The sequence below is a fragment of the Heteronotia binoei genome, chromosome 2 (genome assembly GCF_032191835.1).
Source record: "Heteronotia binoei isolate CCM8104 ecotype False Entrance Well chromosome 2, APGP_CSIRO_Hbin_v1, whole genome shotgun sequence".
Lineage (NCBI taxonomy): Eukaryota > Metazoa > Chordata > Lepidosauria > Squamata > Gekkonidae > Heteronotia > Heteronotia binoei.
The window spans coordinates 29366285-29427232 of record NC_083224.1 but is presented as its reverse complement, the minus strand read 5'-3'; the positions used below and the strand labels follow the sequence as shown (position 1 = coordinate 29427232).

Here is a 60948-nt window from a genome sequence, read left to right as displayed (position 1 = left end):
TGGAAAACTGCATTTTTGGTTGCCATCACTTCAGCACGTCGTGCGGGGGAGCTCATGGCAATGAGGTGTGACTACCCATACCTTGCCTTTCGGGAGGCTGGGGTTTCTTTGGCTCCGGACATTACATTCCTCCCGAAGGTGGTTTCCCAGTTTCACCTTGACTTAGAAGTCTGGTTGCCTACCTTTTTCCCTAACCCTTCCTCGGATGAGGAACGCAGGCTGCATGCGTTGGATGTTAAGCGTGCCCTCCTGTTTTATTTGAGTCGTTCACGGGGGTTTCGTAAGGATAATCAGCTTTTTGTCTCCTACTCTGCCCCCAAGTTAGGGTCCAAGATTTCGTCTCAAAGACTTTCCAAGTGGCTCACTGAGACGATCAAACTTTGTTATTTGTTGGCTAAGAAGCCTTTACCTGGACCTGTTCGTGGACACTCCACAAGGGCGATGGCCACGTCGGTGGCATTCCTGAAGGGCGTGTCCCTGTCTGATGTCTGCAAGGCGGCTACCTGGTCTTCTCCGCATGCCTTCATGAAGCACTACGCGCTGGACGTGCATGCTCAGCAGAGGACTCGGTTGGGAGCTGTGGTGCTACAAGCTGTTTCTTCGGGCTGACCGTCTTCCCACCTCCAGGTATGCTTGCTTGCTAATCTCCCATGAGTGTGAAGCACAGAGACCACGAAGAAGATAGACAGGTTGCTTACCTGTAACTGTAGATCTTCGAGTGGTCATCTGTGCATTCACACTACCCGCCCTCCTTCCCCGCTGCTGACGGTCTCCTTCCAGCAAGAGGCTCTCGGCGGTCAGGAAGGAACAGCGCGGGCGCTGGAGGGCATGCGCAGTGGGTCGCGTGCGCATGCTCACTGGCGCCGAGCGCGAAAAAATCCCGGGCTTTTTCAGTTACTGATTCGGGGATCGGCGCAGGCGCACTATCCCATGAGTGTGAATGCACAGATGACCACTCGAAGATCTACAGTTACAGGTAAGCAACCTGTCTTTATTGGATTATCAACAGCTAGCCCTTTAAAAAAAAATGTCCAGTTCCACGTTGCAACCTCTCCTTTTCCAAGACACAAAATGTGATAGTCATTGTTTACCCCGCAACTCCAGGCTTCCAAAAAACAGCTGCCAGACTATTTTGGAAACTGTGATGAGAAAACAAGAAATAACGCAAACATTGGCCTCATTTCCTCCTTTGCCAGAAGCAGTGCGTTCCAGAGTTAATTCAATTGGGTGTTCTATTGAGAGATGAATGGTGCCAGCAGAGACATAAAGGGTCAGGTTTTGCCTGAGTGGATCAGGAAGGTATGTGATCGAAAAATGATACCCTTTGGAGTACCCCCCCACCTTTACCAATAGGCAGCTCCTTTCCTCACTGGAATGAGGATTTTCGCAAAGGAAACGGCTGCTTTGACTCTGTGTAATTTGCTCTGCAAGCAAAACTCATGGGCTTGCCTAACAGGCCAAACTGTACACCCCCCACACGCACCCAGCCTCAGATAATTTCAGGTTAGAAAAATGGTGTGAGGGAGAAGGACAAAGCTCCTACTCCCCACAAACTGCAGTTACTATCTAAACTGGGCCACCAGGCACACCGGAACTGAGGAGAACCCACAAGTCAGTGTGATTGTTTCACAGGACAGAGGGTGAGGAATCCAAGACCCAATCCATTTCTTGGTGATGTCTGAAGAAAGACACTGAAACACGGGGACATTATTTGTGAGCCACCTAAATAAACATAGCCCATCTGCTGCGAATTGTGACAGGCCACCCACTTGCCAAATGTGGTTACAGAGCTCCTGATTGTTTGCCGGGGGCTTCCACAGGATTGCCAACTCTGGGTTGGGGAATACCTGTAGATTTTGGGGGATGGAGCCTGGGGGGGCCTATCTGATGAGCCACTCTGGGAATAATGTCTTAGAGTCCCCCTGTCAAAGCTGCCATTTTCTCCAGGAGAACAAATCTCTTTTCTCTGGAGATCTGCTGTAACATCAGGAGATCATCAGGCATCACCTGGAAGCTGGCATACCTAGGGGCATACTGTGGGGCACTGTACTTTCTGCATGATGATAAACGGGGGGCTGGCTGAAATGGGGGGCATTATCAAAACAGAAATGGGAGGGGGAGATATCTTTTAAGCAGATTTTCTAGTACTTTTTTTTTTTTACCAAGGACTATTATCTTGCTACTTTTCAGAGGACAATGAGAATTTTTGTAATTGAGGCAAAAAAAGAAAAAGAAAAAACAATGTTCAAAGTCCCTTGAGGACAGTTCTATGAATTCTGATCAGCAATAGGGATAGGGCAGCCAGGTCTCCTGCCATGAAGGCCTTTTGCTGGTAACTGTCCTTGCTGGTAAAACCACAGTCTTCAGTGATTCCTAGAGCTGCCACTACATCATGCCAAGAGTTCCCCCCAAAGTGATGTAGTGGTGCACATGTTGCAGCCCCGCCATGTCCCAGCCCACAAACGTCTTGCCATTTGCCAGGGGGATGATCGCAGACTTCGTTTTGGGCCTCCTGAATTTGAGTTTGTTTGGGCCTGGATGTTGTCATCTCTCCACCCCTCGACTCACTTCTTTTTTCACTACTGGCATGCAGGCAAGCCGTAATTTCTTTCATAAGGCTGTAACAGCAAAGTATGATTTGCCAAGGGTGGGACAACCGGAGAGTCTGCAGCATTTTCCCAGTTCTCTGAATCATAGTATGAAGAATCAGGAATATTATTACCACAGCGCCAAGCAGTTCGCCTTTGGTATTCTAAAACCAACAAGTGTTTTGCCTTCTTGATGCAGACCAAAGTTTGTGAAGTCCAACACGCTTGTTGCCCCTAGGAATCATGTAAGCAGGTCAAAATAATCCCCCGCCCCCCAGAAACAGCAGTCAGGAGCTCACCAAATGGGGCAAGGAGTGATCTTTTTTTCAGCCGCATCCCCTCATTTTAAGAATGATGTTTTTCTATGTCTGTATTCCCACACATAGCATATTATGGAAGCTACATACCAGGGGACTTCATGGCACCATTTCCAACAGTACCTTTGTGGTTATGTGTACACCTGGGTAATGTGCTTGTCTGAGAAAACAGAATTGTTCCTCGGTATTTTACAGTGTGTGTTTGTGTGTGTTTACTGTAGGGCAGGAAAAAAAATGTCCTCAGGTCTAACACTGAAGGAACAGGCAAGGTATGTGTATATTTGGTACAGTTACAGTAATCTTTTTTTAAAAAACCTGGTTAAGCAGCTGTGAATGCTGGTTCAGAGTTGCATGTCTCTCCTTAGGCACATACGAATGGGAGTGAGGGGGGAAATCCCCACCCCTTTGGGCATGGCTCATCATTAAGAAAAGAACAAAAAACCCTGCACATATCTGTAAGGCACAAAATGAAACAGATTTCAGATGTACTTGTCCTCAAGAGGGCACTTTAAGCTGGTCAGATTCCATGCAACCCCTGACTAAAAATGTCGGAGTTTTAGTCCCACCTGACAAGCAACAGGACTAGAAATGCTAGTAAAAATGCCCTGGGCCGCAGCTTTAGCGCTGCACTGTTAAGGTAATCATCTAATCTTCCCAGGTAGTTTGGCTTAATGTGTCTCAAGAAAGTGCCTGAGGGCCCAGCACACTGGATGAGCGGCGACTGGTAAGAGGTGGGCCGTTTGCCAGGTGTGTTGGGGCTGGATCCATCTGTCGGCCTCTCACCGATGAACAGCAAGATACGGTCTTTGGTGTCCTGCTCGATTTTGAAGAGTTCATACTCAATGTGGGGGAGTCGAATGCCCAAGGCCGCACATCCATTTGTATGAGTCACATCCAACTCTGTCCCAACGCTCCAAGAGCCAGGCTCCCCACAGCTTCCAAAGTCAGAGGAGTTCAGCATTGCTACGGTTACCTGATCCATTGGTGTAACCCGAGCATGGGTCACCTTGAAGACAAGCTCTGTGCCTCCTCTCACAATGAGGGATGGGCCTCCTTCAGTGTAGTGGCCTGAAGCGTACACAGTGAAAGTCGGTTGTTTGCAGAGGGGGTCAGAGTAGTGGTAATAGTACCCTTCCCAGGTGCGGTTGCTGCCGTGGAAAGTGAAGTACCTTGTGAGGAAAAGCACTGCTGGCCGCACCTCACACCGAGAACTCACCCAGCGCCCACTTAGCAGCATTGGGAGATCAGGCCTGACTGGAAGTATGGGTGGGTGATGTTCATCCGCTCTGTATATAATCCCACAGGCAGGGCAAGGATGGATGTGGTGCTGTTGGAAGGAAGGAGAAAGGGAATCATGAGGGATAAATTCATTCCAACTTTACCAACAACCAATTTTTTTGACCACAGGAAGCCAAATTTTGAATCAAAATGGGTATTCCTGTTTGTCTGATTGTAGCAGTAGAAAAGTAAGAATCCAGAAGCAACTTAAAGACTAATAAAATTTGTGGTAAGGTATGAGTTTTCATGAGTCACTATCACGATTCACTTCAGATTTTGAAAGAAGAGTTGAAGAAGAGTAGGTTCTTATACCCCACTTTTCTCTACCTTAAAGAGGCTCAAAGTGGCTTACAATCACCTTCCTTTCCTCCACCCACAACAAGCACCTTGTGAGGTAGGTGGGGCTAAGAGAGTTCTGAGAGAACTGTGACTGGTCCAAGGTCACCCAGCAGGCTTCATGAGGAGGAGGAGTGAGGAATCAAACCAATTTTTCTAGATTAGCATCCACCAATCTTAACCACACCACCACATTAACCACACCACTTAACCACACCACAAACAGTATTATACTGAATCAGACCTTTGGTTCTTCGAAGCCAGTGTTGTCTACTCAGATTGTCAGTGGTTCTCCAAGGTCTCAGGCTGAGGTTTTTCACTTAACCTACTACCCCATCCTTTAAACTGGAGATGTTGGGGACAGAACCTAGGAACTTCTGCACGCCAAGCAGATGCCATGGCTCCTCCACAGCAGTCACACACACATAAAATTCTCATGTGTCAGGGACTAGAGGGAAAGAATTGATAGAATTTTGAGCATGGAGACAAAAAAAATTAAAATCTCTCCAGACAACATGGTAAACAGGTAAACTCTTCCCGATTCCATCACCCTGGCTCTCTGTACCATTATCAGATAATTTCCCCTTTGCATATAAGGCCACACACCCCTGATGTAGCCAATCCTCCAAGAGCTTACAGGGCTTACTGTAGGTGGATTGGCTACATCAGGGGTGTGTGGCTTAATATGCAAAGGAGTTCCTGCTACAAAAAATGCCCTGGACAAAATTAAAAATCATTAAGTCTCTAGGTCTCAGTGGCATACATCCGAGACTTAAGAAGTCTCGAATGTATGCCATTGAGACTCAGACTTAATGATCTACTAACCCATATATGTAACTTATCACTAAAAACAGCCCCTGAACCAAAGGACTGGACACAGTACCAAATGGTACAACAAAGGGAACCGGGAAATTACAGGCCATTTTGCCCAATATCTGCCCCAGGCAAATTAGTAGCAGCTATAATCAAACACAAAAGTTTGAGTCACTTTTAAGACTAAGTTTTATTCTGAGTATAAGCTTTCATGTGCATGCACACTTCTTCGGATAGACAGCACTATAAGGCACATAGAGAAACAAAGCCCACTGAGAGAAAATCAGCATGGCTTCTGCAAAGGGAAGCCCTGCCTCACCAACCTTTTGTAGTTCTTTGAGAAAGTGAACAAGCATGTAGACAATGGTGACCTGGTAAACGTTATATACTTGAGACATACACAAAGGGGTTTTGACAAGGTACCACATCAAAGACTCCTGAGTAAGCTTAGCAGGAGATAAGAGAATTGGTCCTTTTATGGATTAAAACTGGTTAAATGGCAGGTAGCAATGAGTCAGTCTTCCATCCTGAGGTCGGTAAAATGAGTACCCAACTTGCTGGGGGGGGGGGGAGCATAGATGAATGGGGACGGCAATGGCAAACCACCCCGTAAAAAGTCTGCCGTGAAAACGTTGTGAAAGCAACGTCACCCCAGAGTCGAAAATGACTGGTGCTTGCACAGAGGACTACCTTTACCTTTAGCAATGAGTTGGAATAAACAGACAGTTCTCACAATGGAGGGAAGTAAGCAGTGGGATTCCAGTGGGATTGGTGCTATTTAATTTGTTTATAAATGATCTGGAACTGGGGGGTGAGCAGTGTAGTGGCCAAGTTTGCAGATGACACAAAATCATTCAGGATGGTGAAAAACAAGGCCAACTGTGAGGAGCTCCAAGAGAAGCTCCACAAATTGGGAGAGTGGGCAAAAATGTGGCAGATGAAGTTCAATGTTTATAAATGTAAGGTGATGCACACTGGGACAAGAACCCCAGCTTTTGAATATATGATCATGGATTCTGAACGTGCTGAAACTGAAAGGGAAAGAGATCTTGTGATCTTAGTAGATATCTCAATGAAAATGTGAACCCAATGCACCATAGAGGTCTTGGGACCGAAACGATCTCAACCTAATCTCTGTGCTGGGGATTATTAGGAAAGGGACTGAAAGCACAATGGTCAGTATTATAATGCCCTATATAGATTTGTGCTGCAGCCACACTTGGAAAAATGGCCAAAATTAATTTCAGCTGCTAGGACATTGTATGCACAGCTTTGGAAGCAAGAAAAAATACCAGAGAAATGGGACTGGACTATGAAAGTTTTATCGTGGAGTGAAATGGACAAACTAACTAGAATGCTAAGAGACTATGATTTAGAGATATTCAAAAAGGAGTGGAAGAAATTTAAAGGATATATGGAGAAAGAGTGGAATGTAAAAAGACATTGGACAATTTTTTAGCATTAATGAGAAAATATATATATATATTTAACTTTGATCAGTTAGTAGTACCTTTAGTATTGAACTTGAATCTATAACTTCGGGGAAGGGGGGATTGAAATGCCATATGGGTTAGTACTGAAAATTTGTAATTAAGATTTGTAACCATATGTTATCAATAAATTGCTAAAACACGAAAAATGGCCAACATTATAATGCCCCTGTATAGATCAGCCGCATTTGGAACATGGTGTGTAGTTCTGGTTATATCTCAGAAAGGACACTGCAGAACTGGAAAAAGTACTGAAGAGGGCAACTTTTCTTAAAAAGAAAGGCTGAAGTGTCTGGGACTTTTCAGTTTAGAAAAGAAATTACTAACGGGGGGGGGGGGGGGGGGAGACATGATAGAGGTTTATAAAATTATGCACAAGGTATAAAGAGTGAATAGAGAGAACCTTTTCTCCCTCTCCCAAAACATTAGAACTCAAGGGCATCTATTGAAGCTGCTGGGCAGTAGGTTCAAGACAAACAAAAGGAAATACTTATTTACACAAGTGATTAAAATCTAGAATTTGCTTTCAGAGGAATTTAATGATGGCCGATTAGAGAAATTCATGGAAGGTGGGTCTATCAGCTACTAGCAATGGTGTCTAACAGGAACCTCCACTTTCAGAGGCACCGATCCTCTGAATCCCAGCACCAGGAGGCAACATCAGGGGAAGGCCTCAGCCTCTATGCCCTGTTGTTGGCCCTCCAGAGTAATTTGCCTGGCCACCAGGGGTCGTTTTGTAGAAAAATAGGTGGTGGGACTCATTAGCATATGCTGCCCCCCCCCACACCAGCCAAAAGCAACCCGACGCAAGAAAGGAGAGCCCCGGGGAAGCGAGGCCTGCTTGGGGCTCTTCTGAGCTGCTCCCCCACACAGTCAAAAGGCCAGCAAGCCACCCGCCATCCAAAATCACATAAGTGGAGAAAGGGTGGGGTGGGCTTCTCCAGGGGTTAATGTGGGCTGCTGGGGGTGTGGAAATGCCCCTGGTGGCTGGCTGGCTGATTGCCCACTCTCCTAATCCAGGGATTGTTATGCAGCTGCACCTACTACTCAATGGACAAGGTAAGTGGGGGAGGAGGGGGCCATCAGAAAGGTTCAGTGAGCTCCTGCTGAATTCAAGGCCTGCTGGCCACTGTGTGAGATGAAATACTGGACTAGCTGGACCACTGGTCTGATCCAGCAGGGCTCTTATGTTCTTATTGTCTACTCTAAGCAGCAGGAGTTCTCCATGGTCTCTAGTGAAGGCCTTTCATATCAAACCACATAACTGGAGATGCCAGGAATTGAACCTAGGATCTTCCACTCCCAAAGCAAAAGCTCTGCTACTGAGCCATGGCCCCACTTCTTAAAATTTGATCCCTAGAGAGAGAATCTGAGAGGTCTTGTGGCTTCGTTGGCCAAAGGGCCAAAGGAAACCCAAGCCACTTCTGCTAGACTCTGCTAAATTCTGAAAATGTCAGATGAGAAAATTTTAGAATGAGTGAAGCTATATTTGAGGGTTATCCAAACACACCTTTCTGCAAGCCAGGGAAATATAATTTTTGAAACCAAAAGTTCTGCAGTTTCTCTAGTGGCCCATGGAAGCAATGGCTGCTCTTTCGTCTTCCTTCCACTATGAGGAGCCATTCTCTCATTTAAGGACTATGAACATTTGCCTGTCTGACAAACACCGAAGGGATACAAAACTGATTATGTATTTGAAGTGGCCCCAAATGTTCCTGCTCAGTGTTATAGAGCTGTTCCAGCACTACTTATAGAAAGGGGCAACATACAATTTACAGAGAACTGTATCTGTTTTCATAAGTCAGCGTCGCCACATATGGTTGACTTTTGAGAGACGCCAGCCACTCGTAAGTGAAATGTTTGTATGGGAAGGAGATTTAAGTAACTCCGCAGTTAACAGTTCGGTGGGCAATTCATGTGCACCCTGATTGAAGTCTGCAGCAAGGCAGCCATTTTCAAATCGCCTGACCACAACTGTCACTCCAAGGAGTGTTGATGGTACACAGTACGATATAACTAAATATCCCCAGCAGTTAGAGAAATATGTACCTTTCTTTGTAAGCAGGAAATACTTTAATAATGGAAGATAATTTCCTGAGATTGGTTTTTGCTTTCAAACAGATACAGATTTAGCGGGATATCAAAGACATCCTTTAACGCAGCCAGGCATGGGAGGGCCGGCTGGGTCACACGCTGGCTGCGATCCACACACGCCACTAACTCTGGAGCAATCCAACTGATTTAAAACATAAGAAAAGCCCGAGTGGATCAGACCAATGGTCCATCTGGTTCAGCACCCTGTCTCACACAATGGCCAGTCAATTCCTCTGGAGGGACAACAGGGTATAGAGGCTGAGGCCTTCCCCTGATGTTGCCTCCTGACTCTGGGAATCAGAGGATCAGCGCCTCTGAATATGGAGGTTCCCCTCAGTCACCATGGCTAGTAGCCACTGACAGACAGACTTATCCTCCATGAATCTGTCTAATCCCCTTTTAAAATTGTCTATGCCATCACTACATCCTCTGGCAGCAAATTCCATATTTTAATCACTTCTGTCTAAAGAAGTATTTCCTTTTGTCTATCCTAAACCCATCAGTTTTCATTGGATGCCCCTGAGTTCTAGTATTTTGGGAGGAAAATTCTCTCAGCTTCTCTTCAGGTTGTGTGTGTGTCAGTGTGGTGTAGCAGACAGAATGCTAGACTAGGATCCGGGAAACCCAAGTTCGAATCCCTACTCTGCCATAATGGCTCACTGAGTGAGCTTGGGTAAATTGTCCTCTCTCAGCCTAATCTACTTTGCAGGGTGGTGATTGTGAAGAGTCAGTGGAAACACTGGCAAGAAAAGCAGGATATAAACATTTAAATCAATTCTATAGAAGCACAGGGAAAGCACAAAATGGATTTGCGAAGTGTGAAGGGAAGGTGGTATCTAAGTACTGAATCCCTGACCTGTAAGAAAAGGCTGACAGTTTCACGTTTTAATAAATAAGATAAATAAACTATATTTCAATCAAAATAATGAGAGCGTGCGAATGGGTTAACTTCTTGAGCATCTCAGTTTTAGGACTTCTTTGGTTCCTTAAAGTTTCTAGTCCCTATAGAATCATAGAATCTTAACACTGCTTCTGAACTCTTCCCAAAGCCTGAAATGAACAGAGAATCTCTCTCCCAAGGCCTCTGTGCACCTAAGAGGATTTTGGAGGAAAGGCCAGAGCTGGTGGCAACCAAAAGGAATGGCTGGCTACTAAGCTAAGTCCCAAAACGTGTGGCCAAAAGGCTCTCTCGCTCTCTTGTGTGCAGTTGCTTTGATGGTACCGACTGTCAGTGTCTAATTATCTGCAAAGCAGTGACATCATCTGCGGGTAACAAGCTGCGCAGAGCTGTTAGCTGATTAATTACAGCGTGGTAGTGAAGTCAGTGTATTTCAGTGCACCATTGCGTGGTTTTAAATTAATTTTTAGAAAGCATTTATGTTTACCATCTGGTTTTGCTCATGTGTATATGGTTTTGGCCCAGGATAACTCAGCCTTATGCCAATCGGAGCATATTTCCCAGAGGTTTGACATTTGTGTTCTCTTTTTCTAGAATCCCAATTCCGGCAATATCGTACAGGAGGAAAACAGTGTTCCTGCTCCCTGCCCCCCCTTTCCCCTTCTGACAAGTGTTTCATTTGCCTTCATTCCAGTTCCCATCTGGTAACAGTCATAAGCATTTTTCCCTGCTGTTGTTTGCTTCTCCTATCTCGCAGTTCAATCGCATTTCTACATTGATTAGTTATGATTTTGATAAAAAAAAATACACTCTGGGAAAGAAACCAAGCTGCTGACAAAACCAGAAAAAGAAACCAAGGCCGGCTGTGTAATCACATTTTGACTAAACGGAAAAGCCGAGTTTCTGTATATTCCAGTCCCGCTGATTTCCTCTGGTACTAGTCCTCTGCTGTGGGTTAATGGCTTATTGGATAAACGCTCGTTTTCCTTGCTTTTTATATGAACTTGAGAACAACCTCGCACAAACAGGGGCTCTAATAATGCTCACCGAGCCAGCCTCCCATGCAAACTCTTTGGATTAGTGCCCTTTTAAAATGCAACTTTTCCTGTAAACCTCCTCCTCCCTCAGCCCCAAAGACTCATTTTCCCCTCTTCTCTGGGGATAGCAGGAATTGCCATATCTATAGCCAGATTGCTGGAAAGGTGGATTTGTGCCCTGATAAAATTAGCTGACTGCATTCTGCTTCAGGCCCAAAGGCTATTTGAAGATCTCTGAGAACAGAATGATTTCTACACCCCAAGATGCTGTAGATAGGGTTGCCAACCTCCAGGTGGTTGCTGGAGATCTCCTGCTGTTATAATTGATCTCCAGGCAATCTGAGATCAGTTCACCTGAAGAAAACACTCACTTTGGAAAGTAGGATCTATGGCATTATACCCCACAGAAGTCCTTTCTTTCCCCAAACCCCAACCTCCTCAGCCTCCACCCCCCAAATGTCTAGGTATTTCCCAACCTGGAGCTGACAAGCGTAGCTGTAGATGAGCCCTTATTCATGCCAAAAACACACACACGACATAGTCACAGTTCGATGTCATCAGTCTGAAAGCAGCCACTTCTGGAGGTTATTTTGAAAAATCAAGGCGTTTTTTCTAGAAATCTTGTCTTCTTACTTAGTTTTTAAAGATTTCAATCCTTGTAGCTGGATGCAGAATTTTCAAGACAATTTAGCACCTATCAGTTGCTGGGCTGCTTCACTCCCTCCGTTTCACTACACAGGTTATCTCAGGGACAAACCACACAGAACTTGGTTGTTGTTTTTTTAACAAGTCAGATCCAGTTTAATAAGTTGGGTTGAAATCACTGCACATGCAGATCCAAAGTGGGGCAAACAGCTCCCACATGAGAAAATGGTACAAGGGATGCCAGACCCCCCCAGTGGGGGTGGGGTACCCCACTTCCAGACCCCACCTCTCTGCCACTGATCAGCTGGTTGGCAGGGTTACTGCAAAAAAAAAAAAAAAAGGGAAGAATACCTGTTTCAGCAATGTGCCTACATGACTTCCAACATGACCCGGAAGTGATGTAGACACGTCATCGTGCCATGGGGTAAAAGGATGACCATGGGGTAAAAGGATTACTGAAGGAGGATGGGGAAATGGCTGAGAAGCTGAATGCATTTTTTGCCTCCGTCTTCACCGTGGAAGATGAGAAGTGTTTGCCCGCCCCAGAACCACTAATATTGGAAGGGGTGTTGAAAGACCTGAGTCAGATTGAGGTGACAAAAGAGGAGGTCCTACAACTGATAGACAAATTAAAAACTAATAAGTCACCGGGTCCGGATGGCATACATCCGAGAGTTCTGAAAGAACTCAAAGTTGAACTTGTGGATCTTCTAACAAAAATCTGTAATCTTTCATTGAAATCTGCCTCCGTTCCTGAGGACTGGAAGGTAGCAAATGTCACCCCCATCTTTAAAAAGGGTTCCAGAGGAGATCCGGGAAATTACAGGCCAGTCAGTCTGACTTCCATACCGGGAAAGTTGGTAGAAACCATTATCAAGGACAGAATGAGTAGGCACATTGATGAACACGGGTTATTGAGGAAGACTCAGCATAATATCCTTTTTGAGGTGCGGCGACCAGAACTGCACACAGTACTCCAAATGAGACTGCAAGGGAAGATCTTGCCTCACTAACCTGTTACATTTCTTTGAGGGGGTGAACAAACATGTGGACAAAGGAGACCCGATAGATGTTGTTTACCTTGACTTCCAGAAAGCTTTTGATAAAGTTCCTCATCAAAGGCTCCTTAGAAAGCTTGAGAGTCATGGAGTAAAAGGACAGGTCCTCTTGTGGATCAAAAACTGGCTGAGTAATAGGAAGCAGAGAGTGAGTATAAATGGGCAGTCTTCGCAGTGGAGGACGGTAAGCAGTGGGGTGCCGCAGGGCTCGGTACTGGGTCCCATCCTCTTTAACTTGTTCATAAATGATTTAGAGTTGGGAGTGAGCAGTGAAGTGGCCAAATTTGCGGATGACACTAAATTGTTCAGGGTGGTGAGAACCAGAGAGGATTGTGAGGAACTCCAAAGGGATCTGTTGAGGCTGGGTGAGTGGGCGTCAACGTGGCAGATGCGGTTCAATGTGGCCAAGTGCAAAGTAATGCACATTGGGGCCAAGAATCCCAGCTACAAATACAAGTTGATGGGGTGTGAACTGGCAGAGACAGACCAAGAGAGAGATCTTGGGGTCATGGTAGATAATTCACTGAAAATGTCAAGACAGTGTGCGTTTGCAATAAAAAAGGCCAACGCCATGCTGGGAATTATTAGGAAGGGAATTGAAAACAAATCAGCCAGTATCATAATGCCTCTGTATAAATCGATGGTGCGGTCTCATTTGGAGTACTGTGTGCAGTTCTGGTCGCCGCACCTCAAAAAGGATATTATAGCATTGGAGAAAGTTCAGAAAAGGGCAACTAAAATGATTAAAGGGCTGGAACACCTTCCCTATGAAGAAAGGTTGAAACGCTTAGGGCTCTTTAGCTTGGAGAAACGTCGACTGAGGGGTGACATGATAGAAGTTTACAAGATAATGCATGGGATGGAGAAAGTAGAGAAAGAAGTACTTTTCTCCCTTTCTCACAATACAAGAACTCGTGGGCATTCGATGAAATTGCTGAGCAGACAGGTTAAAACGGATAAAAGGAAGTATTTCTTCACCCAAAGGGTGATTAACATGTGGAATTCACTGCCACAGGAGGTGGTGGCGTCCACAAGCATAGCCACCTTCAAGAAGGGGTTAGATAAAAATATGGAGCAGAGGTCCATCAGTGGCTATTAGCCACAATGTGTGTGTGTGTGTATATATATATATATATATATTTGGCCGCTGTGTGACACAGAATGTTGGACTGGATGGGCCATTGGCCTGATCTAACATGGCTTCTCTTATGTTCTTATGTGCCATTCTGGTTTTTGGGCAAAAACTCTATGGTAGAAGTTAATTCTACCATAGAGTTTTTGCCCTAAAACCAGAGCATCACTGTGACACGCCAATGTCACTTCCAGGTCACGCTGGAAGTCACATGGGCGTGTTGCTGAAATGTTGGATGAAACTCCCTGCTCCTGATACACCCACTCCCCATCCCCCTCTAGCTGCCAGGAGGGTCTTGGCAACCCTAAATGGCACAGAGGGAAAGACAGGAGACCCTACTCTGCTGCCACAGTCCCAAGATAAGCTGGGTGCCTGCATGCTTGAAATGACCTCCCCCACAGCTGTTGTGGGGCTGTGCAGAAAGCAAGTCGGAATCCAAGAAATCCAAAAATATCTTGTGTGATGTGGGCCCTGAAGATAGAAGCTTGGATCCTAGACTTCAGTTCTGTGGGCAGAAGGCACTTCTGCTCACTGAAGAGAGGAGGACCATTTTTCTCCCCCCCTCATCCTGCTGCTTCCCATGCCGACCCCCACCCCACCACAATAAGGACAATTTCAGGGGGCACAGAAGATGCCAGTGGTTTGAAGGAAAGGAAGCTAAGTCGCACTTTCTCTGACACAGCTCTGCTAACGCTGCAAAAGGCCAAGCCTAAGGCTGCTTATTGGTTTGTGAAAAAGCTCACACATATTGCCAAGGTCTCTGTTTCCCAAGAGTCCATATATTCTGGCAACTTCAACCAGCTTCCTTCACCTACCCCTTTTCTTCACCTTTCTCTATTGACACATTCAAAATAATCTCAAATGTGAGTGTTATCATATCACTCACTGGTGATGAAAAGTGATGAAAAGTGCGTCAAGCAGACATATGCTAACCCCATAGGACAGGGATGGCCAACGGTAGCTCTCTAGATTTTTTTTGCCTACAACTCCCATCAGCCCCAGCCAGCATGGCCAATGGCTGGGGCTGATGGGATCTGTAGGCAAAAAAACCATATGGAGCGGTACCGTCGACCACCCCCGTCATAGGATTTTCAAGGCAAGCGATGAACAGAAGTAACTTGCCATTGCCTGACACTCTGCAGCAACCCTGGACTTCCTTGGTGGTCACCCATCGAAATACTAAGCACGGCCGGTTCTGATTAGCTTCCTAGATCTTGGGAGACTGGGCTAGCTTGAGCCATCTAGGTCAGGGCAGACAAACAGGAGGAGGAGGAGGAAAAGGAGGAGAGTTGGATTTATACCCTGCCCTCACAATCGCCTTCCCTTCCTCTTCCTACAAGAGACACCCTGCGAGGTAGGTGAGGCTGAAAGAGCTCTGAGAGAACTGTGGCTGACCCAAGGTCACCCAGCAGCTGCATGTGGAAGAATGGGAAATCAAGCCCACTTCTCCAAATTACAGTCTGCTGCTCTTAAGCACTACACCAATCTTGCCATCACCTGCCTCTCCACAGCACCCCTGGACTTCAGTGGCTTCCAAGATCTGATGAGATCAGACTAGCTTGGGCCACATCCATGTGCAGAATTAACTTCTTGCATGTGAAATCCCACCCCATAAGTCACAACCAGCTCTTTGGAAGAACTCTTCTTGATTCTCTCCACTGCACTAGTTTTCTAAGTGCAGGAAGTAATTTACATTTGCAATCAAAAATGCAATCACACTCCCACACACTGAAAAGTGCATCCTTCTACTGAGTCAGACCATCGGCCCATGAAGTCCAGGCTTCTCTACTCTGACAGCAGCTCTCCGGAGTCAATGGTCAAAGTCTTTCACATCACCTGCTACTTGACCTTTCAAACTGGAGATGCCAGGGATTGAACTTGGGATCTTGCATGCAAAACAGGTGCTCTGCCACTGAGGCACAGTTCTTAAAATCTGAGGCTAAGCCTGGCGGTACCCTGAGCACTCAGAACTATTAACGGGTGGTAGACTTGACCTTGCAAGTGTAGATAAAAGTCCTTAAATACAAGTTGGGACCTTACCATGGCATTCTGCAGGGGGCGCTGGTATCCTGTTGGCCGATAATGGAGCCTCTCTGACCAATCTGTGTGGATGTCCCCCAGGTACAGCTCCTCCACTGCCCTGCTGCCCTGGTTCTTCTGGAGCAGCAAGGGCTGTTCGTACTTCTCCACCCGTACCAAGCTCAGTTCATGCATGGCAAAGCCCAGGCCGGCTGTGCAATCCCGCTCTGCTTTGGCACTCAGAAGCTCATAGAGGACACCTGGTGTCCAAGTCCGCCCAGGTGACAAGAATCCACTGCACTGCTCTCCCGACGTCTGGTTGATACGGGCAACTGTTTCCTGCATGGCCTGTTGACTGTGGAAGACGATGCCGACTTTGTGAAGATGGTAGTCAGCTTCTGTAGCACCACGGGTGATCCAGGAGGCCTGGCGGAGCCGGATTTTGCCTTTGATGACTAGGGAGTAGGTGGGGTCCCGGCAAGAAGCGTCTCGGTAGTAGAACTGATAAGCTTTGAAGAGACGGTTGGCATAGAATATATAGGAACGGGTGAGGAATTCTGGTCCTGGCCGAACCTCACACCTGGAAATGGGAAGGGAAGTTTTCATAACAGCTAGATGCTTTTAATTTTAACACTGCTTCAACCATGCCAACAGTGTACTGAAGACACTCAAGTTAAATGGAACAATCACACTTTCATAACAAACTTCTTAGCTGTTGGAAAACAGCAATATCTCGAACTGACAGATTCAAAGGGAATGCTTAAAAAAAATCGGCAGGTTGTGAAATGGAAGAAAATTATGGTGTTTATCCACAATCAAAATGGACTGCCATGACCAGAAATCAGGTTATACAAATAAACTGCTGAAATATGAAGCTTACTAGAATGAACTAAATTATCCTGTGTCTTTTGTTTTGCAGGGAAAAAAACCCTCAATGGCAACATAAACTTTTGGAGGGTAACCTTGGGATCCCCCAGTATAATTTATCTGTTTCTCATCTGCTAAAAATAAATGTTTCCTTAGAACCTAGAATTCTGAGCTTAAGAAAACCTTTTTATCCAAATTGCATGACTGAATAAATGAAGAGAAGCCACCTGTGTACCCCTTCAGCCTTAATATGGTACAATTAAAATGGCTTAACTATTTGAATTAGTTTTATTACCATTAAAGAGAGGGCCAGTGTGTAGCATGGAATAGAATGTTGGGTTCAGATCAAGGGGACATAAACAAATTTCTTTTTATCTCCCTAAGTCCAGTGAGTAGCCTAACACCCCCTAATATCTCACAAACTTCTTGGGGGATTTAAAAAACAGCTAACCATGTATGCAATCAGTGTGATGCCTTGCAAAAGGTGTCGGACTAGTATTTGGGAGACCCAGATTCAAATCTCCACTCTGCCATTGAAATTCATGGGGTGACTTTGGGCTAGTCACACACTCTCAGCCTACCCGACATCACAGGGTTGCTGTGAGGATAATACAGGAGAAGGGAGAATGTTGCAAGCCTCTTGGGGTCCCCATAGGGGAGACTGTGTGCGTGGGGAGTATTGTTGGAATCTGCGAGTTTAATTACTTCAGTAATGAAAGAGTTAACCTGTTTGTTTACGTATGCTAATTCTTAGTTAACTTAGAACCAACGAGATACCAAGTAGAACTTTCTGGGCTAGAAAGGTAGGTCTTATACATAAGTGGCCTTTAGACTTGCAACTGGATAATAAATATGTCGGTGAGCAGGGCTTTTTTTGTAGCAGGAACTCCTTTGCTTTTGCTTAAATCCCTCCTCGGCTAATTTACACAACTAAGAATAACAAGGAAGGACATAATATAAATGCGATTCCCCTCATCAATCAGAGTGCAATGATGTAAATTTTAGTGTAACCATAGTTTCAGAGACTATCTTTGTTGATTTGCAGTAGAACAGCTAGATTCAAGTCCAGTAGCACTTTAGAGGGCAACCAAGATTTTTGGGATATGAATTTTTGAGAGTCAAAATTTCCCTCCATCAGGTATTGTCAGGCATCTCACAAAGGGTGCTCTGATTCTCTAAAGCTTATGCCCTGAAAATCTAAGGTGCTTCTGGATTCAAATTTACTGTAAACAGATCTTTTTTTTGTAGCAGGAACTCCTTTGCATATTAGGCTACATCCCCCTGATGTAGCCAATCCTCCTACAGCAGGCCCTGTAAGAAGAGCCCTGTAAGCTCTTGGAGGATGGGCTACATCAGGGGTGTGTGGCCTAATATGCAAAGGAGTTCTGTTACAAAAAAACCCCACCCTGATCTGTAAATACAATCCTTCAGATGATACAGCTCGAGATTTTTGCTACCTTGTTTTGGAAAAGGGGGGCAAGAGTTCTGATACAATTCCTTGAGCAAAGCCAGCATGTAATAAAGTACCTTGGTTCATTTTTAAAGCTCTCCTTCCATTTGTCTTAAAGACTCTTCAGCTTCATGTAAATGGATCCTTCCCAGCTCCCCCTAGGCTTTCGACAAATGAACCGTTCCATCCCATCCAAAGACTTAAATCCAACATTATGAACATTAGTTCAGCCTGGCAGCTTGCTGCTAACCCACACTACAAAATGGTTCCTGCTGGGGGAAAACATCCATTCATGGCTACAGTCAACCAGCTGTATGCAGTGGCCTGCCAGCAGCTGGGTTTCTGGGGGTTTTGAGGTTTTTGTTTCATCCCCATTCCAGTCACAAAAACTATGGCAGATCTCCTGGTTGTATTCATTCAGCAAGGCTGGTTATGAGCTGCGCAGGCCCAGGCTCTGAGACACAAGTCTGGAATTTTGTAGAAGTTACTGGAGGCCGGGGCTTTTTTTTGAGCAGGAACGCAGTTCCAGCTGGCTTGCTGTCGAGGGTGTGGCCTAAGATGTAAATGAGTTCCAGCTAGGCTTTTTCACAAAAAGCCCTGTGTGAAACAATGGTGATGTCAGGAGGTGTGGCCCAGTATGCAAATGAGTTCTTGCTGGGCTTTTTTCAACAACAAAAAATGCTCTGCGTGTGGCATTAACTCCCTAGAGAGGAACACATCTTTGAACACACAGAGTTATTTTTTATGAGAGATCTGGTTCTTACCGAGGTGGTGAATGAATGACTGGGCCAGACAGCTTCAGGCTGCACCGGAGGACTCACCTAATAGTATTTCACCATACAAAAACAAGCAGAAAAAACCCCACATTCCTACAGAGCAAGCTATGTCAGGCAAAAACCTGGGCCTTCAACATCTAATTATCTAGGAACAGAGGTTTTTTTAGGGGCGGGGAGGTGGAGGGGGGCTTTCAAAGAGTGAAAATTGTGTTAGAATACCTGACACTGAATTCAGGGCAGAGCTTCCAGGAACCCCCTTCCCTTTTTTCCAGTTCAGAACTGGCTAGATCTTATGCCGAAAGAAGAGCTTCAGGGGTCAGGGCCGGCCCTGCCAGTAGGCAAACTAGGAGATTGCCTAGGGCACCGGCCTTCTGAGGGTGCCCCACAAGTAAGTCAGTGATGTTATCAGGTGGAGGGGGGGTGCCAGAAGTTAGCCTTGCCTAGGATGCTGGACAGTCCAGGGGCAGGCCTGACACTAGAGTTTCTAGTGTCCCAGCCCCCCCCCCCCCCCCCCGCCCAAGGTGTCCATTCATGCACGCTTTGCCTGCACGGCCCAATGACGTCACCGGAAGTGACATCATCAGGGTGTGAAGCCCTGTGCCCAGCTGTCTCCCGCGTCAAAGGGAGCTAGAAAGATCTCTTCCTGCCCAGCTGTCTCCCGCGTCAAAGGGAGCTGGAAAGATCTCTTCCTGGCTCCCTCTGAAGTGGGAGAGGGGCAGGCAGCACCGTGCCTGGATGGCTGTTGGCACACTCAGAGCACGCTCGCTGCCATGTCCCCCTGATATCACTGAGGCTCAGGCAGCCTCGGCAAGGTCAGGACGCAGCAGGCGTGCTTAGAGCATGCTCGCTGCCACACCCCCTGACTTCGGTGAGGCTCAGGCAGCCTCAGCGAGGTCAGGAATGCAGTGGGCGGCTTGTGAGGAGAAGGGGCGCCTCCTGGCACCCTTAGGCCAGGTGGGGCTCCGGGCTGTCGCCTACTTGGCCAACTCCCACACGCCGTCCCTGTTCAGGAGCAAAGGTGAATGGAATTGGTGCACAAAGCATGCACAGAAATTGTTTAGAGAATCATCTCACAGAACTTTTGTCTACGTGTCTACCTGGGATTTGGGGCTCAGGACCAAACTGAAAAGCAGAGAAGCAACCAATAGACTTCTCCCGGCAGTGGAAGATTGAGGTCTTGGAAGACAGCAAATTCAAAAAGCATCAAAAGACAGGAATGTTTCCCAAACATGAATAATACACAGGAGCAGTGACAATGCGCCTGTGCTCTTTCTAAGGAGTTTGCACCGTCCCTTCCAGAGCTACAAGTCCCTTACCCTGTTGAAATCCAGTGACCTTCCAAACGAGGAGGCAAAAGAGCTGAAATTCTGGCACCATCCTGTAGGTGGCGCAACTGATACTGGCACTGGGGTTCCCACCGTAGCTTTCCAGGGCTGGCCTGTTCCTCCTGAGAAACGGGGACATCCCAAAGCTTCTTTCCAGATGTGTAAGCTGGAGAGAGAAACCAGATATTTTCAAGGCACAGACACAGATGCTGTGGAGCACAGCATTTCAGTTACCAACCACACCTATTTTGTTATAGAATTTACAGACTGGCACCCTCCACCTTTCATTTATTCACCTTTATTTTGCCTGCAGTCTCTATCTTGTTTCCCTTCATTGCAGCCTTGTGAGGTAAGACAACTGTTGTGCCCATTCTACAGATAAAGGAAAGAGAGGTAGCGGTTGGCCCACAAGAAACGATGACCGATTTCCCACTAGCCTTAATGCCACTTTCACACTCCTCTTTCTGCAGGGCTTCCGTCAGATTTCACACTATCTGCCCCAGGGCTGCAACTAGCTTTGCCTTTTCCGCGTGGCAAACAGAGACTGGTTTTTAGAGGATCTTGTTTGCTGTGCAAAAAAGGCAGAGCGAGGTGCAGCCCCAGGTCAGATAGTGTGAAATCCAACGGAAGCCCCGCAGAGAAGAGGAGAGTGAGAGCGGCATAAGGCAAGTGGGAAATCGGTCTATCTCTGTTTATAATTATGGATCCTTTCTTCTCACAACCCACAGAAGACACTAAACCTCTGTGTTCTAATACTGCAATCAAAGGGCTCACCAAAAGGCTCTAAATCAAATCCACTGGCCTTCATTTCTACAACTCTATTTACAGACTGCGATTTTCCACTGCTCAGCAAGGAACATCCAGCCAAGCTCCCCCCCCCCTCTTGTGTTTTTCGAGCGCAAGCTTAGTTCCAAATTAAGCACCAAAGTCACAGATGTGAACACACACATGAAGCTGCCTAATACTTCATCAGACCATGGGTCCCTCAAGCTCAGCGCTGTCTGCTCAGACTGGCAGCGGCTCTCCAAGGTCTCAGGCCGAGATCTTTCCCATCACTTACTGACAGGTCCTTTTCACTGGAGAATCCAGGGACTGAGCCGCTGAGCCATGGTGGCCCTTGATCCTGTCCCCTTTGTTTAACGCCAAATCATCTCAGACAGGCCAACTAAAAAAAGTTATGCTCAGACTTTCAAATGGCCCTGGGAAGTGCCCTTGAAAGGTCAAGGAACTGTGAGAGTCTGGGTCTCCCAAAGGTCTGCAGCTGGCGATGGGAGGAAGGGAAGAGGGATTTAAGCACAAATTCATGAGCAGCAGCACAGCACAGGCCAAGATTCCCTATGCAGACTAGCCCTCACTTACTCACTCGACGGCGCAAGTTATACTGTGCTGTTGGCAACTGATGAACTCATTGCTTAGCCAAAGCAGGCACAAGGGTCTAAAACTGGGGTGGCCAAACTTGCTTAACGTAAGATCCACAACGAATAAGCATCAGATGTTTGAGAGCCGCAAGACATGAATGTCAGACATTTGAGAGCCGCAAAAAAAGAAGGAAAGGTGGAAAGAAAGTAATAGATGGGGGGAGGTGGAGGTGGAAAGAGAGCAACTTTAAATACATTCTCCAAGTCCCCGGCTGGTTTGGCTTGGAGAAGTGATTTAAAGAGAGAAATGCCTTCTCCAAGCCAACCAACTGAGTAGCAGCAGCTTCAAGAGCCACACAATATATGCGAAAAAGCCGCATGTGGCTCCCGAGCCACAGTTTGACCACCTCTGATCTAAAAGCAGATGAGGACATTTAATGCTGATACTTTTAAAAGGCAATTCCTGCCCACTGGCTGTCTTTAAATGGCAGTCATGGAGCACAGAATCCATCATTACATCTATGATAAAGCAATACAACAGAGCCTAAGGAATTCTTCTCATGTTCCATCTCTGGCTCAGCAGTAGTTGCGAAGACTGGCATGTAGTGTTCCCTCTAAGCTGAGTTCCTTCTGAGCCTGCTTCGGCAGGGAGGGCGGGATATAAATCCAATAAAATAAATAAATAATAAACTGAGTTAGGGTGAGCTAGCTCACAGTTTTTTAGTCTCTGGATCACACATTTTTGTCTTAGCTCAGGAAGAATGATTCCAGAGCACCTGAGCTTTTTTTTGTAGAAAAAGTCCAGCAGGAACTCATTTGCATATTAGGCCACACCCCCTGCTGCAAAGTCAGCTGGAACTGCATTCCTGTTCCTGCTTTAAAAAAGCCCTGCACAGCACAATAATTAATGCAATAGCTCACAACTTTAACACCAGTAGCTAACAAAGTAGAATTTTTGCTCACAAGACTGCAGCTTAGAGGAACATTGTTGAGGTCTTTTTTTGAGCAGGAACACATGGGATTGCAGTTCCAGCTGGCTTGGCACTAGGGGTGTGTGGCCTAATATATAAATGAGTTCCTGCTGGGTATTTTCTACAAAGAAAAAGGCCCTATGCCAAATAATGGTGATGTCAGGGGTGTGTCTTCTAATATGCAAATGAATTCCTGCTGGGCTTTTTCTATTAAAAAAAACCCTGCTGGCATGTATCCAACAATAGGCTGGAAAAAGTTTCTTCAGCATATAAGGGTTTTCCACTGCTCAGCAAGGAACATCCAACCAAGCTCCCCCCCTCTTGTGTTTTTCGAGCGCAAGGGGCCTGCTTCCAATTTAACCAGCAATTTGACCAGAGAAAGCAAAGTTTGAAGCCATCGTCCAGCTTCAGACTATAGGCAGTGGGTTTTTTGGTAGAAAAAGCCCAGCAGGAGCTCATTTGCATTTTAGGCCACACCCTCTGGCCTGGGAACATGTGGCCATGGTGGGTTGGGCCAGCTGGAGCCCTGGCCAGCCCAGGCAAAACACTGCTTCTGTGGGCTCCGGCAGAAAAAAAGCCCTGGCTGTAGGAATGCTCCAACTTTACTCAGTAGGAGCAGCAGGCCGTTGGCCACTAACATCTAACAACAGGTGCCATGATGTAAAGCTTGACTCCAAAGGCTACACAGACTGACTCTTGGCAGGCTGCCAAAAGGGCTGGTTTTTCAAAGCAACTTCTGTCCCCGCCAGTGACATCCAAAAAGTCCCAGCCGCAGCTTTAGAATAGAATAGAATAGAATAGAATAGAATAGAATAGAATAGAATAGAATAGAATAGAATAGAATAGAATAGAATAGAATAGAATAGAATAGAATAGAATAGAATAGAATAGAATAGAATAGAATGCTTATTAAATTTGCCAATGATACTAACTTGGGAGGGGTTGAAAATACAGTAGAAGACAGAAACAGGATCCAGGATGACCTTGACAGGCTGGGAAACTGGGCTAAAACCAATAAAATGAATTTTAACAGTGATAAATGTAAAGTTCTGAATTTAGGTAGGAAAAATCCAATGCATGGTTATAGGCTGGGGGAGACTTGTCTTAGCAGTAGTACATGTGAAAAGGATCTAGGGGTCTTAGTGGATCATATGCTCAACATGAGTCAACAGTGTGATGCGGTGGCTAAAAAGGCAAATGCAATTTTGGGCTGTATCAACAGAAGTATAGTGTCCAGATCACGTGATGTGATGGTATCGCTTTACTCTGCTCTGGTAAGACCTCACCTGGAGTATTGTGTTCAGTTTTGGGCACCACATTTTAAGAAGGATATAGGCAAGCTGGAACGGGTCCAGAGGAGGGTGACGAAGATGGTGAGGGGTCTGGAGACCAAGTCCTATGAGGAAAGGTTGGGCACGTTTAGCTTGGAGAGGAGGCGGCTGAGAGGTGATATGGTCACCATCTTCAAGTACTTGAAGGGCTGTCATATAGAGAAGGGTGTGGAATTGTTTTCTGTGGCCCCAGAAGGTAGGACCAGAACCAATGGGTTGAAACAAAATCAAAAGAGTTTCCAGCTCAACATTAAGAACTTCCTGACAGTTAGAGCGATTCCTCAGTGGAACAGGCTTCCTTGGGAAGTGGTGGGCCGTCTTTCCTTGGAGATTTTTAAACAGAGGCTAGATGGCCATCTGACAGCACTGAAGATCCTGTTAATTTAGGGGGAGGTGTTTGTGAGTTTCCTGCATTGTGCAGGGGGCTGGACTAGATAACCCTGGAGGTCCCTTCCAACTCTATGAGAAGAAGAAGAAGAAGAAGAAGAAGAAGAAGAAGAAGAAGAAGAAGAAGAAGAAGAAGAAGAAGAAGAAGAAGAAGAAGAAGAAGAAGAAGAAGAAGAAGAAGAAGAAGAAGAAGAAGAAGAAGAAGAAGAAGAAGAAGAAGAAGAAGAAGAAGAAGAAAGATGATGATGATGATGATGATGATGATGATGATATTAGATTTATATCCTGCCCTATACTCTGAATCTTAGAGTCTCAGAGCGGTCATAATCTTCTTTACCTTCCTTCCCCACAACAAATACCCTGTGAAGTAGGTGAGGCTGAGAGAGCTCTCACAGCAGCTGCCATTTCAAGGACAGCTCTGCGAGAGCTACGGCTGACCCAAGGCCATTCCAGCAGCTGCAAGTGGAGGAGTGGGGAATCAAACCCAGTTCTCCCAGATAAGAGTCCGCACACTTAACCACTACATCAAACTGGCTCTGCTATAATGCCAGGGGTGGCTGTAAGAACTGGCCTTTGGAGGGGGGGGGGGAGATGTATTTATTTGGCATATGACAATGTGCAAAACTTTTGAGGCATGCAGAGCTCTTCTCTAGGCAGAATGGTTTTGTGTGCACACTGAACACGGTCCAAGAAAACAATCCACTTGAATGCAGTTGCTCCCATCTGTAGCCTAGATACGTTTCGAAATTATCCTAATAGCTCCACAATTTGCCATCAAGGGGGCAACAACTAAAGCAGGAACACTCCAATGATGGAACATAAAGATTTTCCGGCTACCCTTTTGCAGGGACAGTGATTTTGTCACTTACCTCATTTCCCACAGCTGTGGATGTTAGTGGCTCAAGCACTGGGAGAATGCTCAGCCAAACCAAGTCTTTTGCCTGGTTTTCATATCCCTTGTTTAAAAATCATTGACCTGAAGTCAATGGACTTTTACCAGTGGAAGGGATACTGGGCTGGTTGCTTTGACACCCTTACCCAGTTGTCTTCCCCTCCCTCCCAAATGTTTTGCAGACATTCAGCTTAGGTCTGCAGCCATTAACATTAAGCATCATTCCCTCCTTCCCTTTCATTTCAAAACCCACAAATTAGAATCAGTGTGATACACAGACCCCAGGAAATGTGGTATTCACATCCCTGAGATTTCTGGATGGCCTGTTCCAAATTTCTTGCAGCTTCCATTCCTCCATCTCCAATGGGAACCCCGAGGACTTTTTTGAAGCAGGAACTCCTTTGAATATTAGGCTACACCCCCTGATGTAGCCAATCCTCCTGGAACTTACAGTAGGCCCTGTACGAAGAGCCCTGTAAGCTCTTGGAGGATTGGCTACATCAGGCGATGTGGCCTAATATGCAAAGGAGCTCCTGCGCACCAATCCCTGGGCACCAATGTTCCCTCTAAGCTTCAGAGTCTTGTGAGCAAAGATTCTCCTTTGTGAGCTACTGGTATTAAAGTTGTGAGCTACTGCATAAATTATTGTGCTCTGAGGTCATCCTTTCTAAGACAAAAATGTGTGAGCTGGAAGCTAAAAATCTGCGAGCTAGCTCACGCTAACTCAGCTTAGAGGGAACACTGCTGGGCACACCAATGACCAGAGTTGGAAATTTCCCACTTGCAGTTCCTCTCTGCCACAGTCCATCAAATGGGCTTCAGAGGTCTATGCACTTTGCGTGGTGGACTTCCCATTCCCAATTATCTTCACCCATTTGGTTGCCATCCAGTCTTGGGCAATTATGGAGACCTCATCAGGGCAGCTTTCCAAAGGGAACCGGAAGTGTACTGCTGTCTGTCATAAATGTGCTCTGGCTCTCCTCTAGCACTCCGGCCCTCAGAGGCCCTGAGTCAGGTTCAAGCCCATAGCTACAGTGGGGCCCAGGAGGGGCCAGGCCACTCCATTCAACCTCCATGTACATCTGCATGGCCCCTCCATTGGAGGGCCTTCAATCTGCTGAGGGAGGGAGGGAGGGAGGGCCTCCAATCTCCCTTCCTTGGAACAGAAACATGCCCCTGCTAGCTGGATTCTCGGCAGCCTACAAGTGAACGGGACAAGGCTGGGCAGATTTAGACCCTTAAGAGAATAAAACAGATCACCCTACAAACCGTAAAATGGATTTGAATGCACAGCTAATGAACCAGGATCATTGACTGTTTACACTTGTGTAAACACACACGGATCAATGCAGCTCTTCCAGATATCTACCCGTGATGGCCTGGTGCCCGGGCATATGCATGCTAATGCGTTCAAGCCAACGCACGGCGCAAGTCTTTGATTAAATCCTTATTATATCTCCTTGCCAGACGCATCAAGTCTGCATTGTTTTATAGTGCAGACGCTCTGGCAAGATAATCACAGGGCCTTGGCACATTAAGAAGGCTAATCAGTGACAAAGCTTGGCAAAGGAAACATCAAAGAACAAACGCTAACCTACTTTCACCTCGGAGGAGGGAATTTAGAGTGTATTGTGCTGGTGGCAACAAAGTTTATGCTACAGATGGTCTGGGAATGGGATGACTGTGAGCATTCCAACAGCTTAGGGAGCAGAGGTCCCCAGTTGTTTTGCAATCCCGTTTCCAGAAGGGAAAACCGTGGATTAAATTCTCAAACCAGCCCTAGCGAAAGGACCCCTGCTGGATCAGACCTGTGTCCTGTCCAGCCCAGCAATCTGCTCCCAAGAGCGGCCAGCTGTAAGTCTCTGAGTGATCCCAACAAAAGCTTCAAGGTGATGACTACCTGGTTGCGCCTTATCTTTGGCAGTCGGAGCGTCACTGCTTCTGAACACGAGTGTAGCACAAAGTGCAATTAAAAAGTACACCTGGGGAGTATGAGAAACCAACAAAACCACAACAAATAATAATATCCACACAGGGCTTTTTTTTTTTTGTAGCAGGAACTCCTTTGCATGTTAGGTCACACACCCCTGATTTTGTCAATCCTCCAAGGGCTTACAGTAGGCCCTGTAATAGTAAGAGCCCTGTAAACTCTTGGAGGATTGGCTACATTAGGGATGTGTGGCCTAATATGTAAAGGAGTTCTTGCTACAAAAAAAATGCCCTGTATCCACATATGGTTATACTTATTATTTATATTTTCACTGTTGTAAGCCACCCTGAGTCTGCTTGTGGGATAGGGTGGGAAATATATCCAAAATTAAATTAAATTAATTATACGAAACAGCATTAAGCAAACTCAGATGGTCTTATAGCAGAACAATACCTCGCTGACATACATTTCAAACCAAAAAAGGGGGGGGGGAAGCAACTGAGGTGAAAGTCTGGGCTGAAGAAGTGCCCTACAGAGACAAAGTTCGAACTGTCTGCTCCCAACTGTCTCCATCTAGAAGAGTCCAAGCTGATTGCTCCAAACCGTCTCCTAGGAGAGTCCAAACTGTCTCCTTCCTTCTAGGAAAAGCTGCCTTCAGGCTTTTCTTACATGTGGTAACATGTACTTAGGTCCTCAAATAAGCCAAAATCATAGCAGCCCCAGGAAATATGGTCTGTAGTTAAACACAACTACTCTGGCTAGTGGCACCGCATATTTATTTAGCTAACAACATCATGCAATCCACACTCCCCAGGATAGCCGGGCGGTTGCCCACAGAGACAAGGCTGGTGAGGTTAGTTTGACTTTCGGCAGGATGGAAATATACACAGAATATTCTTAAGGGGCAATTCTGGGGAGCAGCATAATAAAAAATGAGATACGTTGGGTTGGATCCCATGAATCCATTTCACTAATGGTGGTGTTTTCTTCTAGCATATGGCCTCTTGCACTGAAGAAAGCCTCTTGCTATGGAGAAAAACCACACCTATTTATTCACTGGAGAGCCAGTTCAGTGTAGTGGTTAAGAGCATGGGCTCTAATTTGGAAAACTGGATTTGATTTCCCACTCCTCTGCATGCAGCTGCTGGTGTGACTTTGGGTCAATCACAAGTTCTCTGAGAGCTGTTCTCTCAAGAGCAGTTCTCTCAGAATTCTCTCAGCCCCACCTACATCATAGGGTGTCTGTTGTGGGGAGAGGAAGGGAAAGGAGACTGTAAACTGCTCTGAGACTCTGAGTGAAAGACAGAGTAGAAATCCAACCTCTTCTTCTTCTTGCTCTATAGCAGGGGCCCCAGTCTTTTTGCGCCTGAAGGACCTTTAGAATTCTGACAAATGGTGGCAGCCACAACCACAAAATGGCTGCAGTGGGAGGAGGGATCACACCTACCCACACTCAGATTTAAGTCCAACTGTAGGAGAGAAGAGGAATCACTTTAAAAATACACTGGAAAGGAGGAGAGAGACAATGAAACCAACACCATGGTGATAGCTGCCACCGAAACAACATTATTTCAATCTGCACAGGAAATCAGATCTCCAGTGGCCAATCAGAAGCCCTGCTAGGCAAGAGCTCACTTGGCCCCGCCCATGTTTTGCAAACATTCAGTGGGCACCACATAAGTTGATGGTGGGCACCACATTGGGACCCATGACCTATAGATAGATAGATAGATAGATAGATAGATAGATAGATAGATAGATAGATAGATAGATAGATGAATTTATTGTCATTGTTCTCAACAAAAAGAGAGCAACGAAATGAGGTGCTCTTCCACAAACATACCAACACATCAAACACACATATTCATAAACCATTTAAATACATCTAAAACAATTAAACCATTAAAACCATTAAAACCATTTAAATACATCTAAAACGGATAAACATTCATAAAACCATTAAAACCATTTAAACCATTAAATAAACATTCATAAAACCATTAAACATTCATAAAACCATTAAAACCATTTAAACCATTAAATACATCTAAAACAGATAATCCTTCATAACCCTGCATTTAACCTAACCGCAGCACTATAGGCTGCCTTTTGGGTCACATCAGGATAGGGTTGCCAATCCCCAGGTGGGGGCAGGGGATCCCCCGGTTTGGAGACCCTCCCCCCGCTTCAGGGTCGTCAGAAAGCGGGGGGAGGGGAGGGAAATGTCTTCTGGGAACTCTATTATTCCCTATAGAGATTTATTCCCATAGAAAATCATGGAGAAATGATCCGTGGGTATCTGGGGCTCTTGGGGGGCTGTTTTTTGGGATAGAGGCACCAAATTTTCAGTATAGCATCTAGTGCCTCTCCCCAAAATACCCCCCACGTTTCAAAAAGATTGGACCAGGGGGTCCAATTCTATGAGCCCCAAAAGAAGGTGCCCCTATCCTTCATTATTTCCTATGGAAGGAAGGAATTGAAAAGGTGTGCCGTCCCTTTAAATGTGATGGCCAGAACTCCCTTTGGAGTTCAATTATGCTTGTCACAGCCTTGATCTTGGCTCCACCCCAGTGTCTCCTGGCTCCACCCCCAAAGTCCCCAGATATTTCTTGAATTGGACTTGGCAACCCTACATCAGGAATCCCCAAGACAGCTCACAACTGAAAGACAACTGTGAACTATGTTTAAACTGGAGCAAGAAGGTACACAAACTCGCTTGACTGGGAGAAAACAATGCAAGGACACAGCACCACAAAGACAAGAGAAAAATAGCAGTTCAGTCAGTTACTGGGAAAGGTATTTTCATACAAACTCTTGGATTGGATCCATCCTGCTACTACTGGTGGTAGTTCCCACACATGAAGCTGTCCTCTGATGAAAGAGTCACCACTGGAATGGCTTCACAAGATCCAACTGTGTGTGTAAAACAAATCCTTAATTCCTCAGCTTTTTTTGTAGCAGGAACTCCTTTGCATATTAGGCCACACACCCAATGTAGCCAATCCACCAAGAGCTTACAGTAGGCTCTGTAATAAGAGCCCTGTAGGCTCTTGGAGGGTTGGCTACATCAGGGGTGTGTAGCCTAATATGCAAAGGAGTTCCTGTTAAAAAAGAAAAAAGCCCTGCAATTCCCTTCCGCTTCCAAGGGCCAGTTCAAGTGGGAAAGTGGCAAACTCAACACAAACTGCTGAGACTCCTAAGGCTGGAGGTTGTTGGGTGGTAGATATAGACTATTGGTGGCCCAGCAAAATTTTCATGAATGATCTAAAATACTAAAAGTGGAGATGAATAGGGACTGCCCACCCCTTCATCCTAAATGGCACCCTTGAAAATAACAGTCTTCCCAGTGGAAAAAAAAGAGATTCTATAGGAAGCGAGACAGACAGTTAAATGATATGTATTCCTTGAATGCCAACAGAAGACAGATGCCATTTTGGAGCACTCACAGCAGAAAGGTTCTTTATAAGAGACCACAAAGGCCACTAATAATAGTAATGCATAAGCTCTTCCCCCAACCCTTCTTCTGTGGAGTGCACTGAAGAGAGCAACTATTAATCAGATGATGGTTTGGCTATGAAAAGAAGAAGCTAAAAGCATAATTCCAATGTCTAAATAATTAATACCGATCTCAGGCCCAGCAGCAAAATGGCCACCTACCACATAATAGTAAAATAAATAGGAGGGGTTTACCTTGAGCAACACAAACAAGGCCACTGGCAGGAGTTAAAGGAACAGTGAGAGAAATTACTAGAGGGCGGATGAAGGTTTTGGTAGAAGGGAAAGATAAAAGCCACCTGGCTGCCTCACAGGGCATGCGGTGCAGAAATTGTAGTAACTGGTAAGTATTCAAAGGGACTGGACATGTCATTTGTATAGCGCCGGGGTGGCCAAATTTCCTTAATGTAAGAGCCACACAGAATAAACATCAGATGTTTGAGAAAAGGAAGGAAGGAAGGAAGGAAGGAAGGAAGGAAGGAAGGAAGGAAGGAAGGAAGGAAGGAAGGAAGGGAGGGAGGGAGGGAGGGAGGGAGGGAGGGAGGGAGGAAGGAAGGAAGGAAGGAAGGAAGGAAGGAAGGAAGGAAGGAAGGAAGGAAGGAAGGAAGGAAGGAAGGAAGGAAGGAAGGAAGGAAGGAAGGAAGGAAGGAAGGAAGGAAGGAAGGAAGGAAGGAAAATGGGGAGAGGAGGAAAGAAAGCAACTTTAAATGTATTCTCCAAGCTGGTCAACAAGGCAGTGGGGGCTTCAAACAGCCACAAAATACTCGTGAAAGCGCTGCATGTGGCTCCTGAGCCACAGTTTGGCCACCCCTGGTAAAGCATAAAAGAAAGTGGTTGTTCCAGGATGGAATAAATAAGGGCTATGTCTTGTCATGGGAAAATTTCTTGGCACATTTAGACTGTGAGATGGTAGAGAAAGGTTCTATTCCCCACAGTGCAACTGAGAATGGAATGATCCAACTGTATAATTTGTATAGCAAGGAATCAAACTGTCTCCATGGGTAAAGATGACTGGTTCAGTTTCACCATCATATTGAAAGTACAGTCATGGTCAGAGAACAGCTCTTTATTTACTGATTTAGTTTCAAGAATTCATTAAAATGTGATTACTTAAGCTATGCAGACACGCCACTTCTTTCCCCCCAACAAGTGGGACCCAAGGTATATAACTCACTGAAGAAAACATAAAGTCTCAAACACAACAAAAGGAAACCATGAAGGATGACAAGATTTTAAAAAATATAATCAAACCAAATTCCAACAAGAAGCCTGGAAAAAATATAAACAAAACGCCCACGTTGAAGACTGCTGCCCAAAACAACAATCTACACATGAGTCCCAGGCTTATCAAATTTTCAATGCCTCCCAAAAGAGTTCCAGTCCTATAGCTAGTGTGCATTTGTGTAACACACTCCCATCAAAGTCAGTGTGTTAACTCTGGCTGGAACATGAGCTTAGTTTTATATCTGTTTCATGAATCTAACAGAGTAGGCCAGCAATATTATCCAACCTGTAATCCTGACACAGCTATGCTTGCAGTGAAAATCGAGGGTTTATTTGGTGAACATCTGGACTGTATTTTGAAGCCTTTCCGTAACACAGAAGAAAGATGGCTGAATTCACCAGATCCCTCAGGTAGCCCCAGGCCACCCTATGACCACTATAGCTGGAGATCGCCCCCACATGAGGTAGCCACCACCAATACTCCCTCTAAGCTTGTGAGCAAAAATTCTACTTTGTGAGATACTGACATTAAAGTTGTGAGCTACTACATAAATCAGTTTGCCCTGGGGCCATTGTTTCTTAGTTAAGACAAAAATCTGTAAGCTGGATGCTAAAAAAACAGAGCTAGCTCACACTAACCCAGCTTAGAGGGAACACTGGCCACCACCTATAGCGGAAGGCAGCCGCAGGAGGGAGGCCTGGCCACCAAGCTGTGTGCTCATTGACAGGACTAGGTCTCCAGTGTGGGGAAGAAATTGCCAAAGAGCGCCCCTCTCCAGGCCAAAGCACAGCTGCCACATGAGGGGCACAAACACGTCAGTGGTGCTGGCTAGCAGCAGGCCACAGCAAAGGATCTTCTGTGCCACCCCCCTCAATGTGCAAACGCCAATCCCCATGGCCATCCAAGACAGCATCCCTAGAGATGCAAGCTGAGTGGAGAAGCATGTGACTTTGGAGCTGGCATGAGTGAGGCTTCCAACTTACTGGTGAGGCTGCCACTGAAGCACAGGCGTTCTGCTTCATTGCTGCAGACAAGGGTGTAGCCACACCATGCTGTAGCCACAATCAGAATGGCTCTGCCCACTCCCCTCTGCAAGAAGCCCCCTGTTCCCTCCATCACACCAGTTGCTTGTGGGCCGGATGAGAGCCCTAAATGGGCTGGTTCCGGACCCCAAGCCTTATGTTTGACACCCCCGAGCTAGAGGCTTGCATTTTTGCTGCTGAACAGCAAACGGAGTTCAAACACACACACACAAATATGAATTGCATTAATATGCATGAAGTGACCTAGGGATGTGGATGACAGAGGAGGGGGAAAAAGAAAAGTGAGGGGGGTTTTTTCCATAGCGGTACTGCATTTTGCAAAATCAGAACATATTAAATGCTCTCACAGCAGAAGACACCACAAAAAAAAAAAGGAAAACTAAAAAGGCTGTTAGAAACAATATGCAATACAATGCCAGAGATGTTAAACTAAAACAAGGAAGAGCTAGAAACTCAGAAGTGGCTACAAGAAGTCAGGAAATCCCTTATTCAAAGCACTGGACTAGAAATAGTTGTAATACACAGGTGTGGTGATGAGGAGGGTCAGGGGGGGCACGATTTCTATATAGTCTGAAATTTCAGCCTACTGTTTTGCCAACTAGCACAGGCCAACTTTTGATGTATTCCAGTTCCCTTAAATGCTGCCGACAGACGCTCAAATTAAAGTTGACATGCAACCTGCACTCCGCATAATCTAATAACAGAGCTTGCGCTCTGTCAAATTATAACAAAGTTAGGACTTCCTCACCACCAATACAAACTGTCATTTAGAATTTTCATTTGACTTATCCAGGTGGCGTAATTGGGGGTGGGGTGGGGGGGGGGAAGAATAAGGGAGAAAGCTTGATTTAGCAACCTGAAAAATAAAAATGAAGTTGAGAATAAACAACCATACAAGCTTCCCGAGATTCTCCATCAAAAAGTCATGACTGCTAAATGCACTCAGTATGAACTTTTGTGTGCAATGCACACTTCCTCAGATACCTACCTGAAGGAGTGTGCGTGCGCACAAAAGCTCATACCTTGAATAAAACTTTGTTGGTCTGAAAGGTGCCTTTGGACTCGAACTTTGTTCTACTGCTTCAGACCAACACCACTTACCCAACTGAATCTGCCTTCTACAGTCAGACCATGGTTTTATCAGGGTCAGCACTGGTACTCTAAGTGGTAGTGGCTCACCAGTGATTCAGGCAGAAGTCTTTCACATCGCCTACTACTTGATACTTTTAACTGGAGTTGGCAAGGATTGAACCTGGGCCATTCTGCATGTATAGTGGATGGTCTACCAATCAGCCACAGCCCTTCTAAGAAAGAATGAACTTCACCAACTAGCTGTGTGTATAGCTTGGTATATTTCCCTCCAAGTATTCTTAACCCTGAATAGCTCTCCTGTCCAAAGTATGGTTCCCATTTGACTTTTCATCCACATACACTGTGCATACGTAATATCAAAGTTTTCACCTCCTTCGTGCTACCTTCTATTGTCAAAAAAATTACTAATGCCCAGTGGACAAAGAAGATCCCAAGAGTCATCTTTGAATGCTTGACTCCCATCACACTTTTGGTTTCTTTGAAAGAAACGTATCCCCTTTATCTCTGCATTGAGGGACACAGAGAGAGTCCTAGGGTACCACTACTGGTCCCAAGGGCTTTTTTTGGTAGAAAAGGCCCAGCATGAACTCATTTGCATATTAGGCCACACCCCTGGTGTCACTATTGTTTCACACAGAAGCCCAGCAGGAACTCATTTGCATATAAGGCCACACCCCCTGACACCAACCCAGCCAGAACTGCATTCCTGCCCATAAAAAGCCCTGCCGGTCCCCCCTCTTCAATTTCTCTGGAAGATCTCATCAAATCTGAAGGCGTTCAGTGCTACCAGCATACTGAAGAAAACTAATCCCTCCTTTCTACCCCGATATTTCTCCCTCCATCCTATGCTACATCACCAATTCCCTATCTTAGGGGTTGCCAACAGTAGCTCTCCAGATGTTTTTTGTCTACAACTCTCATCAGCCCCAGCCAGCTGATGGGAGTTGTAGGCAAAAAACATCTGGAGAGCTACCGTTGGCCACCCCTGGCCTATCTGATTATTTCCACTTGGATATTTCATCAGTGTCTCAAAGTCAATAAGCCCAAGACGGAATTTCCTGTATTTTCTCCTAGGCATTCCTCTCTTTACCTCTTCATTTTGCATAATCTTCTAATAATGGACTGCAATCTATATTTAACTGCTACTCCTCTCGGCGCCAAATTTGGACATCAATGCCCTGCAGTCTACTTCTCTTAACTGCTCTATATTGTAGACACTGCAGAAACAATTCTATATTACTTGCTGATGGATGCAGTCCGCATTTTACAGACTTCAGTTGAGGAGTTGGAGAAGAAAGATGGCGGGCACAAGGAAACAAAGCCAGATCAGTGGGAGAGACAGAAGCCAAAGCAAAAGGGGATGTAGTGCTGAAAAGGGCAGGGCTTTTTTGTAGAAAAAGCCCAGCAGGAACTTATTTGCATATTAGGCCACACCCCCTGATGCCAAGTCAGCCAGAACTGTATTTCTGTTTTTTTTTTTTAAAAAAGAACTGGAAAAGAGGAACAGGACCCTTCCCCTGTAAGTTTTGCAAGTCTTTCCTCTTGTACATACATACAGTTCTTTCCATGGCCAATACACTTAAACATATGAACATATGAAGCTGCCTTATACTAAATCAGACCCTCGGTCCATCAAAATCAGTACTGTCCACTCAGACTGGCAGTGGCTCTCCAGAGTCTCAAGGGGTGAGGTCAGACGTTCATAAAATCCCACTACGAGCATGAGTGGAGTCTGGAAGCATGTCGGATTTTAAGCGGTTGTCCAAACGTCAGCATCTGCGAATGGTGGTTAGCTCGTTCGAGTCCCGCGTTGAGACGACTGGGGCGCGGACTAATTTGATACTGCTTTAAATCAGGAACAAAATCCTTCTGACAGTTCCTGAGCGGAGTTTCTCTGTTTGAACGCTCCATCGTTGGCGACTCGTCGGAAGCACACCACCGCTTCCCTCCCAAAGCCCCTGCAAGTGATATCACTGCGCCAGTGAATGAGCGAGCGAATGTTGGCTCGATAAATCGTTTACCTGCTCTTATGTCCGGAAACAAAAATCACTTTTGAAAGTAGATGTGAACTAGATGTGAACTGATTTGAATTCCTGGGTTCCTTTCTGCATGCGTAGCGCTCGTGCTGGAAAAGTAGTGCCAACGGACTAGCAAAACTTTAGTGTTCTGACCCATTTAAAAGCGATGCGCTGCAGATAGCGGGCATCACTGCGCCTGCGCTAATGCAGACTGACGTCTCATGAAACGAGGTCCGGTAGAGCAATCTGATCGACCAGCGACGGGACCCATATGGGATAGAACGGGAGCCTGGCTGTTGTCTGCTCGGAAAATTGGTTGTGCGGATTATAATACAGGCGCATTGCAGATGGATTTAATGGTGAGTGTGACCGCACCCAAGCTGAGGTTTGTCATGCCTATTTGCCTGGAGCCTTTTTAGTTGGAGATGCCGGGGATTGAACCTGGGACCTTCTGCTCACCAGGCAGATGCTCTACCACTGAGCCACCATCCCTTGACATTTGTAATCTTTACAAAAATCCTATAAGGTAGCGACATATTGCATACAGGGTGAGAGCATAGGCTGAAAGAGAATGGCTTGTCTTAATACTGTGAGATCACAGTAGGGTGAGATTTAGACTTCCCAGAGCTATTAGCCAACCACACTCACCAACTGCTATGGGAATAAGAAACAGCTCCTCTGAACAGTAGAGCAATCCTTTCCTAAATTACCCCACATCAGCTCTTGCCTTCCTGGGAATAGCAAAAGAGGCTTTCTTAATCATAGAACAAGGTCCCCAAGCAAAGGGAGGAAACAGAGTTTTGACTTCCCCAAGAATCTGCACCCATTTATGTGCATTCAACATCCCTTGATTTCTCTTTGCCCCCAGCCACCCAAAAAAAAAAGTGCAGAAACATCACAGTATGGCAAAAGCAGAACATTCCAAGAGGTGTGTGAACTCCACATATGTAGTTCCTCTTCCAGCTCCCTCCTTTTAAATTAAAGCTTTATAACTATGGATGAATCCTAAGAAGCTGTTCTGGGCACAGTCTGGCAGCTGGACATGACCTCAACTGGCATCTGCTGAGTATGATTTCAGCTGAGCTCTCAGGGTGCGGTTTCAGTGGCAAAATATAGCCGTCAGTGTCAAGTCAATGCTCAGAGTGAGGGTTGCCAATCCCCAGGTGGGGGCAGGGGATCTCGCGGTTTGGAGGCCCTCCCCTCGCTTCAGGGTTATCAGAAAGTATGGGGGAGGGGAAATGTCTGCTAGGCACTCCATTATTCCCTATGGCAGGGGTGAGGAACCTCTGTCCCGAGGGCCATATATGGCCCTCATGGTTACTTGGTGTGGCCCTCAGGGATTGCTGGGCCGAACCGAGCCATGTGGCAGCCTCCCTGGGGCCTGGCTGGCCAGCGAGGATCATGGGGCCCAGCCGCGCTGTGCAGCAGCCTCCCCATGGCCAGGCAGGGATCACAGGGCCCAGATGTACTGTGCGGCAGCCTCCCTGGGGCCTGGCTGGCTGGCCAGAATTGCTGCAGGGCCTGGAAAAGTTACTGTCACAGTTCAGTTTGCACTTGATTATCCCAGATGGTGTGGCCTAATATGAATGAGTGTGTGACCTAATATGCTAATATTAGGGGATTTGGTCTAATATGCTACTGAGTTCCTATGCATTTGCCTAGGGCGGCAGGCCAGGTGTGTGTGGGTATCTGTGTGTGCGCCAGATTAGGCTCTCCTCACATGACTTCAAATAGAAAAACAATTATTTACATTAATTTTGCTGGCCTGAATCATTCTCTCTCGGCAGAGCACTGTTTTTTAAACTGATAATTTTTTATGTCCCGCGAATGATGTTATAAATATCCATATGGCCCTTGGCAGAGACACTTCGGTGCGAAGGGCGGGGTATAAATCCCAATATAAATAAATAAATAAATAAATATAAATAAAAAAGGTTCCCCACCCCTGCCCTATGGAGACTGATTCCCATAGGGTAGAATGGAGAATTGGTTTGTGAGTATCTGGGGCTCTGGAGGGGCTGTTTTTTGGGGGGTAGAGGCACCAAAGTTGCAGCATATCATCCAGAGCCTCTCCCCGAAATAACCTCCAGGTTTCAAAAAGATTGGACCAGGAAGTCCAATTCTATGAGCCCCAAAAGAAGGTGCCCCTATCCTTCATGATTTCCAGCGGAGGGAAGGCATTTAAAAGGTGTGCGGTCCCTTTAAATGTTAAGGCCAAAATTCCCTTTGGAGTTCAATTATGCTTGTCACAACCTTGCTCCTGGATCCACCCCCAAAGTCCCCAGATATTTCTTGAATTGGACTTGGCAACCCTAAGGCAGACTAGCAGAGTTACTCGAACCTAGAGAAACGAAACACTTCTGGTATTGTGCGATTTCCCCAAGAATCAGATACTGCACTATTGTACTCTTTCATCTTTCCAGTTTTCTCAGACAGGAAATGAAAGAACACAATTAAACTGAAGATACTGGCATCTCTGGCTTTAAAAAAAAAAGTATCAAGTGGTAAAGTGATATGAAAGACCTCTCATATGAGACTCTGGAGAGCTGCTGTCGATCTGAGTAGACAAATCTGACCTTGATCGACCAAGGGTCTCATTCAGTATAATGAGAGCCAGTTTGGTGTACTGGTTATGTGCGTGGACTCTTATCTGGGAGAACCAGGTTTGATTCCTCGCTCCTCTACTTACAGCTGCTGGAATGGCCTTGGGTCAGCCATAGCTCTCTCAGGAGTTGTCCTTGAAAGGGCAGCTGCTGTGAAGGCCCTCTCAGCCCCACCCACCTCACAGGGTGTCTATTGTGGGGGGAGAAGATATAGGAGATTGTAAGCCACTCTGAGTCTCTGATTCAGAGAGAAGGGCGGGGTATAAACCTGCAGTCTTCTTCTTCTTCTATAAAGCAGCTTCATGGGTTCACGTCTGGCCAACCTTTTGAAGCACAGCTGCTTCAGCATGCATCAGTTGGCAGGTTAATAAATGTTTACCCCCATGCCCTGAAATGTGTTACCTGCTAATTGTTACCAAACAGGCTTCAGTGAACCAAATAGCTACAGGAGCCAGTTCAGTTCTTGTGAAGCCTAGGTGAATGGCTGCCCCGGGTCCTACATGGTCTTTGCCCAATTACAGCTATGTTTCAAAGTGCATCCCACTCGCATACACAAAGATCTCCCATTCATTTGTGTACATGCCTGTCCTGTCTTGTTCCCTGGGCCACTTTGACCTTTCCCTGCTGTCCTCCTCCCCCACAACAATCGTCTCCTGGAGTTGCCCTCCATCCATTTACTGAACCAACAACCCAACAAACTCCTTAAACACAATGTTTTTGCTTTCCCACCCCTCTTCAGGCACACCGATCCTGCAAAGAGGCGCCAAACCCCACCCGAAGCCCGAGAGTACCTTTCAATTTGAAATTAAGCATGGCTAATCCCAAGTCATTAACTTCTGTTTGAGCTAACTACATATCTGTACAACGTCTCCTTGAAATCTAAATAGCCATCTATCATTGACAAATTTCGAGTCTCGCAAGGGAGTCCAGTAAAGAATGGCTGAGTTTGTACTGTATTTTTCCCCTGATGATGGAGGTAAAGCTACACGCACCGTATACTACATAATAGCAATAACCAGTCTGATTTCTCTGAAAGCCAAGCTACTGCATCCAACTGAGATCCTTGCTTGACAAAGTAATCATGAGTTCTTGGAAATGTCATCAGCAACACGGTCAAAAATTCTACCTCTACCCTTTCATTAAAATGCAGAAATTCCAATATGCGGCACCAACTTTTTTTTTTATGCAATCCAGATTGCCTTCACATAAAAGAATATTTTCCATGTCACTTTATGCTTCTCGTTTTAAATCTGAAAAAAATGACTCAATCAAGCCCAATTGAAGATGAACAGATGTGTGAAATTATCTCACAAAGAGATGAGTTTCAACAGAGCTTGATAATCCCTGAAGCTTTCCACACTAACAACACTGCTGTTCGTATTTAATTTGGACAAAGCACACCTATTCATATAGGCTGTGCTTTTGTTGTTTTTAAAAAAACCAGCATTTCATATACAGTAAAATATCAGTGATTAATATATGCTTTTAGGATCCTGTGATCTGCAGCTGGTTGTCTTTCACTCTAATGATAGCTTATGGATAAGTTCCGAGTACAGGGATACAGATAAAAACAGGACTCAGATGAAACAGACCGGGGCGGTGGGGGGGGGGGGGGGAGGGGGAAGAGATGCAAGCAAAAAGTAATAGAATGTGGTTTCTTGTATTTTCTCCACAAGCGGAGATTGATGAGTAAGGAGATTTTCCAAAACCAAAAATTGCTAGGAAGAAAACCAATGCTGGAGCCCTGTTCTAGGAGAGGCCACATTTGGCAGAACAAAATCTGGAAGCAGGTTTGGCTTCAGTGTATTTCAGAATTCCCCCCACACTGCAGCCGATGGCATTTATATAACCCAGACAGTTGTAGGGTGCAATTCGAAGCATACACAGTCAGCAATAAAGTCCAATGAAATCAGAGAGACTCGGAGGCTTTTCTGCAACACCGGATGCTTCTGCACACGAGCAAGTCTGCACTTTACTCAAACTGCCATTGCAAGTGCAGTGGAGCCTCCACACCGAGTTTGGTGTAGTGGTTAAGTGTGCGAACTCTTATCTGGGAGAACCGGGTTTGATTCCCCACTCCTCCACTTGCACCTGCTGGAATGGCCTTGGGTTAGCCATGGCTCTCGTAGGAGTTGTCCTTGAAAGGACAGCCGCTGTGAAAGCCCTCTCAACCCCACCCACCTCGCGGGGTATCTATTGTGGGGGGAGAAGATATAGGAGATTGTAAGCCGCTCTGAGTCTCTGATTCAGAGAGAAGGGCAGGGTATAAATCTGCAGTCTTCTTCTTTTTACCATGCTTTCCTCTGGTACCCATGTGATGGACAGGAGAAGATTCCGCCCTCTTTTCTCTTCATTCAGCATAGGCCAATTGGATTTGAAAGTCTGAATGGAATATTGAAATGAGGAAAAAATATCTGAGAAGCGAGCTGGGGCCTGGAGGGGAAAAGGTATCCCAAGTAGGCAGGGAGTCTAGAAATGGACGTGGTGTATGGTTTTAGACATACGGGGTTTGGATGTTGCTCCTTGGTTAAAAACAACAACTATGGTGAACTGTTCAAGCTGTCCAGAAGAAGAAGAGACTGGATTTACACCCCGCCCTTCGCTAACCAAAGGAGTCTCAAAGTGGCTTACAATCTTCTTTCCCTTCTTCTCCTCACAACAGACACCCTGTGAGGTAGGTGGGGCTGAGAGAGCTCTCCCCAAACTGCTTTTGAGCAGCCCTGAGAAAACTTGTGGCTGACCCAAGGTCACATCAGCAGGTGTATGTGGAGGAGTGGGGAATCAAATGCGGTTCTCCCAGATAAGCGTCCACGCACTTAACCACAACACCAAACCGGCTCCCTATTTATTGTTTACATCTGAAATGCTGAGAAAACAATCCTTGAAGCCATTAAGCACACCACTCCCAACTCTGGTAACTCCAGAACAAAGTTTGAGTCCACTGGCACCTTTAAGACCAACAACATTTAATTCTGGGTGTAAGGTTTCATGTGCATACACACGTCCTACAGATACACGTCTGAAGCAGCTGCCAGTCTGAGTAGGCAATAATGACCATGATGGACCCGTGGTCTGATTTGGTATAAGACAGCTTTATATGTTCATGTGGATATATAAAGACTTTACTGTGGGGGAGGGTGGTAATTGATCTTGTGTTTCGTTGAACGGAAGCTCTTAATGAAAACCAGTCCATCACACTGTCATTTTACAAGCTGCTGTAGCGGAGAAACAGCTGATAGGATCCAGCATAACCACTGGCGGCAGGGAGTTGAGAAGCTGTATCATGGAGTGGACAGAGTGATGGACTATTAAGAATCTGGGCTCCAATCCCCACTTAGGTGTGAGACTCACTAGATGTCCTTAGACTTGTCTCTGTCTGTCTATCTTTCTCTCCCCCCACCCCTCTCTTTCTGCCTCAGAGGGCTGTGGCAAAGATAAAATCGAGGAGGGTAGAACCTGCCTTTCTTGGCAGAAATAAAATGCAACAGAGGGAGAGGGATTTTGACCTGTTATGCTAGCTCTGATCCCTATCCAGTGTTTCTGTTTTGTCCATAAAGAGCACAGCGGTGCCAAGTAAATACCACTCCAACAGGGGCAGGTTTCCCTCCAAGTCTTAATGCAATAACCTAAAGGATTTGTGATCCTCAGTGCCAAGGGTTATCAATAACATTAAGCAAGTACCTGATGCTGTAGAAAAGACAACACTTGGGCAACTGTAAATATGAGGGTGATCAACAGGACCACAGCACAAGAAGATACACAGACACTTCAAAAATTACTCCCTTCTGTAGCTATGAAGGTCCCAGCAGAACGTATTTACAAACTTCCTGATTTTCGTGCTTTAGCTGAGAAGGAAGTTGCCAAAAACCAAAGTCTCCAGCTTCCTAATTCTAAAAAGATGTCCTTAACAGTTCAATGAAACTTGAAGGTCTAGAGCCAGAAATTTGCTATCTGTTACATGACCCACTTATTTGAAGCTGATGGTATGGCCAGCTTTCCAGAAAACATGCACGCAACACACTTGAGTTCTTCTCAAGATGCGTGAAGATCTTAACCAGTGGAAGTTGGCTTACCGTAAAGAGCTTTTGTGTACATAATGGAGTATCCCCACTTCTTTACCAAGAACTGCTGAATTCTATACCTGATATCAATTGTGAAACTCAAGGAAAACACTGGCTTATTTAAAATATGCATATACTCCACCTTTTATATGCATATACCCCTCCCCAGCTTTTAAGAACATAAGTGAAGTCATGTTGGATCAGGCCAATGGCCCATCCAGTCCAACACTCTGTGTCACACAGTGGCCAAAAAAACCAGGTGCCATCAGGAGGTCCACCAGTGGGGCCAGGACACTAGAAGTCCTCACACTATTGCCTCTTCCAAGCACCAAGAATACAGAGCATCACTTGCCCCAGAAAGAGTTCCAACAATATGCTGTGGCTAATTTTAAGACCGCTAACAACACTAAAAACACACTGGCAAAGACAAAACAATACCAAGAATAAAAAGTACAAACTAGAAAATTTCGAAGTAGCATCTTGAATATATTAAAGACCTTGAAGCTATTAAAAGCCAGGGAAAATAACTTCATTGTTTACTTGGCAGCCAAAAGCCAACAGTGTCGGTGCTGGTCAAACTGAAAGGGGAGGGAGTGCCATAAATAGAGGTGGGTCACTGAAGTCCGGCTGGTCCTTACATATCTTTCCAATTACCCAGTCTGTGTCTGTTAGAACAGAGTTTTAGCTTAGTGGTAGGTTATTTGCTTTGCTTGCAGTAAATCCTAGGTTCAGTCTCTGATATCCCTAGGAATGGGTGGTAGCTAATGAAATAGTTGAACTCGAGAGCACCCAATGAAGTTGACGGGCAACAGATTCAAGGCGGACAAAGGTATGTATGTGCTATGTATTGTATATAGTTCCGCAACTGAAGCATGCTTCTGCCTTCCAGGATCCTAATGCCTACGCTCCCATTGGCTGTTCCCTGTGAACTGGCCAATCAGGGCTCCGCACATGTAACTATCTTATGCAAATGATAGAATCCTAGAGAGACCAATCGGGCGGTTTCCCACCCACCAAGTGGGTGCGTTTGTATGTTCCCCAACTGTATATATTCCCTGCCTGTCTCTGTGTTTCCCCAGTTCTTGTTCTGAATAAAATAGAGTTGTATCTTACCCGCGGCTGAACTCACTATTCAATAGTATGTATTTCTTTACTCGACGAGTAATTAAAATGAGAAATTCACTGCCAAGGGATGTAATGAAGGCCATCTTTAAATGGCTTTACAATTCACGGAGGGTAGGTCCATCAGTGGCTGCTAGCCATGGGCTGCTTACAGACGGGCAGTTTGAGGCAACCCAGAGCTGCCTCAGAAACCGACTAGAAAAACCCATCCAAACGAGCACATCTGCTGCCCGTCCCCATCCCGTACTCAACCCATTCTCCGGCATCCTCAGAGTGGCTCAAGAAGCTACCACTTTTGAAGTGGTAGCAAATATCTGAGCCGCATGCCAGTCGCCCCTTTGGCATCTGGATGCGGAAGTGCTCAAGCGAGGCGTCTTGGCAGTGTGAGCCACTCTAATGCAACCCAAGCCAATTCCGGCTTTTTTGTTTTTAAAAATATTGATTACAAGTGCATAGGCGCATGAGTGCATAACCAATAAATGAATGGGGGGGGACCCAAACCAAGCTACAGGGATGGTGCACAACAGCCATCTGATTGCACCAAGTCATCCCAGCGGACGGGATGGGAACAGCTTCCAGGAAAGTGTGTGAACAGTTTAGGACAGGAGTGTCAAACTCATTTGCTATGAGGGCCAGATCGGACATAAATGAGACCTTGTCGGGCCAGGCCATATTGGGCTGGGCCATGTGTGTACCTATTTAAGATTAGGTAGCACAAATATAAATTTTATATAAAGAACACAGATAATCACAAAAGGATTTTAAAAAAAACAACCCTTTAAAACATGCTTAAAACATTAGCACTCATTGGTCAAACGTGCTTTCTTTGTAGTTTTCCCATGGGATCCAGGGAACTGGGCAATCGACGCTCAGGCTCTTTCCCTCCTTCCCCAGGAGATGAGGAAGGGGAGGGGCCTCAGCCAATAGAAGGAAGAGAGGCTTGGTTCAGTAGCTCTGCTGTGCAATTGGGAGAGCCTGGCAAAGCAAGCTATCCCTCCTCCCCTTCCTCCCCAATGGGGGAGCCTCAGCCAATGGAGAAAAGAGAGGTTTTGCCCTGTAGTTTCTATGCAATTGAGCAAGTCTTGCAAAGCAAGCTGTTATGCAGAAGGAAGCAGATGACAGCCAGTTCCTCAGGGGCCTGATAGGAGTTCTCTGGGGGCCTAATTCGGCCCCCAAGCCACATGTTTGACACCCTTGGTTTAGGGGGCTTCTTTCTGAGCCAGCCTGATTTGGGATGCCTCCTGTACATCCCAAGCTGCCCATCTGTAAGCAGCCACGGTGACTAAAAGGAAACTTCACATTCAGAGGCAGTACACATCTGAATACCAGTGCTAGGGAGCAACATCAGGGGAAAGCTTTGATGCCTTTCACCTGGTTGTCTGGCTCTACACTGCAATTGGCTGGCCACTGTGGGAGACAGGTTGCTGTACTAGATGGACTACTGATCTGATCCAGCAAAACTCTTCTTTGGTGCATTCACATTACACTAAATAATGTGTGTTACATCCAGATTTTTGCTATTCTTACACAGTAAAATCCAGATGCAAAACCCATTACTTAGTGGAGTGTGAAAGCACCACTTATGTTCTTAAAAACCTCCACGTGATCCTGGAGAGCTACTGGCAGTCAGAGCAGACAATTCTAACCTTGATAGACCCAGGGGTTTTTTTTTGTAGCAGGAACTCCTTTGCATATTAGGCCACACGCCCCTGATGTAGCCAATCCTCCAAGAGCTTACAGTAGGCCCTGTGGGAAGAGGGGGTGTGGCCTAATATGCAAAGGAGTTCCTGCTACAAAAAAAAAGCCCTGGACAGACCAATAATTTAACTCAGTGTAAGGCACCTTCGCATGTTCAAGGTGGACAAGAAAGTATCCAGAACATTAATCTTTCACACAAACCCGACCAGAGGAAACTTTACTCAGTCACTCTTCTGGTTTCTAATATTTCTGCCTGCACACTCTCAAGCCAGGGAGGATAAACACAATCCACTTGGGGGTCCTTGAGAATTAATCTGTGAAGTTAGCATATGCATGGAGGCAGGGCTTTTTTGTAGCAGGAACTTCTTTGCATATTAGGCCACACCACCTGATGTAGCCAGTCCTCCTGGAGCTTCCAGTAGGCCCTGTACAAAGAGCCCTGTAGGCTCTTGGAGGATTGGCTACATCAAGGATGTGTGGGCTAATATGCAAAGGAATTCCTCTCAGTTCCTGAGAGCCAGTTTGGTGTAGTGGTTAAGTGTGCCGACTCTTATCTGGGAGAACCAGGTTTGATTCCCCACTCCTCCATTTGCACCTGCTGGAATGGCCTTGGGTCAGTCATAGCTTTCACAGGAGTTGTCCTTGAAAGGGCAGCTACTGTAAAAAGTTCTCTCAGCCCCAGCTACCTCACAGGGTGCCTGTTGTGGGTGGGGGGAGGGGGAAGGTAGAGGAAATTGTGGCCGCTCTGAGATTCAGAATATAAGGCGGGATATAAATCCAATATCTTCTCCTTTTACACAAAAAAAAAGCTCTGCGTGGAGGAATGGCAACTTCCTTTACCCACAAGATACCCCTCTCCTGTAACTGTGTTGCTGCAATTTCCCCAACAGGAACTTAATGGTCGAAAATGAGGTGTGAAACAATGAGCTTCAGTGGGAGCAATGCTATTATCTTTATTCAATGGACGCAGTTGGCTCCTTGAAGACCTGACTTTGATCTCATGTCCACTCACGTTTCTGCATAGTTAACATCTAAATACCACCTTGGAAAGCTGGGATGTGCAGAAATCCAGCTGACTTCACTCCTGAGCCAAAGTGATATTTTTTCCTGGGTGTCCTTGCCTTAAACAACAACTTTCCTTACCGCAAAAATAATCATTTGGCAAAATGTTTAAATTTTACCTCAGCCTATCCAAGTGATGTGATCACAACATGCTCAGCACTGCCAGCTGGAGCTAAGCTGATCTCAGAAATTAACACATTATGTTTGGCAAAAAACTGTGTTTTGGAATTTAAAAAAATGGTGGGCGGGGATGCGTAACTCCTCCCCACACCCGCCAATTATAGCACCCTCCTTCCCTGAGGGGTTTTCACATTCAACTGGGCTTATTCCTGGCTCCAGAGGCCAATTTGGGGGAGGAAAAAAAAGCTGAAGGAAACATTTCCACTGAAGAGCACAAGGGTAACAAGGGTTGAGCAACCACTCCCACCCACCAATCTACCCCAGCAAATGCCCTTCCTACACCATTTAACTTTCAAGAAAACCTTAAGGTTGGGAAGTCATGTTTTTGAGGGGGGGGGGTGTTGTGTTTTCATGTGTGTGCCTGGAATTCATGGCAACCCCTACAGGGGCATGCAGGACATTCAGAGAAGTGGCATAATACAGCCTGCCTCTGCCTCCTGCTCCTGGTATTCCTTGGAGGTCTCTCATTCAAGTACTTGCCAGGCTTGGCCCTGCTTAGCTTCTGAGATCTGACAAGATTGGGCTTTCCTAGGCTATCCAGGTGAGGGAAGGAAGTCATATTCTTATACCAGTGGTACCTACAGGCCTCTACATTGGTTCATATTCCTCCACATAGCCACCACCATTATTCTGATTCGGGGCCACTTTCTCTCAAGTTTCTGGCCATTACCACAACAAAGGCAGAATGGCCAATATAATCGGCATAATATTTACTTGAGTAAAATAGGCCGTCTCTGGGCGAGGCCTGCCCTGCCTGCTCTCTGGCCACCAATTATGAATCACCCAGGGCTCTCAGCAATTAATCTGTGTACTTTTAGCCACATAAAGAACCTGCCGCACTGGTGTTTCTCAAAGAAAGCTGTCTCTTACCTCATACTACTCTAATGCACATTATATGCAATTGCCTGCCCGAACCACAAGCCACTAATCAGATCAACTAGATTTGAGTCAAGTAGCACCTTAGAGACCAACAATATTTCGAGGGTATACGATTTTGACAGTCAAAACTCTCTTTGTCAGATTCGTATCTGATGATTGAGGGCTTTCGCTCTTGAGAGCTCATACCCTGAAAATTCTTGTTCGTCTCTGAAATGTTACTGGACTCAAGTCTAGCTATTCTTCTGCAGATCAATACAGCTACCCTCTGAAACTAATCAAGACAGCTCTCAGACACACTCCATCTCTACCGGGATAGTTCCTCTCTTGGAGGATTGGCTACAGCAGGGGTATGTGGCCTAATATGCAAAAGAGTTCCTGCTACAAAAAAAGCCCTGGCCATTATTGATTGAAATCCTGACCCCGCAGAGTAAGCTTCTGTAAACCTCTCAGAGACAGAAAGAGTGATACTAACACTGGAAAATGTAATGCATGGATGAATGATGTCATCGAAATTTGGAATTTCCTAGCTCGGCGTATGAATTTGGCTGGCTTCTAATGAGCAGATCCATTACGGAAAGCGCTCCGTTCCCTCTTCTTCTCAGAGTTGCTGTCCAGCTCCGAATGCAAAATGAGATTTCCATGTCTGCTCGGTTCACATTCAGCCATCCAGGTTGACCCAAAGGCAGCTCTTCTGTAAGCACATGGACAGAAGAGGTTTGCCATTGACCCCTTGCTCGCCCATGGAACTTCCACAGATTACTGTGAAACTATTTGAAAAAGGGCCAACAGCTAACAAAACCATAATGTGCTAATAGAACAAATGAACAAATCTATCGGACCCATTCCAAGTTTGGAAAAAATTGCACACATAGCAACGAGATGAACATGCCATTTGCAACAAATAATCTTGGCAACCAAGAAATCACTTTGCTGCACTTTTTTAAAACCCACTCCCTTAGACCAATGCAACTAGCACAGTGGTTATGAAATAAACAGGACTCCTTTGAAGGATTACATTCACTATTAGTATATGTACACTGCTATAATCTCTCACTGTTTTGTACCCAATCACGCATCCTCTTGGAAGAGTACAAAGGCTCCTTAAAATGGATGCTAGAGTTTTAATTTTTGTACTTTTTTGCAGAAGAGGGCATGGAAGAATGGGGTTGTTTAAAATTTGAATGCCTTTGGGCAATTTCCCCCAAGCATACATACTCCTTCATTACATGGAACCAGGGCTTTTTTTGTAGCAGGAACTCCTTTGCATATTAGGCCACACACTCCTGATGTAGCCAATCCGCTACCAAAAAAGCCCTGCATGGAATAGTTTCTTTTGTGTTTGTTGCCATTGCACAGCCACTGAATGTGTGCCAGAGTGGGCATTTTCCAAGATGGCACTATAGTCTGGGTGCTCGAACCCTAATTTTGTCCTAAATTCTGCCTCGAGACCTCTCGCCCTCCCAAAGACTCCTCAACCAAGTGCATTTTGGGAAAGATGACTGAAGGATGACACTGGGAATGGCAGAAGGTAATGTCCTGCTTTCCCCTCTATAAAATGATCCTGCAGTTCTCAGTTGGCAATGCAACGATGCCCATGAACTAGCTGGGACATATGTGTCACTGTGATGCAGTGGGAGAGTACCAGGGGAAAATGGAAATGTTTATCCAAGGGGTTTTTTTTCCCCAGAAAGGCTTCTATTACCCAACTTATTCTAACCCAAATCGGGGAGTTTCCCTTTTTCCAATATGAACCTGCATCTCTTCCCATCAAATTCCCAAATAGCAAGAATGTGGCAGTGAAAAGACAACTGTTTTGTGGTAACCTAAAGACTTATGCGTTATTATTGCCTATGCTGTTGAAGGCTCTATCTGGCTTCATTGCAGCCTATTTCTTCAGCAATCTGTTTCGTAGACGAGCAACCAATAAAGCATTTAATTAAAAAAAAGGTAAAGGTAGTCCCCTGTGCAAGCATCAGTCGTTTTCGACTCTGGGGTGACCTTGCTTTTACGTTTTCACAGCAGACTTTTTACGGGGTGGTTTGCCATTGCCTTCCCCAGTCATCTACACTTTCCCCCCAGCAAGCTGGGTACTCATTTGACCGACCTCGGAAGGATGGAAGGCTGAGTCAAGCTGGAGCCAGCTACCTGAACCAGCTTCCACTGGTATCGAACTCAGGTTGTGAGCAGAGGACTCCGAATGCAGTATTGCAGCTTTACCACTCTGCGCCACAGATCTGCACCATTAAGCTGCGTTAAGTTCCTGCCGCTCAAACCCAAGTGGCTAGAAAGTGGCAGAAAAGGCTCATTTTAGATAGATAAATAAATAGTATCTGGTTCACTTGGTACCCCCTTTCAAATTCAATAAATCCAAGACTGAACTTCTCCAGTTTCCTGCCAGGTCTCCCTTTCCTTGTGTGTTCTTGGAATCCGTAGACAGCAACTGTACCATCTCCCTTGCTCCTGCAGTAACATTCTATCTTTTCTTAATTCCTCATGTTTAGCCCATCACCGATAGTCATATCCTTTCTTCTTGCTCAACCTTATGAAAATATGGGTCCTCTCTCCCATAGCACACTCTAAAAATTCCCTACCTTGACCACGGCCACCTGTTCTTCTTTGGCTCTCTGCAACAGCGCAGCCATAAGAACAGCTCTGCTGGATCATAAGAGTAGCCCATCTAGTCCATCAATCTGTCTTACACTGTGGACAGCCAGTTGCCCTTAAGAACTGATAAGCAAGACACAGAGGCTGATGTTGCCTCATAGCACTGGAATTCAGAGGATATGGAGGTTCCTTTCAGCCACCATGCCTAAAAGTCACCGGTGGTCATGTCATCTGTCTAATTCACTCTAAAAGCCATCTGTTCTTCCAGCCATCACTATGTCCTCTGGTGATAAATTCCACAGTACAATTACTCATGGGATTAAGAGGTACTTCTTTTTGTCTGTCTTGAATCTGTGGTTGTGGGTCTTCTGAATCTACTGGCCATCGACTTCACTGGGTGCTTTTCCGTTCTAGTATTATGGAAGAGGCAAAGAAGAAGATATATCCTGCCCTTCACTCTGAATCTCAGTCTCAGAGCAGCTCACTATCTCCTTTACTTTCTTCTCCCACAACAAACACCCTGTGAGGTAGGTGGGGCTGAGAGAGCTCTCACAGAAGTTTTCAAGGACAGCTCTGCGAGAGATATGGCCGACCCAAGGCCATTCCAACAGCTGCAAGTGGAGGAATGGGGAATCAAACCTGGTTCTCCCAGATAAGTGTCCACGCACTTAACCACTGCACCAAACGAGGATAACAGTTTTCTCTCTCCACTTTCTCCACTCGATGCATAACTTTATAAAGTCCTATCATGTCCCCCTTTAATTGTCTTTTGTTTCTAGCCAGTGGTTAAGAGTGGGGGACTCTAATTTAGAGAACTGGGTTTGATTCCCCACTCTTCCACATGAAGCCTGCTGGGTGACCTTGGGCCATCTACGGTTCCCTCAGAACTCTCTCAGCCCCACCTTCCTCACAACATCCCTGTTGGGGGGAGAGGAAGGTAAGGCAATTGTAAGCCACTTTGAGACTCCTTAGAGTAGAGAAAAGCAGGGTATTAAAAACTCTTCTGAAACAGAAAACCTTCACTCTTTCTGCTATCCTCAGAGGAAAGTTGCTCCAACCTCTTAATCACCCTCACCCTTTCACCACTATCTCTGTCACTAAACTCATTTCACCTCTCTTAGACCACCTGATCCCATTCCTGATCTATGTTTGGAAACACACACCTAGTCAACAAACAAGCTAACTTGAGAGTATAGCAACGCCCATTTTGATTCACGATCAAGTTCACTTCTCTGAAGTCCACGGAAAACCACTGTTTCTCCAAAGGCCGTGGGAGACACACTGAAATTTCAGAATCAAAAACTAAGGAAAGTCCGGAATCTGAATCAGTTAGGGAAAGGAACCCAAGATAGTAGGGTTTTTTCCAGCGATTCAAGTGATACGATATGGGTTTCACGTAGCTAATTTTGTCTATGGAGAATCTGATACCTAGTATGTGGTGGTGATGTAGTGCCAAAGAGTTCAGTGATAACATACATTTTTAGCTCAGTATCCTGGATAGTCCAGCAGAGCCTGATTCCATCAGATCCCAGAAGCTCAGCAAGGCTAGCCCTGGTTAGTATTTGGATGGGAAACCACCAGGGCTTTTTTTTGTAGTAGGAACTCCTTTGCATATCAGGCCACACACCCCTGATGTAGCCAATGCTCCTGGAGCTTACAGTAGGTCCTGTACTAAGAGCCCTGTAAGCTCTTGGAAGTTTGGCTACATCAGGGGTGTGTGGCCTAATAGGCAAAGGCGTACCTGCTATAGAAAAAAGCCTTGGAGATCACCAAGGAATACCAGGTTCAGTTTGCAGAGGCAGGCAATGCCAAACCGCCTCGGAGCATCTCTTGCCTTGAAAACCCTACAGGGTCGCCATAAGTCAGCTGTGACTTTACAGGCAAAAAAAAAAATATCCAGATCTTCTGACAGCCCTGTGGTCTGTTGGCTTAGTTTTTGTCCAGGGACCTGGAAGCCATTCAAAAGAGGCCTGCGGCGCATATCTTCCTCTTGCCACAGCTTCTAGGGGGAAAGCTGTTGTGGATTTTTGTACTTCTTCCCTTTCTGGATAATGTCAAATACGGAGAGGAGACACTGTCTGAATCGAGATAATGAGAACTTCCTTTTGCTTTACCACACTGTTAACGGTTTCTATTTTCAACTTTTTGCTTTTTCCAAGTGCCAGAAACTAGAATATGCTTCCGTGCAATCCTAAACAAAATTATATCCTTCAAGGTCCACTGAAGTTGATGGCTTTAGAACAGTGTAACTCTATTTAGGATGGCACATTACATTTCTCTTCTTTTGCTAGACATTTTACTCTGCTGTTGCCCCCTTTCTGGGGAGTCCTTTATCTGTTGGTGTTGCTATTTAAAACTGTTATTATAAAAGCGCAGTCCGAGCAGAGGTACTTCAATAAGACTCGAGTAATTTTGCACAAGAAGCCCCGTGGTGCAGAGTGGTAAATTGCAGTACTGCAATCCAAGCTCTGCTCACTACCTGAGTTCGATCCTGGTGGAAGCTGGGTTCAGGTAGCCAGTCAAGGTTGACTCAGCCTTCCATCCTTCTGAGGTTGGTAAAATGAGTACCCAGCTTGCTGGGAGTAAAGTGTACATGACTGGGGAAGGCAATGGCAAACCTCCCGTAAAAAAGTCTGCTGTAAAAAGGTCCTGATGCGACGTCACCCCAGAGTTGGAAACGACTGCTGCTTGCACAGGAGACTACCCTTACCATTTTAATTTTGCACAAGATTCTGTGGTGAATTACTGGGGAGTTTTGTTGCAGCCAACTAATGGAAACCTTGTAGGGTTTTCAAGGCAAAAGATGTTCAGAGGTGGTTTGCGATTGCCTTCCTCTGCATAGCAACCCTGGAATTCCTCGGTGGTCTCCCATCCAAACACTAACCAGGGCCGACCCTGCTTAGCTTCTAAGATTCTACATGATCAGGCTAGCCTGGTTTTTTCAAGTCAGGTTTTATGACAGCCTTTTCAAAGACTGAGGGGTGTCTGAACTTGCCTTTTGTGCTGCCTAAAGGGTTTCTGTATCTACACCAATTTTTGTTACTTGCATTTTATACTTAGAAACCACAGCGAATAATTTTTTGCTGCAATGTGACATATAAATATTTTAAATACGTGAGTTAACAGTACAGAGAAAACACTGAAGCAAAGAAACCACAGTATGTGCAGATCAACTATGGTTGCATAATTACCAAGCATCACTTCTAGGTCTCTTTGTGCAGTACCAAGTACACAGGCAGGGTGTGAGATCCACACATGTGACTTGCAGGTTTTCCTCCATTCCCGTGCATATGGGGCTCAATTCAGATCATGACTGCAGGTGCAGGGAGAAGGGACTTTGGCATCCTCACCTACAGCATTTTGCTAACCCCAAAATTATCTTGGAAAGGCACTGTTTGGCCTGTTAGCAGCCCCGCAGCACAGAGTGGTAAAGCTGCAGTACTGCAGTCTGAGCTCTCTGCTCATGACTTGAGTTCAATCCCGGCAGAAGCTGGGTTCAGGTAGCCGGCTCAAGGTTGGCTCAGCCTTCCATCCTTCCAAGGTTGTTAAATGAGTACCCAGCTTGCTGAGGGAGAAGTGTAGATGACTGGGGAAGGCAATGGCAAACCACCCTGTTAAAAAAAAGTCTGCCATGAAAATGTCATGATGTGACGTCACTCCAGAGTCAGAAACGACTGGTGCTTGCATACCTTTACCTTTTTTATTTGGCCTGTTGGAGAAACCCAAAATGTACACATGGTTTTCTCCAATTAGTTGAACAGTGCATCCCAAGGACTACTGCAGGTCAAGAAAACAACGCAGAAGGGAAGGGAGAAACCCATTTTCCACACACGCCACAGTTGCAATCTGAATCAGGTACCATGCGCACAGGAAAAGAGAACCTACAAATCATGTGTGACCAACATACAGGACACAGGCTGGGGACCACAGCTGCTGCACTCCATAATGTGTACAAACACAAACACAAGCCTTTATTGGCATGTATCAGATTATAAATAAGGCAAAAAAAGAGATACAGAAATAACAAAATAAACCGGTCATATACAGCTGTACGCTGGACAATCGATCCGTGATCACCAGACTCAAGAATAAAGGAACCTTTTCAGTTATTTCAGATGACAAATCATTCAGAAGACATCTGAGCAACTTGTCATATTGAGCAGAATTGGGTCTCGAAACCTAAGGCGTATAAGTATCATATTGGGAGCAGTAAAGGATATGGGACAACGAATCAACTTGTTTTAAAACGCATGTACAAAGTCTTAATGAGAGTGGGATTTTTTTTTATCTACCATAGGTAACTGCTGATGAGATAGTATCTGGCAAGAGTAAATGCTCTACGCAATTGTGGAGCATGGAAAGTTGATAAATAAGAAGGCAGATGACCAATAGTCGGGCAAAAACTAATCAGTGTTGCGAATACATCTTGCTCCCCTTTGAATTTTGGAATTTCCCCATAATGTGTAAAGAGATGGGGCTCAAGGGACATGACAAGCAGAAAGTGCCAGATCTACTTGTCATCTATATAGAGCTTTAAAGGTCAACAACATTAACACCCTGAATTTTGCTCAAAATCAAACTGGGAGCCAAAGTAGGTGGAACAAGACTGGAACAATACAGTCCCTAAAGCCATGCATGCTGTCCCAATGGTAAGATCCAGAAACCTTTTAAGAGATAGCTGTTTCCCCCAGTTCTCTCTCTTCCCTCCCCGCCCCCCAACAACTGCATTCAGGTGACTTTTCAAATAACTAAGTACATCCGTGTCCACACACGCTGGCCACTGTAAACGCATGCAGACCGTGAGCTGCAGAAATCACTGCCTGTCTGTTTACAAGTAACAAATATTTCCTCTTTATGGGTACGTCTCTGTATACATATGTCTGTGTGCACGTGTTTTAAATGTTCTTTTACAGCATTCATAAAATATTCGGGCTGTCAAGAGCAACAACGCCGCAAATAACTCTGGAAAACATTGCCAGGCAAGCCAAGAGAGAAACCATATCAAAGGGATGGAAACTTTCCCATTCTGGATCACCACGGCATGCCTCTTCAGCTTAACTAATATTAAACAATTATTGGGGGGGGGGGGGGGGCTTGCGAAGCACAGCAAGAACCTTCCTCCCCGGCCTCCTTCTTTTGCAATCAGCACCAACTTCAGGTGCTTTGGGGCTCAAGTGGCCCGCTCTTCCTCATTACGAACTGTGATCTTTTATTAGCTGTTGCAGACGGATGCCTGGCTCCTCCAAGCAAGCACCCTGCCATCGCAAATACAAACCAACCCCAAACACACCTCCGTGCTTCAGAGGCTAGCCATGTTTGTCCACCATAGAAGAGCTAGATTCAAGTCCAGGAATACCTCCGAGACCAATAAGATTTTGGGGGTTAGGAGCTTTGGAGAGTCAAAGCTTAGAAACCAACAAGTTTTGCAGGGCATGAGTTTTCAAAAGCCAAAGCATCTGGTATTGGACAAAGGGAACTTTGACTCTCCAGAGCCCATACCCCCAAAATCTTGGTGGTCTCACTCAAATTTAGCATATCTATGTATATGTACGGAGCCTGTTTGCTGCAGCAAAATATCTGTGCATTCAGTGACTTCAAAAATACCCCAAAGAGCTATCAAAAAGAATAATTTCCCATAACAAAACTGACTGAGGCATGCATCGGACAACAAGACACTGCCACGAGGCACACATTGGACCACAAGACACTGGTTAGCCTGGGGTGGCAAAACTATGGCTCTTTCACACATATTGTGTGGCTCTTGAAGCCCCCACCACGTCATCAACCAGCTTGGAGAAGGCATTTCTCTCTTTAAATCACTTCTCTGAGACAAGTCAGGCAGTGGCTTGGAGAATGCATTTAAAGTTAAAGCTGCTTTCTTTTCACCTCTCCCTCCTCATCCATTTTCCTTCCTTCTTTCCTTCCTTGCCTTGCGGCTCTCAAACATCTGATGTTCATGTCTTGTGGCTCTCAAACATCTGACATTTATTCTATGTGACTCTTATGTCAAGCAAATTTGGCCACCCCTGGGTTAGCCTTTAAACCAATGCACAGTTCCTTAGTTGATTTAACTACCTTTAGACTAATGGAGATACTATGGTAGAATTTCCCCCCGCTGAGGCGGGAAGGGGCTTAAACGTGAGCCGGTGCTCAAAGAGCGCTTAGCACAAGAAAATGCTGCCAGTCCCAGAGTTCAGTCCATAGCAAGAGAACAAATTTGTCATGTGGCACTGCCTCTTTCTTGCCCCTGCATATGCACAAGTTCTCTGACCTGGATAGCCCAAGCTAGCCTAATCTCACCAAATCTTGGAAGCTAAACAGGGTTGGCCCTTGCTAGTAATGAGATGAGAGACCTTTAAATTACCGTAATATCAGGGTCACGACTCAGAGCCAATGGCAAACCACATCTGAATGTCTGTCACCTTGGAAACCCTGCTGTGTCACCTTAAGACAGCGGAGATTTCACCAGGAATTAAATGCAGTCTTTGCCAACATCTGAAATCAGGGGCAAAGGTTTACAGGGAAAGAGTACATCTGCATAGAGATGGAGACTGGACACCTTAGAGAAGAGTCCAGGAGACTCAATCCATGTGGCAGTTGGATGCATGAAACCCAACATGATGCGCTACTTTGCTTGGAGACGCCTCTGCATGTTTCCAACTGCGCTTCACTGCAGCGGGGGCAGTTTCACACAAGCTTGCGTTCAAAGGACAGGAATGATATTGCAAAGATCCTTTTCGAGAGGGTGGAAGGCAAAGCAGGAGAAAGAGAGAGAGATACCCTTTTATTCTGGACCGATTAACCTACTTTCTGGGTTCTGTCTCCTAGCGTCCTGCTGCATATCCAAGATCACATCAGGCATACGAGTTGCCCATCCACACTCTTTACCAATGTTAGAATGCATGGGAGAACTGAAGAAGGAAGCCCTAGTATTCTGAAGCAAGTCCGATCATGCAAACTTGTGCATGGCACGCCGCTGCTGTTGTCACCGCACTCCCACATCAGAATTCATCCTCTCCCAAGACTGATTGCGTATCTAAAAGGCCTGCATCATACCACGTGTACAGAAGATTGCAACCAACTAGGTCCAGATTTATCTAGAACAAGCTACCTCCCAAATGCCCAGTGATCACAATCAGTAAAATGAGCACCCGAAGAGTTAAGGCAGGGGTGGCCGAACTTGCTTCAAGTAAGAGCCACATAAAATAAATGTCAGATGTTTGAAAGTCACAAGACATGAACATCAGGTGCCTGAGAGCTGCAAGGAACGGAGGAAAGCAAAGCAAAGAGATGGGGGGAGAGGTGGAAAGAAAGCAACTTTAAATGCATTCTCCAAGCTGCCAGCTGGCTTGACTTGGAGAAGTGATTTAAAGAGAGAAATGTCTTCTCCCAGCCTGCCAACAGAGCGGTGGGAGCCTTGAGCGCCACACAATATGTGTGAACCAGCCACATGTGTCTCCTGAGCCACAGTTTGGCCACCCTTGAGTTAAGGGTCATTTCCAAGTTAAGCTGCCCCTTGAGTAGATGCTGCTCCACATTGGGGGTACAATTTTAAGAGCATCAGAAGAGCCCTGCTGGATCAGACCCGTAGCCTATTTAGTCCAGCATCCTGTCTCACACAGTGGCTAAGCAGCCCCTCAGAGGGCCAACAACAGGGCGCAGAGGCCGAGACCTTCCCCTAATGTTGCCTCCTGGCTCAGGGATTTAGTGCCATTGAACGTGGAGGTTCCCTGTAGTCACCATCGCTAGATACACCTACTCCATGATACACCTACACCGAATCCCCTTTTGAAACTGTCGATCCTACGGCAGCAAAATCTACATTTCAACCACTCGCCGTATAAAGCAGTATTCCCTACGCAACGGGTTTAGACTGGAATAACTGCATAGGATTGCGCTGGAAGTGAACCAGCTATGCACTTTCAATGTTCTTTCCAACTGGATTTCGCCAGTTCACACAGTAAAATCCAGTTGCAAAGTGCACCGAAAGTGGATTGAAAGTGCATTATTTAGTGTGTGTGAAAGCGCCCCAAGACTCCCCTCTGCGACCCGACTTCACTTTACCCGCCCAAAGCCGTCTCCGCACAGCCGCGCAAGGGTGGGGGGGGGGGAGCGCAACATTCCCTCCGTCCAACGTGCAACTGGCCAGCTTGTTTCGGCGCCCCTTCAGGGCTGCGGGCAGCGCGGCGGCTATCTTTCCCCCTCCCGCGGAGACTCTTACCTACGAGTAGCCCCACGAGGCACCAGGATCGCAGCATTGCAAACATACAAAATGATAAAAAAAAAAAAAAATCCCAGCTCCACGCAGCGGTCCCTGCAACCTGCCTGCGGAAAACAGCCGCCTTTGCAAAAAAAGACAAGAAATGCTCTCTTGCAGGAAGCAAGACTTGGTGGCGGCGCTCAGTTCGCTTGGCGTCTGCAGCGAAGGACCCCGAGATCCATGCGCTGCGCTGCTTCGCTGGTAACAAATCAGGCCCCCCTTCGCTCGTCCCTTTCCGCAGCCTGCTCCGCGAGAGAGGCGGGCAGGCGGCTCCGGCGTCGGCTCCTCGCGGCTGCAAGCTCCCCCCAAGCGTGATCTTTCCGAGCGCGTCGCCACAGCCGCTGCGACTGTCTGTTGACCGCGGTAATAGAGCTTGGCAGCCGCAGGTTAACTTGCCAGAAGAGGTGGAGCCATACAACTCCACGCACTCTTTTTTTTTTTTTTTTGCACAACCCCCCCCCCCCCCAACACACAGACACCCCCCATCGGATTTAATTGCAAATTAACCTTTTAGGTTTCTTACTTATTGTAGCAACCCTATACATTTTCCTAGATGCCTTCTAGCTTCTACTAGCCTCTTGCATTTTCAGGGAGACAACTGGAGCTTTTGTGGGGGGGGGGGGGGATGACTGGGAATGTAAGCAGCAGCTTCTGGGCTCTCCCAGGCAGTTCCCTTGAACTGCCTGCAAGCCACTAACAATCCGTCTTAATATTTTATGAATATTGTTTTTTAAAAAGATCATAGAATCATAGAGTTGGAGAAGGGACCTCCAGGGTCATCTAGTCCAACCCCCTGCATGATGCAGGAAATTCACAATTCTCCCTTTCTCACAATACAAGAACTCGTGGGCATTTGATGAAATTGCTGAGCAGACAGGTTAAAACGGATAAAAGGAAGTACTTCTTCACCCAAAGGGTGATTAACATGTGGAATTCACTGCCACAGGAGGTGGTGGCGGCCACAAGTATAGCCACCTTCAAGAGGGGTTTAGATAAAAATATGGAGCAGAGGTCCATCAGTGGCTATTAGCCACAGTGTATGTGTGTATATAACATTTTTTGCCACTGTGTGACACAGAGTGTTGGACTTGATGGGCCGTTGGCCTGATCCAACATGGCTTCTCTTATGTTCTAAATACCTCTCCCCACATGATTCCAGTTGGGTCTCCCTGTTAGGATGTAGAAGCAGAATGAAACGGGGAAGGAGGAATTTGGGGGTTGCTGTTTTATTCTTTTTTTTTTTTTACTTGTAACATTTTAATGCTATAAACTGCCTTGAGTCAAGCGGGAAAGCATGGTATAAATATTTTAATACATAAAAAAATGGGAGCCCAGTGGTGATTTAAAGTCAAATAAAACGTATTTAGCATAAGCTTTTGTCAAATGATGAAGTGTGCTCTGATTGGTGAAAGCTTATGCTGAGAACACCTTTGGGTGGTCTTTTAAGGCAAGGGTCCCCAATCCCCAGTCCATGGACTGGTAGCAGTCTGTGGTCTGTTAGCAAATGCGCCATGAGTTGTATAATTATTTCATTATATATTACAATGTAAGAAGAAGAAGACAACATTGGATTTATATCCCGCTCTCCACTCCAAATTTCAGAGTCTCAGAGTTATTCACAATCTCCTTTATCTTCTTTACCCACAACAGACACCCTGTGAGGTAGGTGGGGCTCTCCCAGAAGCTGCCCTTTCAAGGACAATTCTTCAAGAGCTGTGGCTAACCCAAGTCCAAGAGCTGTGGCTAACCTAAGTGCAAGTGGAGGAGTGGGGAATCAAACCCGGTTCTTCCAAATAAGAGTCCACGAACTTAACCACCACACCAAACTAATAGAAAGAAAGTACACAATTGTATCATCCTGCAACCCACCCACCCACCCCTGGTCAGTGGAAAAACTGTCTTCCACCAAACCGGTCCCTGGTGCCAAAAAGGTTGGGAACCACTGTTTTAAGGCACCTCTGGACTCCTGTTTTGTTACATTAAAAAAGAGAGAGAGAAAGAACTCTACAATTTATATCTCCGGAAAAAAACCTTTCCACTCTCTGCTGGCTTTTTGTACCCAATCCCTGGCAGCCCTCAGAAATATTCTTGCTAGGATGCACTCCACTTTTCAATGGGGTCTCTCAATGCAGCCCATTTGGTGGGAAAGGCAGGCATTAGAAGAGAAGCCGAGAAGGAGAGGATTCCTTGGCAGGCTAGATGGATGGTTTCTGAGCCAAAGGGCATACCATGCAGCTCAGAACTTGTGCCTCCGGCAAGCACTCAAGATTATTTGACGCAATGCCCACTGAGGGCCGATTCACACGACCCTGGTGCCACTGAGAAGCCGGCCTGTTTTCAGTTAGGGTTCATGGCACGGTCCTGATGTGCCAGTTGTATGAATGGCATACAGCTGCATTTTTTGGTAGTGTTCAGCCCCTCCATTTGTAAGACCTCATCATCTAGGACAGCCGTCCCTAACCTTTTTGGCACCAAGGACCAGTTTTGTGGAAGACAATTTTTCCACAGACTGGGGTGGGGTGGAGGATGGTTTCAGGATGATACAATTGTGCACTTTATTTTTATTAGTTTGGTATAGTGGTTAAGAGTGCGGACTCTTATCTGGGAGAACCGG

At 45.9% G+C, this 60948-nt stretch overlaps 1 protein-coding gene across 1 annotated transcript; it reads right to left on the bottom strand.

Moving 5' to 3' along the window:
* Positions 1-3163: 3163 nt before the first annotated feature.
* Positions 3164-58681, bottom strand: APCDD1L (APC down-regulated 1 like). The gene is made up of 4 exons (XM_060230739.1): positions 58296-58681; positions 20115-20289; positions 15727-16285; positions 3164-4232 (listed from the first exon to the last, which is right to left on the bottom strand). The coding sequence occupies exons 1-4, from the start codon at positions 58339-58341 to the stop codon at positions 3462-3464; spliced, it is 1551 nt and encodes a 516-aa protein (XP_060086722.1). The 5' UTR covers positions 58342-58681; the 3' UTR covers positions 3164-3461.
* Positions 58682-60948: the final 2267 nt, after the last annotated feature.

Coding starts and splice junctions, on each gene's coding strand:
- APCDD1L (XM_060230739.1), bottom strand. CDS start 58,341: ATGTTTGCAATGCTGCGATCCTGGTGCCTCGTGGGGCTACTCGTAG. Junction 16,286..20,114: donor GGTCACTGGATTTCAACAGG/GTAAGGGACTTG, acceptor TCCCATTTCCAG/GTGTGAGGTTCGGCCAGGAC. Junction 4,233..15,726: donor GCCCCCTGCAGAATGCCATG/GTAAGGTCCCAA, acceptor TCCTTCCAACAG/CACCACATCCATCCTTGCCC.